This window comes from Amblyomma americanum, chromosome 1 (assembly GCF_052857255.1).
Source record: "Amblyomma americanum isolate KBUSLIRL-KWMA chromosome 1, ASM5285725v1, whole genome shotgun sequence".
NCBI classification, from domain to species: domain Eukaryota; kingdom Metazoa; phylum Arthropoda; class Arachnida; order Ixodida; family Ixodidae; genus Amblyomma; species Amblyomma americanum.
The window spans coordinates 332,928,022-332,999,706 of NC_135497.1; the positions used below are offsets into that span (position 1 = coordinate 332,928,022).

At 47.1% G+C, this 71,685-nt stretch overlaps 3 protein-coding genes across 3 annotated transcripts; 1 reads left to right on the plus strand and 2 right to left on the minus strand.

The window, feature by feature from the left end:
* Window positions 1-3,717: 3,717 nt before the first annotated feature.
* On the minus strand, window positions 3,718-54,984 carry LOC144115510 (solute carrier family 25 member 35-like). Its single transcript, XM_077649919.1, has 4 exons — window positions 54,742-54,984; window positions 16,490-16,659; window positions 14,992-15,284; window positions 3,718-9,856 (listed from the first exon to the last, which is right to left on the minus strand). Exons 2-4 carry the CDS (start codon window positions 16,605-16,607, stop codon window positions 9,305-9,307), a joined length of 963 nt encoding a protein of 320 aa, XP_077506045.1. The 5' UTR covers window positions 16,608-16,659; window positions 54,742-54,984; the 3' UTR covers window positions 3,718-9,304.
* LOC144115508 (uncharacterized) lies at window positions 34,634-39,008 on the plus strand. Its single transcript, XM_077649917.1, has 3 exons — window positions 34,634-35,704; window positions 36,595-36,745; window positions 37,459-39,008. Exons 1-3 carry the CDS (start codon window positions 35,490-35,492, stop codon window positions 37,822-37,824), a joined length of 732 nt encoding a protein of 243 aa, XP_077506043.1. The 5' UTR covers window positions 34,634-35,489; the 3' UTR covers window positions 37,825-39,008.
* Window positions 39,570-41,054, minus strand: LOC144115509 (uncharacterized). The gene has a single exon (XM_077649918.1). The coding sequence runs from the start codon at window positions 40,422-40,424 to the stop codon at window positions 39,771-39,773; it is 654 nt and encodes a 217-aa protein (XP_077506044.1). The 5' UTR covers window positions 40,425-41,054; the 3' UTR covers window positions 39,570-39,770.
* Window positions 54,985-71,685: the final 16,701 nt, after the last annotated feature.

Consider the following 71,685-nt stretch of genomic DNA (forward strand, 5'->3'; position numbering starts at 1 on the left):
CTGCATGCTTAAACTGCCCAGCAATTAAGCGCTTTCGTGGCTTCCGAGTTACGGGAACTTTTGTGGGCACATTTACATCCGCGGCCACGTCCACAGCCACGTCTCGTTCAGGACGCAGTCTTGGAATGCCCCTTCCGCGCCTGTGTCATTGGGAACACGTTTCACGAGAATTGGGGAGCAAAGCCATGCATAGCAAAATCACAGTGAGGCAGTTTAGCAAGAGGATATATAACTGAAATAGAGACCTCGTCGTTGCATGTTCACGAGACTTCGTTGGAGGCAAAGTTTGTTTTTTTTTAGGCTCAACATTGAGGCCAGCAAATTGTACTGCGATGCTGGTGCACATTCTGCGTATTCCATCCATGAGGGGCTTTGCTTTCAAAAGTTGGCTAACGAAATGCCACCTTTTGGATGACTAACCCAAGCCATCAACTCTTATAAACTCTCACTGCTAATGAAACCTCGTTGCGAAACGATTCTTGGTTAATGAGTTATTCAGTAGAAGTCTGAAGTTCCAAAGGTTCCAATTACTCCATCTAACTTGGACAATGAGGGTTAAAACATGGTGAGTAACAACGATGTTGACATAGTGGAGCACGCAAAACGCGTGGACGGTGTATTTTCGTGAAAATATCCACCATCGCATCCAGGCCTGTTCGGCACTACGAGCAGTGCTTCCTCTTTTGTGTCCGCTAGATTGCACAGAACAGATGACACAAGAGAACAAGCATCGCTAGCCCTACACATCATTCATGTAATGCAATTGAAGACGATATTGCAAAGTCATGTGACAATATCATCCCCCCCCCCTCTTCCTCCTACATGCACTAAGCCTTGAAAAGAGGCCGTAGTCCCTACACCGCTAGAAGTGGAACTCGTAGTCATCATGGAGACCAACAGGCTCCTTTCACACCCGACTTCTGACTTACTAACCGGAATAGATCGAATAAACCCGAGATCACCCGAAGAGACACAGACGCGACATCATTATCCCTTGTCACCCACGCAGAGCACTCAACGAAACTTCCAAACCCACCCCCAGCCTAGAGTCACGATCCAGTAGACCCCAGCTCAGTCGGCTGTCTCGAGAAATTATGTTTTTCAATGACAGGCCTTGACCCACGATATCACATGTCAACAAATATGAACTCTAAACACATCAGAACGTCCTTACAGGAACCGACAATTGAACAAAACGTGTTGTGGGATTAAATAGGAAACCAACAGACCTTGCCTTATATTTCAAACTTAGGCATGATATCGACGGTTACGCGAGGAATGCTAAGTTTAATTCTGCACAGGAAATTGGCGCACAACATGATGGAGTGACTTTTTGCAATGGAGGTTCATTACTGTGAGTACTGAACTATTTGTGTATTGCGTGACATGACCATAACTTTGCTGTGTGTGCGTAACTTAGATGCCGTTGAATGCATCCTCTTTTTTGCTAAAAAAATGTTTGATATATTCTGTTAGCCTTTACACAGACTTTCGAGTGCATCTTCTGGTGCCAAGAACATTCGCGCTGCCTTCGCGTCGGCGAGTCGATCAAGGGAATAGCGGCCGCCCCTTCGCACGTTGTCGCAAATCGATGCTCTCTTGCATATGCATGCGTAAAAAAGCGTGCAATCGTGTGTGTATTACCGTAGGGGTAATGAAACAGCCCTTAAGACATGTGCAAAAATTACAGCCGAATTCTTCAACCAGAGACAGCGTTTGTTTTTGGTTTCGCACTTCTGCCAGCATGGAATCATTGTCGCGCTCACTGATCATTCTTTTTGGCACGAGGAGACGAAGAAACCAGTGCGTCTCCTGACCGACCTGAATGATAATCAAAATAATAATAATAATAATAATAATAATAATAATAATAATAATAATAATAATAATAATAATAATAATTGGTTTTGGGGGAAAGAAAACGGCGCAGTATCTGTCTCAAATATCCTTGGACACCTGAACCACGCCGTAAGGGAAGGAATAACGGAGGGAGTGAAAGAACAAAGGAAGAAAGAGGTGCCCGTAGTGGAGGGCTCCGGAATAATTTCGACCACCTGGGGATCTTTAACGTGCACTGACATCGTCCAGCACACGGGCGCCTTAGCGTTTTGCCTCCATAAAAACGCAGCTGCCGCGGTCGGGTTCGAACCCGGGAACTCCGGATCAGTAGCCGAGCGCCTAAACCTAAAAGCATATTTTACATTCCTAACGCAACCATTGCGGAATCGGGCACTTTGGAAACCACGCTTTTCATTAGGCAAAATTCTTAAAGAAAATGCGATAGCATCTTGGTTGTCTGTTATGGTCTCTATAATGAGCGTCTAATGTTCTTTTTTGCGATTTTTCCGCCATAACTCCGGTTGGAACCAGTTCCATTGTCCATTGGTCTGCATGAGTCATCAATGTTCGTGTACCTTCCATTAGATTATACTAATGTTACCCACTAGTCTACCTTAATCGAACCGCTAATCGCCACTAATCCATCTTAATCCATTTCCTGGGGTGGGGCTACTTCGAAAATTTTGGAAGTCTTTTGAAATTTTGGGGTGTGGACCAACTTCCAAATTTTGCGGTACTCAAATTTTTCTAATTAGGCGCTACCCTATAATTGGTCCACTGATGATCACGTGGTGCTGATGACGTCATGACCCTCTCAATCGCATTCATAGATCCAGGGGAGACCTCATATCACTACTGGTGCTGTTAAGCGATTTCACACTGCTCCGGCAGGTGGCTATTTCAAACACAGCCACGGATGGGGCTAGCGAGACCCAGGTTGCTCTTCCCGAGCTCCCGTAAGGCTCATGCGCAGCGCCACGTGGTGGGCAGGTGGCAGTTTCTCTGATCTGCCACGGTAGGCAGGTTGCTCACAATACGGTGGCCAGGTTGACAGATGCCACGACGGGAAGGTTGTATTGACGTCACAAAGTCATGTGGCCTCTCTCGACCAACCAGGGTATTTCGCGACAGAGAAGCCAAAATTATTTATGACACAGCGACCTAAATGCTGTCTGATTACAAAAAAAAAAGAAACTAGGGTGCTTAAAAATCAGCTGTCAGTGTCCTTAAGGGCCACAGAAAGGCCACCATCATTTCCTTCTTACGTCAAGACAGTAAATACTGGCGGTATACTCTCAAATTCCCTTTCGTCAGCAGCCTATATACACAGACCTCCCCCCCCCCCCCCGCCCACCACCACCACCGCCACCACCAATGCAAATACTGAGTGGGGCCACCCGGATGACCGTCATGGATTCTGGGACTGCCCACACGTCCTAACTACCCCAAACAAACCTTTGTCCCACATCCCAGCCCGAAGCCGCCCAAATCGTAGACTAACTGACACACTCCAACACCCCGCTTCTCCGCACATAAAACATGCCGAAGCAATCTTGAGCTTACAGCGGCGAACTTGGCATTGAATTAAAGACGTTGTCGGAGCTAATGCGGGGAAGATCCAGCTCCGACAGCGTTGAGGTTCGAACTGCCTATTTGCGCTGCTCGCGCTGCGGCGGCCTATCCCGACTTCCTCTTTCTTGTCCGGCGCCGCGCGCCATGGCCTGCGAGCCGAGCGCGGTGCGAGGGACGCTACAGGGCTGCTACCCCCCCCCCCCCCCTGTACTGCGAAGCCACAGGACACGCACTACGCCCAGCGGATGTGCTTGGAGGAAGCTGCGCACAATGGTGGCGCAGTCGAAGCGAAAGCGAGTGTAGGGCCGTCGAGTGGTTTGAGGCGGTCACCAGCAACGAAGTCTTCACGGCAGTTGACGTCTAACGTGAAGGTCTTCTGCGCACGGTGTAGGGCGCTGACTTGCGGTCGATGATAGCCGCCTTCAACGTCTCGAAGGGTCGAGCCGTGTCCGGCGAGCTGATGACGTCCACTAACTCCTCAGCGACGTCAGGAGGTAGGGTGGACACCAGGTGGAGGAACTTGGTCCCTTGGCTGGTGATGCGTTGCAGCTGGAAATTCGCCTCAACCTGCAGGAGCCAGGCGCGGGGGCTATTGGGCCAAAATGGCGGCAGGCTGACTGGCTGGAACGCGGCTACCGAAGCACCGACAGGCTGAGCGTTCTGGGGCGTGTCGCCGCCGGTAGGCAGTGCGGAAGAGCCAGCGGAATCCATGTAGGAGGTTGGGGTTGCGTGTTCGAAGCCGGGTCGCCAAATCTGTCGGAGCTAAGGAGAGGAAGAACCAGCTCCGACAGCGTTGAGGTTCGAACTGGTAATTATCGCTGCTCGCGCTCTGGCGGCCTTGCCGAACTTCCTCTTTCTTGTCCAGCGCCGCATGCCATGGCCAGCGAGTCGAGCGCGGCGCGAGGGGTGCTACAACGTGTCGCTCTCTCTCTCTCTCTCTCTCTTGACTCATGCTCTGAGCAGTGGAGAAGACAGTAGCACGTATTCAGCGCAGGCGCAGTGAAAGGGGTGCCAATAAAGCTGAAATGGTGGCACTATTATCGATTAAAAACAGCCTCTGTAATTTTGGTCACGCGTGAGGGATAGGGCTTCGCAACGAAGGCCTCAGAAAACTTACAGCGAAAAAGTGCCTGCCCTACATTTAAGGCGACAGCCTTTAATGGCTCATACTTGCGGCCATGACCTTGTCCGATCTCAGGTCATGTCCGGTCTCAAGTCATGTCACACTGACGACTAATTAACTCGATAAGAAAAAAATCCTTGTCCACGGCGGGATTAAAACCACCATCCTTCCGTTGCGCAGCCGAACGTGCTAACGACTACGCTACTTCCTGCGAACGCATATGTAGTTCTCCTTCCGTTATACTTAGTGGCACTGGCAGGGACACATTATTTTTCGTTCTTTTTATCGTCCCACAATAATTTTTGTCTAGCATATAAGGACGCTGGAGAGAGTCTCCGGAAAGGCGTCGAATCAGACGGATGCCTCCCAAACGCCCTCCAGTGTCTCCAGCATTTAAGATTTACAAACAATTGCGTACTTAATCAACAGCTTAACCACACATCAATGACACAAGCAGGAACACCGCGCTAAAGGCTTTCGCCTCGCCGCACTTTAGGTCAACAAAGTGCCCCCCTGAATTTTTTTGCCCCGCGTGAACTTTTTTGGTGCCACCAGTAATAAGAGAAGTTGCGGTGAAAGTTATTGATCACTAACTCGAAAGGTATTAGCTAGAAGCCGCACACAGAGCTGAGAGAAAAGATGATAAATATGAGGAATCGAGCGAAGTAGTGGTGGCAGAAGCATCTGAAAAAAAAAAAAAAACTTTAGCTTCCCAAAAGCACATTCAGTGGTAGCACTTAATTATTTTGACGCGTCGAAAACATGTCCACCCAGCGGCACAAAGAACTTTCAGGAGCGCATCACAACGGCGGGTGCGAAATCTCTCGGCTTGTTCGCCCATAGTTGCGGCCTGAAGGGGCATGCGAGCACTCTCGCGCTATCGAGCACCACGCAGATACTATCTCAGCAGAACGAGCATAATTGGCACGAATGCGATTAATACTTCAACGGCATTTCGACTAAACGACGTCCTTCTTTCGAAACATTCGGGCGAACATACAGCCGCGCATTCACATGGCGCTTACCCCTAACAGTTCTATAGGTCACCGTTTGCCAACAAGGCGGTTCTTAATTTCACTCTGGTCCTGTCACAGTTCCTAGCGGCTTATATAGACTCAGGGCAAATACATGGTAAAGCTTAGCTTCCCGGATGGCGCTGCGATCGCTCAAATGGGCTGTTATTAAAACTGCCGACCGTAGTGGCCTCTTGAGTCGCGACGAAAACGAGACGTCACTCTGACGACCGGAGACGTGTCCTAGATTCAGAGAGCGCCTTATCTTGCCGCTGCTACTTCCTGGTCACATGGCTATGTTAAAAAGCGGACGCCAACGCCTCGTAATATGCGATAGCGTGTTTGCGTCTTCAAACTCCACGGTGAACTACTAGAAGCTGTTCCCTCCATTTACTAGACAGTGTGTTGCGGCGCTGCTGTCAGTATGGAAAGCTCTAACGCAGCGTAGCAACAGAGAATCGGGCCATAAAAGCATGCCCATAGCTTCACAACCTCAATCTGGCCGGCGTGCTACACCAAGAACGCTTTAAATGCGGAGCATAGCCACTGCTAGCAAAGAGCCTCTTGCGATGGAGATTGCTGCTTCATCGAAGAGTGACAGTGCATGATTTTGGCATCAGGCTATATGGTCAAACGTTGAAACGCGCACTCCTGTCATGCTGCACGACGCCCAAACACGACTATTCACAAGCTCTGAGGAAAGGATTTTCCTCTCGGTGTCACGAAACAGAGTGCAAATTTATCTCAATAGACTGATATCATCCACGAGGAAGCGGCCATAAATGTTACTTAAATGTTCCACGTGACAAATCTCAGTGCACTCAAACAGTCCTTTTACGTTCCACCCTTATTTGCAACCATGAAACCCGAGTCTGGTTCAAGAGGTGACACACTTGTCAGTAAAACTTAGGCGCCCTTTTGCCGTCTTGAATAGCATCTAAACCCCATCTGGTAAAGGTGTCATTAGTTCGACTTGCTCACGAAGTAATACAGGAACTGAGTAAAGGACTAGACTAAAAGGAACGCCGACACCTCGTCAGCTGCACTGCTGTTGGATTTCGGTGAATCCTTTAGCATTTCTAATCAGTGGCCCTTTTGCCTTTGCCGTCATTGCAACCCGGGACCCCTCGTACACAGACGTGCCTTAAACCATCTTAGTTGCGCAGTCTCAAAATGTGAATGACATTAGCACCGCGCTCTCTACTCAACAAAGCGCGACTGAGCGAACCCACCATGTTTTGGTAAACAACCATCGCTGACTATAGTAGTAATAGCCTGATCAAGAACTTTCTGTTGATCGGCCATTACCAAGTGCTGGCCACTAATATCGTTGTTACTATCATCATCAATTCGGCACTGCAATCAAAATCACCTCCCGACGCTGCAAACAGTCTCTCTCAGAGACACCACCCATTTGCTAAGGTTAACAAACACTTTCTCCGTCCTTTGTCCACTGGCACAGGTTGCCACGTGATAAACAATGTCGATAGCAAGTCAACAATGTCAACACTTTAATATCTTCCAAGTGCCGTGATAAATTGGCGAACGCCACGCGATTTGGCAGGAAAATCTTACAAACAACATGTAAAGCCGAAACCTACACACTGCTGCACAATCACTATTGGTCAGAAACAGCGGCACCAGCATTCATCGCAACAAACGATGGCGTCGCTAATCAACTTCACTGCTCCTAAAAAAACGATTCTAGAAAACGAGGGTAAGGGGTAATTGCAAACATTCCCAGCTTATGACATGAAGTCCAAGATAAAGGTACAGTATGTTGTACTCCTGAATACAGTAAAACATTAAATCCACGTTGCTACTCTATGACGACAGATTCTTCACAGAAAAGCGTCTACATTTACGTACACAACTCTAACGACGCTAGTGGCCTACAAATGTTTAATGCACGTAAAAAATCTAGCTTCAAAGGAGCGCAGAGATAGAAGTCGGCGAAGCCAGTTGGTGTAGGTCGTACAAATTAAGCAACATTGTTGTTCTCTGGACGAGACATTACCCTATAGGTAGAGATCATGATAAAAGTGCGGCAAAACAGTTTAACAAATGTTTGCTTTTTTAAATACCGAAAATACAAAACTATCGAGCAGTCGCTTGCCCATTGCTGTTTATTTGGCAGTGCAGTGCCAAGATGGCACGTACCATTGTGCATGTACCATCATAACAGCCACCAACGATAATTAAACCCTTCCGTTTGTCTTACCTATCCGGCGATGTAAAACCTGTGTGGCTATAGGCACTTTAAGAACGGTCTAGCAATGCGCCTTTGTATGAGAAGTCACGTCCAGATTGTATAGTTTCGTTGACCATGAATTGCTCTTAAGTGCTGCAGCGCAGAATAATGTATCTCTAATGCAGGAAAAGAGTGTCACACTAGCTTCCATGAAAGCATGTACGAATAATTTTCGTGGTAGTTATATTCAGCAGCACTTACACAAGGGCCTTATAAATGCATCAACAAATTCGCTTTGCGCAGTGCCAAAGAGGACGCCCATGTCGCATTCGCCAAAACTACTGATCGCTGACTTTATAGAAACTATACCGTATATTCGCAGCGCTAACAACGCTTGAATTGCTGAGCCACGTTCGTATCCAGTCGCATTTACACCTCTGTTGCCACTCAGATGCGATTCGTCGCTTGTTATGCATACATTTGAGCCTGCGTACGACAAAACGTTTTGAAACTAAAGAAAAAGGGGGCGCTGCCGATTTCCTATGTCCGAAGAATACCGCTAATAGACTCGATTCAAGCTGCAACGAAACAAAATGACCTGAAGGAAAACTCTACAGAATTGCTTTCTTTTAGTTCACTCAGTTACGATTCGGTCTATTCTATCCAATAAAACACGCTGCTGTCATGGCTTCTTTCCTCAGCTTTTGGCCACGGTAGATTTCCGACAACGCAACGATATCGCCGGCGACTCTCTGGAGTCAAAGCCTACTAAGGCATGGATGAAGCTTTTGCAATTCATTTCGTACGGTCTCATGACACTGAAATTTGTCGTGCCAGCTGAGGAACCGCTCTTAACGAAAGAACCAAGACCACCTTTTCACCGAAGTGAACGCATTATGGTCACTTAGCTTGAAACGCACGCTCTCAGAAGTCAGAGGCAAGTCTACACCCGGCTTCCACCCTTTTTTTCGAAGCCTAACCGTCAGGAATAGACTCGCCAAGTAAAAGATGCTGCGTCAGCCACCGTCGAGACAGAAACAGGCAAGAATGTACAAGACTATTTCCCTAACCCTTCTGCTTTACCACTGGTTGAGGTATCTTTACAGAAGTTCTTCGACCTCGCCGATGCAACGTTTTTACTGCCGCTCATACCAGCTCGCAAATGGCAACTTAATTGAAAACTGGTATTGAATCCGGCTTGCGCATTTCGTAGCACGCATAGCCTCCTATATACTATAGCTGTAAACTCTGCGGAAACACCAGTACTGACCGATGCATATTCCGCGTTCCGTAACCGTTTACGAAGGGCTCGAACAAACCTGAGCAGAAAAAAAGCATGCGCCTTTTCAAAACGAAGCATGCAGTCATGGTCGCTTTAGAAATCAGGCTGCGGGCCTGTCTGCGTTGACGTAGATAACCCGAGCGGGCGCGCCAGCTTTCCACTTACTCTTTCGAAACACACTCCAAAGACCCCAAGTACTAGTCTTGCACCATGCTCTCAAACGGAATAAGTGTCCTCAGTCCGCGTCCGTCTGCTCCCCTTGTCGACAGTAGCGCGGGGCGTCGTCACTGGTAGCCGAAGTCGATGTAGTAGTCCCTCGAGTGCCTGCGCTCTCTGCGGGCGTTCTTGAGTTCGTCCCATGAGATGAGCGTGATGGACGAGGTGGTGAGCGTGTAGAGGAACGCGCCGCCCAAGCCCTTGGACAGGCCGCGCAGGCCTTCGGTGCGCTTGATCTTGCGCACGCAGTCCCAGACGCTGCGGTAGTAGAGGCCCTCGCCCCGCGCGTTCGACGGCTGCGCGTACATGCGCGCCCGAAGCACGTCCACGACCGCGATGAAAGGCGCCGACACGAGGCCCGATATGAACGCCGCCAGCACCGTGTTGATGAAGAAGTAGCGCTCGCGGCCCTCGGTAGCCGTGTTGAGCAGCGTCTTGAAGCCGATGAAGGTGGACAGCTGCAGGGCCGAGCCGGTCGAGATACGCAGGATGTTGGAAGACGTGGCGCGCCACAGCCCATTCCACAGGCCCTGCGTCCGGTAGATGTGCAAGAACGCGGCCCGGGCGGTCCTGTAGCCGTGCTGGTAGCCGACGGCGATGGACGCCGTCGCGCAGTGCACCTGCGAACACGCGGGCGGAGATCGTCAGCCGGCTTGCTGGGCCGCACCACGTGGCCGGCCACTGTTCCTTATGATCTCACGTCTGGTTGAATGCTGATACTTTATTCTCATGGCAGCCGCGGTGGCTCAGTGGTTACGGCACTGGGCTGCTGACTCAAAAGACGCGGGTTCGATCCCGGCCGCGGCGGTCGAATGTCGATGGAGGCGAAATTCTAGAGGCCTGTGTACTGCGGGATGTTCAGTGCACGTTAAAGAACCCCAGGTGATCTAAATTTCCGGCGCCCTCCACTACGGCGTCCCTCATAGCCAGAGTCGCTTTGGGACGTTAAACCCCTCATAAACCAAACTTTATTCTCATGTTTTTGACTCGTGAAAGCAACGTGCTGCGGGCGCGGGATCGCACGAAGCTCGCGATGGTTCATCTGTCATGGAGGTCACGGCGACGCTCGAGCGCATGCCGAGAGGCAAAAATCCGGGTTGAACGGAACTGGGGGTACCCTTTTACACGACTTCTTCTTGGGTTTGCAAGGATCGAAAGTAAAAATCCTCGGTAAAACTCCCAAGTACCACTCATTCCTACAGCGCTGCCTGTTCTTGGACACAACAGCTCGGAAGCATGGAGAGGGCGAGGACTATATAAATGATTCAAATGTAATTAGCAGGCATCTAGAGTGGCCGCAAAAGCGTGCCGTAGAGTGGTGGGCTCTGGATTATTTCCGCCATCTTGGGTTTCTGCAACGTGCACTTACCTTGGAACCTTAGTACACGAGTGCCTTTGTGTTTTGCCTCCATAAAATGCGGCCTGCCGCGGCCGAGTTTGAACCCGTGACATCGTTCCCGACGGCCGTTGTGCCCTTGTGGACAGATCATTAATTCTACTGCGCATGAGACGAGCTCGACACACGGTGGAAAGCCGCTGCGGTCGTGAACGCCTTGGAGGCCCAAAATAAACACAAAACCGCACGCATGCGCTGCAAAGCTAGGCCTGCTCGTAAGCAAACTTTCTTCCCACCTTTATTAACTCACAAAATGGCCGACGAAATGGCGCTTTGTGGCTCTTGCTCGTGTCTTCTTTCTACGCACTGCGCCGAGCAGCCCAAAGGGACAGAACGCAAACGCACAAGCAGACGCTTCAGCTTACTTTCCCACTTGTTCTGCTCGAGGCAACGCGGCTGCATTCGGGACAACTGGTTTGTACTTTAGTCACTCGAGGCTCTTGGCCAAAATGAAGAAAGAGAGAAAAAAAAATTAGCCGTATCGGAGGTCTACTAGCCCGCTCTTCCGCCTTCGTTATTTCCTGCCTACTCAAGTTTTAAGACAAACGCACTTGAGTTTAATTCAATCACACCTGACTTACTGTAGTTCGGGGTGCCTGCACCAACACCGGTCTAGATATGGTGTGTATTCCCCTCGAAAACGAGCGTTAAAGATGTAATCGATGAAATATACACATAATCAACCCTTTGAAACATTTAAGGCTAAACTGTTCCAGGAATGCTACAGGGAAAATTAGCGATTTTAATTTATCACAAACACAACCGAGATTTAGCCGCATTTTTTTTTGTGAACGTGTCTTGATAGGCAAATAACTTATAGTTTGCGTACGGGTCCCGTAGTTGCCCTTAGAGTACGCACAATGTATGGTGCACGGTATGTGCGCAACCAGTCAGTGCTTTCACGCAATAAATATTCGTTCCTGATTACGTGCGCTCAGGAAAGTCGCCCCGTATCTCAATATAAAAAAAAAAACCGTTGATTCCTTTCAAACGCGCATTAATTTTTACAGCGGTTTACCATTACCTTTTCCATTGATATCGACGCAGTTTTTTTTTATATTTCACACACTAATAGTATAAGTGTTTAATTGTTTCGCATTAGTTTCAAGCTGCAATGAGCTCCCACAGTATGTGATCTCCGTATTTTGTTGTGTTTTCTGAGCTACAAATTGTGCTCGTTTTGGCTAATTAAACTACTTCCTGCTTCTTTCTCGTGATTTCTTATTGCAATAGAATTATTTATGTCGAGCTGTTGTCTTCCCCTTATGTGTGAACGAGGTGCAGGCGATCAGGAGGCATTAAAGTCTCCTTTTCCCACACCTCGTGGGCATACTTTACCGACGTCCAAATAAACTTCAAGCTTCATGCAACAGCATGTGGTCTTGATTCCCGCTATTAATACCGAACAGCATGTGGTCTTGATTCCCGCTATTAATACCGAAGTGCTGCTGTCTGGTTGGTTGCTTCAGTGCGTACGTTTATACAACTATATTAAGGTAGACTGGCAAAGCAGGCGGAGATTTATCGTTTTGACACATTTAAGCCTGTGCTGACAGTACATTCGTCTTAAGAATACGAAGTGTACGGCGTTCTAAATCCCTACATGCTTCCTTTTTTTTTTCTCCTCAGCGTATGGTGTAGATCTTGTTCTGCTGCCTAATGCACCGTTTTGCGAACCGCTGTTTAATCCCATACAAAAATGTCCTATGGCCGGCTATAGGATTTTGCCCGAAATAGCTATGAACCTTTCCTATTCCTGTCTATAGCTGTATATACAGGCTGATATATTTTTCTATAGAGAGCTTAAGACAGTTGTATGGTTCCAAAGCTATAGCTTTAGTGGCATAGATTTTTCAATAGCTGGCAATAAGCACCTCTGTGGGTGCTTATAGACTTTCATAAAAGGCCTTAGACGGGCATAGCTTTTTCCACAGACGCCCATAGGACGTTTTTGTATGGGATGAGATACAAGATATAATCATGATTTAATAAGGAAAGTACTGACGTGATTTGTCTTTAGTTCTGTCAGCGCTAAGTGACGCTTACGTTCTCACACGTGCGCCTGCTATGTAAAGAGATCGAGCGCGCTCCCACATGGCTGGCTATCGGGAGTTGCTGACTGAGGCATACGCATCCCGACTCATTTTCCCGAAGGCTGCCAGGATGGCAACGCGGTGTAAAGGCCACGGCTATTTCTCGTGCGGGCTGGGCACTTTTATTTTTCATTCTTTTCCTTGCCCATTCCAACATATGTCCTTTGAAGACAGGGGCTTGGCAGCCAGAGCGGCGATCTGCCCATTTCCAGGTTGGTGTGCACTCTGGCACGCGGGGAAGAACAGGTGACCGCAGAACCGGCAACGCACGCAATTTCACCGCTCGTATACAGAAGAGCGTTATTCATGCCTTGTGAGAGTCCAAAATTAAACAAATAAAATAAAAGCAAAGAGAAAAGCGCGTAATTTCGAAGTCCTGTCCTTTCATTTACCTCAGGGTACATCAAGCAAGAGAGCTCGCCAACTCCACCACCACGCGGCGGTGTGGCCGTACAGCAGGCAGTCATTAAGTACATACATACTGAGAGCAAAACGCTTGTCCAGCCAGAACACGCTCTGGGCGTGTTTCGGGCTGAACACGCGATATCTAGTGATAACATTTGGTTTAAAATGGTCCGGACGAAAGCATGTGCAGTTAAATTCATAAGACTTTATCGTCATTTTTTTGTCTTCCTGGCCGCAGCGCTTTTGGGAGCTGCGGGTCACACAGTTCGGTCACTTGAGACATATGTTACGCCCTTCGTGCGACACGATGTGCACTTCATTATCCCCTCTCCACAGCGGGGAGTGAAAAGCAGTTCTGCGGACCACGGCTGTGGCTTTTCTCGAATACAGGATGTAGCCTCACGTGAGTAGTAAGTAATGAGAATAGATTCGCGTTCCCTTCAGCCAGTCACGTGCCCCCGTCTTCTCATGGCTTGTCACGGGGCGCGTGGTAGCGAATACAGATGAGCGCGCATACACCTGTCCGGGGAGACGAATGAGCGTCCGTAAACTTGGACAGGGACTGCACAAAAAGGAAAAGGCGTTTTGCGGCACCGGCTGGTCAGTTAGCACGTGCGGTCATTTCATACGTGACTCGCCGGCAGTGCCTGAAGATTAACGCATGGCACCGCTACAGCTTTTGGGCTCTGAGCGGCAAGCGGTCCCATGTCTGTGTCAACGCAGTGCTCAAAACCGAACAGCACGGCGGGGACTTCGGTAATATGATTACGCGGCGCCCTTGCTCGCTTTGCATATATCGACGCTATCTATCTATACAGTCGTTTCACGGGATTCAATGCAGATTCTTCGTAAAAATGCTGTATCAGCTGAAGAGTCCCTGAGGTTGGGCTATTTGGCCAGGCGGATATCTGGTTCAGGAATATTCGTAAATATTAACTGAATAAACACCTACCATGTTTGAATTCTTTCTAAAGGTAATTGTAGAGAACAAAATGAAAGACCCAGTGCACAGTACGCTTTGTGCATGGTGTTTATACAATACCTGCATACTGTTTATTGGTAAAATTACGCTGCATTTGGTCATATCATGAGAAGAACCGATTTGGCAATATATGCTCGCAGTTAATTTATTTCGACGTGATAGACATTTAAGAATTATTATTATTTATTTATTTTTTTGCGTACCAAAGCTACAGCCACGACGGAGGGCTTCGAACATACTTCGACCGCTTTCGGCCGCACCGAGGATACGCTGCACATGAATTGACGGATTTTCACGCGAAAAACAACGCTGAGAGTTATGAGAGAGGCCGCACGTAGTGGTGGGGCTCTGGAATAGCTTAAAGCGCGTGGAGTTCCTTAACATGCACCGAAATCTCGGAGCACAACGCTTTTTTTTTGCGTTTTGTATTTTGCCCCCATCGAATGCGGCCCACTTCGAATCCGCGAAATTGTTCTCAATAGCCGAACGCCACAGTCACTGAGCCATCGTGGCGAGCGGGGAATCCGCCTTTATCACGCGGCCGCTCTGCGCATGCGCTTATCTCCTCCGCTGCCCTTTCCCCCGCTCCACTGATTGAAAAGGAATCGCGTGCGTGTACCCTGCAAACGAAGTCGATGTTGGAGACAGGGGCGAGCGGAATCTGCGAGCGCATACCTGCCACTTCGCATGCGCATCTGGCGCCTCCTCGTGGAACTAGATCGCGACAGCGGCGTTGATGCGCCTGTGTTTTCAACCAATATTCTGTGTAGCAGACGAATATTCGCGCGCTCCCGAGAGGGCGCCACGTTTCGCGAAAAGGGCGAATTCGGTGCCCCTGCGACTCCGCATTTCGCTCCATCTAAGCGTGGCGTGTCGAACCTGCATGTGCGTCTTGAGGAGGAACAGCGGCGAGCCGGCGAACGCCCCGACGGCGCCGGCCACCCCACCGGAGATGGCGCTCAGCCGAATGCTGGGCTCGAGGTTCTCGTCCAGGGTGAAGCCGAAGTTCTCGATCGTCTGGAACATGCCCAGCCGGAGCCCGTTGGCCAGCAGCTGGTAGCCCAGGCCCGGCAGCAGGCCGCGGTAGATGGCGAAGATGCCGTCGTAGCGGGCCACCGTGTACAGCGCCTGGGGCACGTTGCGGTAGACGGGCCGTTTCCGCGCCAGCTTGTCTGCGTGAACGGCGCAGTCACGGGAAGCGTCTGTGTGGCCCCGCACATACAGGCGACACCCCGCTGCTTCCGACAGCAGTAGACTGCGCGCTTTACTAAGACTGAGGTGATCTGTAATCGTTAGAAGAGCAAGGGCAGAAAAAGGGAAAACAGAGGGCGGCACAGTCTTCCTTACCGTACGTTAATGGTAGGCAGTTATGAGGTAACGATCTCGTCCTCTGAGGTCTCTCAACGTGTTAATTTTAATGTTCGTTCATGGGCTATGGAACATGTCGCTGGGCTGCGTTGGCGGACATTTTTTAAAATTTATTGTTCACAATATTAATAATGCACGAAAACCAGGTCCCATGAATTCCTTGCTCGTGAAATGGGGCCAAGCCAGCAAACCTTCCCCTGAGAGCACATCGCCGTTCCTCCCCGACAAAAATTCCTAGCCAAGCCACTCGAGATTTCCATATATGCTCGAGAGGACACCTGCTATTTGGTCATCCCATCGTGCGTACAACCTAGTAAAACTACAACAAAAGAACTAAAGAATCATTTTAAGGAAACATTTTTACAGATATCTGTGGTTAGCAGGCTAAAATTTCCGCTTTTTGCGACACGAGGCAGTAAAGTATGGACGCAAGAGTGGACGGGTTATGGGTTACAATGCTACCTTGCGTAGTTCTGTACATCTATTTGCGTTCATACTGCTGTTTAAATCGTGAATTATGAACTTATATACGACATCGCGCATTGGCGGCACTAAATAGTGAACCTCTCAAGCCATTTCCAAATTGTTCCAAGTTTCAGCGATGTTTTCAAATAAAATTTTTTACTACCTCTCCGGAAATAATCATGCATGAAGGTCGGTGAACTATATGCAAAATAACTACCTCCTCCAAATTAAGTTGTAACTTTTTTTGCCCATGTTGGGTTTGTGCACTTACTCCTGCAGCGTCTCAAACCTGGGAAAGCAGTATCTGTACATTTGCAAGCAAATGGACCTGATAACTTCTTGCACGATTCCACTACGCCCTGTACTACATCGCACTCGATAAAACCGACAGTCGTTGGCAGGAGTGAACCCCCTACCTCATTTAAAGAGAGAACAACAAAGTGGAGGTGCTGGAAAGTCAACTTCCCCGAGAGACAGAGGGAGTGAGGTATGCATGTTCTCGCACAAGGACGGGGTAGTGGCTGGGCAAACAAGAGCGGCTCACCTTTGACCGGCGACTGCAGCTCCCCTTGAAGCTGGATGCGGATCTTGGCCACCTCGATGGGGTGCGTGATGAGGCTGGCCGAGCACGAGGCGACGGCGGCGATGAGCACCTCCGCCATGGGCGCAGCCTCGCTCTCTCCGGCTCACGTATGAGGAGGACCGCGCAGGTGTCTGCGAGAGCAGCGGCGGGAAATCGGACACTGGCACCACGACCACGCTGTGCGCGGGTGTTCATGACGCAACCTTCAGGTGCCATCACGCGAACGCTACAATGCAAGGGTTACAGAGAAATGGCTGAGTAGTCGCGCCCACTTCTCGGTTCACTGTAGTTTATTTTTGTAAACTGGGTAGCGGCAGGACTGCTTCCGCAGTAGAAGTGACAGTGCTGGCGCGTTGGCGAGGGACTTGTAGTGGATGGCCGACGCGACGAGATATGCGGCCTGGTGGGGTGACGTAGGGTGTTTGGCCAAGGCGTAAAACTAAAAAGAGAGGAAATGCGACGACAGTAGGGAGAAGCTGTCAGACATGATTACATTTTAAGCGCCGGATGCCACGAGTAGGCAGAATGAATGAACCTAGTGGCACGATTTTGAACTAACTCGGGCGTGTGGATGCGATATGCTTGGTGAGGACTCCAGATATCAGATGCGTATTCTAGTTTCGCACTGACAAGTGATCTGTAGGCGAAAGGTTTTAGCACTTTGAGGTGCCTGACGCATATTATGTACAGAAAAACCGAACTATAGGTTAACGGATGCTACAATATTTGTTACGCACGTGCGCCGGGAGAGATCCTGGCATAAGGTGACGTATAGGTACTTGTACTAATGTACAAACTGATATGGCTATTACAAACTATCAGCCGCAAATCTCTCATTACAAATAGGCGCCTAACTCTAGAAGTTGAAAAACTAACTATTAAAAATTAGCTAACCAGCTTACTACTTAAGACGATTCACCGGTTTTCAGGTGTCCGCCAACACTGGTAAACTATGCCGAAAAAAAACACCTTTTACCTCAACACGCCTATTTTTGAACATTACTTATCCTTCCCTGAAACACCTGGTAAATAAATTATTAACAAGAGAGCTAGTACAAAACCCTGGGAGACACGTGATGCTACGGCGAAAGGGCTGAAGCTGTGACCACATTAACAAGGAGAAATTGGGAGCCATAAGTAATTTTTGACCCACAATAAAACATTAGGATATAATTTCAGTTGGGCTAGTTTTAGCAGTAAACGCTCCAGGGACCCTTTGTCAAATGCTTTCTCAAAGTCTATAAATATAGCGCCAGTCTGTGAATTTAGGTTACGGTTACTATACACATCATTAAGGAAGCTGGTCTTTGGTTTTTCGCATGACAAACTTTTGTGGAACCCCTGCTGTGAAGGGTGATTGGCTGTTACTGCCGTGAAAGTTCATGATTTTAAAATAGACGACATGTTCCCCGATTTTTCAAGGTACGCCGGTTAATGTCATCGGACGGTATAGTGGGGTATCTTTGTTACCTGATTTATAGAGAGGAACGAACCACTCCCGCTTTCCAGTCATCCAGTATTTGCCCCGAAGAAAGCGACTGCGAAAACAATAAAGATAACTACGCTGCGGAAATGAATTGAGCAATATTTTGGAGTTACTTTCATCTACGACGGCTTATAAATAACTTTAATTCTTTTCTGTGAGGGAAGAAACGCCAGCTTCAATAAATGTGGCAGATGGAATACTAGACTATATATTAGCGACGAATTCCGTTGTCGGCGCGTGAATTTAATAGGTGAATACGGATCAAAAAGTGATGTTAAAAATTTCACCACATTCGATGTTGTTGGACTCTTGTCCAAGTTCTTTAGTAAGAGTGATGCTATGCGCCGGGTGCGCATTTATTATCTGCCAGAATTTGCTAGGATTATCAGTCAAAATTTTTGGAAGGTCAGCATGAAGAAAAGAGCATTTGACATTGCAGATAGCAGTTAGGTATGCATGCTTCGCTGTGTAATCTCTTTCTCATGTGCAAGGTTCGTTTTCTTTAGTTTCTTAGCATGGAATAAAACGTTTTCTCTGCACTAGCACTAGATGCACTCCTTGCCCATGAGACATCATCATCATCGCTAGATACCTCGCTAGCCAAAAAGCCGTCCTGTCTGCGGATGAAGCCTCCACCTACAGGCTGCCACCTGCCACTGCACCTACGTATCCCACCTTCCACCTAGGTTGCTCCTCTGGGGTTTTTTCGTGGATTTTTCGCTCATGGCCAACGAAGTCGACGCCGGCCCTTAACGCTGTCGCGTTAAAAGAGCGTGTAGATCTTGTGAGAAAAGGCAGCTAAGAGGCGATCGATATTGTCCAGGAATACGCGGGATGGGTAGGGTTAAAATGCTCGCCAAGCAAATCCGAACTTCGGGTGGTCCGGGGGGCGAACAAACGCGATACCAATGCAGGCCACATTCTCGTGGAGGTAAATGAGACACCGGTAGCCAGAGTGCACAAAATCAGTGTCCTGGGACTGATAATACAGGGAAATAGAAAAAAACACAGAGACAATAAACAGACTTAAGTCGACAATTAACATGACAACCAGGCTGATAAGGCGAATAGAAAATGCGGGGAGTCAAAGAGAAAGGTCTGTGCCGAATGGTTCAGGCTTTTGTGATAAGCAGAGTAATATACGCCATCCCCTACCTCAAGCTAGGGCTGGCGGAAAAGAACAAAACAGACGGGATCATACGGCAGGCATATAAAACAGCCCTGGGGCTGCCCCACTGCACCCCTACGGAAAGACTTCTTAAACTGGGGATCAACAACACAACCACGAACTATGCGAGGCACATATATTTGCGCAATTAAGGAGGCTCGCAACCTCACCCGCGGGGAGGAAGATCCTGAGCAATCTAGGACTCCATGATAGATTCACGGAAAAAAAAACGCGCAGGCAAAACTACCGATCGAAGTGAAGAACATGCTCACTGCTGAACCGATCCCGAAAAACATGCACCCTGCTTATCACGAAGGCTCCTATAGGAGGAGAGCAAGAGCCAAGGCTCTTGAAGCCAAGCCAGAAGGCTTGGAATACACTGCCTACGTAGAGGCGGCGGAATACAAGGAAGGCGACTCCTTTGTGGTCGTGGGCGTGAACGACTCAGGTGAAACATTAATGGCCGGTTCGGTTAAAACAAAGAACTCGGGGACAGCGGAGGAGGTGGCTATCGCCATGGCAATGGTCAACACCAAAGCAGTCACCATAATTAGCTACTCCAAAGTCTCTGTAAACAGTTTTGTTAAACAAAGTCGCTATAAACAAGGTGACAGAACGAATCCCAAGGAATCAAGACTGGAACCAAAGAGAGGTGTAATATGGGTGCCGGCACACTCAGGGAACAGGGTAAACGAGTTGGCTCACAGTATAGCTCGAGGTTATGTCAGCCGAGCAGTGAGCCAGGTTGAGTCCCTAAATTTCACGAGTGATGCATTCATATCCCTTCACGACTACACTAATCAGTTTAAACTGGAATGGAGGATATATCCGCCACCAGACAAGAAGCTCGACAAAAGGCAGGAGGTAACGTGGCGTCGGCTCCAGACGCCAGCCTTCTTTAGCCCGTCGAAACTAGCACTCATGTACCCAACGCAATACAATCCGACTTGCAAAGAATGCCGCGAGATAGCGGGATACGATCACATTCTACGGGGCTGCAAAAAGGCGCCGCCACCGGCGGACCTACTACCAGTCCCTTCTCTGGAGCGGTGGGAGGCTACACTGGCCAGCCCAGACCCGTTGACACAAGTCCGGGCCACTGAGTGGGCTCACAAGCTCGTCGCGAAAGCCACGGGCTCGAAGCCATCTAATATAGTGCCCACATAGCGTTCAATGCTGGCAATAAACGTTTTCTAATCTAATACAATCAACGCCCACGGCTGACACTTGCTAGAAAGCATCTCCTTAGGCCCATGAAACAAATCATATTGTCTGTTTGCGTTCAAAATGTCGTGTCGTAACCCTTGAAGGCTAACTCTAGCAATCGCATCACTGTTTGATAATCACCTGACATTTTTTTTTCTTCCTAGTCCACCTTCGGCGTTCTGGTCACCCACTGCCGCAGCTCCTTGCTCTAGCGCAAAGTTTGCTCGAAAATAACAAACATTGCCGAGTTTTGAGCACAGTTTCTCCTCCACGCCAGCTATACAAGGTGTTTCAACACCTAAGACTTTATACAATATTTAAAAATAGGCTTTTTGAGTTAGAAGAGCGCGTTTTTCGGCATAGCATTGCCAGCGATGTAGTACACCAGAATACAGCTAAGACGTGCTAACTAGCAGACTTTTTAACTAATACTGAATGGTCAACTTTTAACTATTGCTGTTAGGCTCATTAATAATTGAGAGGCGTGTAGCGCACCAAAAGTAATATCCATATCAGTTTTAGAATTTTGAAGAAGCGGCAACTCTCCGTGCTGCGGCCCAGCACATTTTGGCTGCATCACGCCGAAATACACGCGCTTTCGAGAAGCTTGCAGGCAAATCAACCTCTCCAGTGCACGTAACTCGTCGAAATAGCCGAAATTTATTGAGCCGCAGCGCCGAGGGTAACCGCGTTTTCGAAATTCTAAAAACTGATATGGATATTAATTCAGGTGGGCTACACGCCTTTCAATAAGTAAGACGCCAAACAGTGAAAGTTAAAAAGTGAACTATTCAAAATTAGTTAACAAGCCTGCTAGTTAACAGATCTTAGCTGTATTCTGATGTAAACTACACCGCTGACAATGCGATGCCTAAAAAAGCGCTCTTCTAACTCAAGAAGCCTATTTTTGAAAATTGTGTAAAGTCTTAGGTGAAACACCCTGTATATGCCGACCACATCAAAGAGTCAGTTGTCATGCTAAATGTCCTGGCGCGGCAGTCAGTGGCGAGCGGGACAAATCCATCGTTATCTTGCGAGTGCAGAGCTATGCTTTAGTAGGACGTACTTGCGGGCTAGTTGGTTCCTCGTTGCCTATGTTCTCGTCTTTTGCGCAGTTTCAACATTTCTGAAGTGCAGAGAATGTGCTTCTCGCCTAAAAATTACAAACCACTCGACATGAGGAGCAGTTACAGGAGCGCTGTCGCCACGTGTACAAAAATACTCGGCTGTTCAATACACTAACGTTCTTCAGTCTTTCTCGATTGATAGACCACGCACGACTTGTGGTCAGTCTTTACATTTCACGAGTTTTATCGGCGGTTTATGCTCAGCAGCAGCCGTCCAAGATGAATTCGTTTGACAGCCGTACTTCGTTACTCGCCAAATCCTCTTTAGCAGCTTCTCGGCAGCCGTGTGCCACCAAAGACTATCGGGAGAAGGCAACGGAATGGGGAAAGGTACCCAAAATACTGCCCTAATTGTCATGGCTCCTCTGTTTCGGGCGCATTTATTTCTTCCATGCCGCACCGTGCACCTCAAGGATGGCTACACTTTTTAGTGAATGTTTTCACAGGAACAAGGCAAGAACCGAAATTTAATGCGCACTGCGCACCCAGCTCTCCTCTTCCAGCAACAACAGGAAGGACAGCCCAGGAAAAGATGTCCGGCTGTTACGCCAATTGCGACAATGCCGCACTGAACCACGCTGAAGTCATGGTATACTCTGCGTATATTTCGACCAGTTTCGACCGGCTTTTGAGGCCGAGACCACGAGCGGAAGCGGCCAAAAATTCGTAATCATCACTGCGCGTCATTACTTCCCATTTAATTTTCGGCTCACGATAACAGCACCACAAGAAATGCCGCTACGCGCAGTTGTTCCAACTTTCCGCCGCGATTACGGCGCGAAATATCCCGCCCATTTGTCTCATCGGCCCCTGGATTGCGTTGGAAAACTCGCATACGCGTTCAGAAAATTGAGCGACCAGTCAGAGCAGGCTGGAAGTAAATGAGGTAACTGCCCGACCACTCCGCCGCACAGTTCGCATCCGACTCTCAAGACGTGCCGCTCATATTCGTGTTCTTTTCATTTTCTTCTTCAATGTTGCGCTGCTGTGAAAAACATGGCGCCTCGGCGAGCGGCCATTGTCTGCGCGCTTTTGTGCAACGGCACTAAGCGGAAGGGACTGCTGCACTTGGGAAAGCACGCATTGTCTTCCTTAATGAGGGACCTGCAATTACTGGGCGCCACCTGAAAAAGGAAAGACGAGCCGCGAGGCTGTGCTTTCATCTGAGCGCTCCCCTCTATTTCGATCCAATTAATTGCTCGTGCACGTCTCTGTATACCTTTCCTGCTGCCCGTGGCCTTAGCCCCGTCCAATATGATTCAGTCACCTGCTGCGCCGACTGCGACGCCATGTATGTGTACCGTGCCATGTTAACCGCTCTATTCATGTTTGTTTGTTTTTTGTCACTGACGTCAACGATGTTTTCCTTTATTTTGCGAAACAGGAGAAAGGCAAAGAAGGGGCACCTGCAGACACCATTTCCCGAAGCGGCAGTCTTAATTGTGGTAGAGCACACGCCTTGCATTCGGGAGGTGCTGGGTTGGATCCCCAGTATACCGCCGGGTATCCGCAGGTTTTCTAATGGGCACAAGATTTTCCCCCGCGGTCTGGTGCTCGGCTCTACTGGAGTAAAATGCTCGGGGAAATGATCTCGGACCAAACCGTGCAGTTAATGCAGGCAATGCGCCAACGAAAGAAACTTGCCAATTTACTCTACTTCCTGAGGCACTAAATGCGTGCCTATTACTCGAGACCGTTTGTTCGTGTCAGATATTCAAAAACTGAAAACGGCCAAATATTCAAACCCGCCGCGGTGGCTCAGTGGTTAGGGCGCTCGACTACTGATCCGGAGTTCCCGGGTTCGAACCCGACCGCGGCGGCTGCGTTTTTATGGAGGAAAAACGCTAAGTCGCCCGTGTGCTGTGCGATGTCAGTGCACGGTAAAGATCCCCAGGTGGTCGAAATTATTCCGGAGCCCTCCACTACGGCACCTCCTTCTTCCTTTCTTCTTTCACTCCCTTCCCTAACGGCGTGGTTCAGGTGTCCAACGATATATGAGACAGATACTGCGCCATTTCATTTCCCCAAAAAACGAATTATTATCAAATATTCAAGAATCGAAGCGCTAGGCCAATCGTCTTTGTGGCTGCTTTCCCGATTGGCGCCCCGGTTACAGGTGGCAAACGCCAAAGTGACTGCACGAATTTCACTGCGAATTTTCCCTTTCGGTCGTTTCCTTGAGGCTAAAAGAAAAGAAAAGCTGCTGCCCTCCTTCTGAGACAGAAGAGCAAAGGCAGACAACCCAGTTATGCGGGAAGCAGCGCCAGTCGCGAGGTTTCCTATATAGGACGGAAGAGCTCATCTGCGCGCGGTTTCGCGGCGCCTCGTGACACATGACGGACAGCATCGGCGATGACAGCGCCGCCGTAAAGGAAAAAAAAAAGAACGCGCGAATGACGGGCACGTCACCGGGTTGCGGCGGGAAGCCGAACACGTTAAGAAAAACCAGTCAGCGGCGCGTAAGATCGATGGCGCTGGCGTTGAGAACAGGCGCGCGGAATTCTATATGACCGCCGATCGCTGAATAATGACCTCATGAGGCGGGGGAGCCGAGAGCTTTCAGTCCCTCACGGCCTAACCGCCTTTTTTTTTTTTGTCTTCAACAGGCGCTCGCAAAACAAATATAGACTAGAGAAAGAAATTTCGTATAATGCCCCGTGATCAACTATTCGAAATAAAGCCTTATAAAAACACCGTACTCGATCCAGATACGAGATCGCGGGAGGTCGCACTATGTGGGCTCCTCCCGGTGGAAATGGTCGCATAGTTGTTTTCGACACGTAGATTTTCGTTCTGTCAACGCCACAGAACCCCGAATTCCGGCTGCGCCTCGCAGCTCGCCTCACATCTATATGGCTATTTTGGTTCAGAAGCATCTCAGCTTGTTACCTACAAAGTAACACAAACTCAGGGAAGATCGTAAATAATTTGCTCCTGCCGCGCTGACTAAGCACCTTTGGTGCTCGCCTATCTATCCAAAGGTCGCGGGATCGAATCCAACCCGCGGAGGCCGCATTTCAATGGAGGCGAAATGAAAAAGAGGCCCGTCTGCTGCGCGATGCCAAAGCATGTAAAAGAAACCCAAGGTGGTCTAAATTAATCCAGAGTCCTCCACTATGGCGTATCTCATAAAACACGTATGTATCACCTGTGGACGTTGAGCCCGACATAACATAACATAACATAACATACCGTACCGTACCGTACCATACCATACCATACCATACCATACCATACCATACCATACCAAACAATTTTGATCATATGAAGCAAAAGGGAAAAGTTAAGCAGAGCACGTAAATAAGAAATGCCGACTTCCAGGTCAAAAACGCAGGCCTCATCCATTACGCCACAGCCCCACTTTTTTAACGCGATCATGTACATTGACTTAGCCTATGCACAGAGGCTATTTACGAAGTGGTCCACTAACATGACGTAATACAGTGCACACACGTGACGTGCTTAAAGAGAAACTAAAGGAGAATACTAAGAGAGGCTGCTAAGTCGGATATGAACTGAGATGTGCTAAAAAATACCTGAGAACTAGCACATGCATGCACCATCACCTCACATTTGGCTCATTGAAGCAAAAATCTTCCCAGCGCAGGTAGGTCATCATGCATACAGTACGTAAGGCGCCGGCGCAAGGCGGGAATTTTTCAAGAAGCCAAGGACTTGAAAAATTAAAGACTGATCAGCTCACTGTCCGTTGCCTACAGGGTATTTACTAAGGTAACCGCTAATAGAGTCAGGGCAACCTTACACTTCAATCAACCACATGGTCAGGCAGGTTTTCGTAAAGGATATTCCACAATAGATCATATTCACACTATCAATCAGGTGATAGAGAAATGCGCAGAATGTAACCAACCTCTACATATAGCCATCGTTGATTATGAGAAAGCATTCGACTCAGTGCAAACCCCAGCAGTCATACAGGCATTGCGTAATCAGACTGTAGAAGAGCCTTATGTCAAAATACTGGAAGATATATATAGCAAGTGCACAGCTACCATAGTCCTCCATAAATGCAGCAATAAAATTCCAATAAGGAAGGGCGTCAGGCAGGGAGACACAATCTCGCCAATGCTATTCACCGCCTGTTTACAGGATGTAATCCGAAGCCTGAATTGAGAACAGTTAGGGATAAGAGTTAATGGAGAATACCTAAATAATCTGCGATTTGCTGATGGCATTGCCTTGCTGAGTCACTCAGAAGATGAACTGCAAATCATGATCAATGGGTTAGACAGGCTGAGCAGAACGGTGGGTCTAAAAGTTAACATGAAGAAAACCAACGTAATGTCCAACAGTCTAGCAAGGGAATAGCAGTTCACAATTTGTAGCGAGGTGCCGGAAGTGGTAAAGGAATACGTCTGCTTAGGGCAGGTAGTGACCGCTGATCCGGATCATAAGAGGGAAATAACTAGAAGAATAAAAATGAGGTGGAGCGCATATGGCAGGTTCTCTCAGATCATGAATGGCAGTTTACCAATATCCCTCAAGAGAAAAGTGTACAACAGCTGTATCTTACCGGTACTCACCTACAAGGCCGAAACGTGAAGGCTAATGAAAAGAGTTCAGCTTAATTAAGTTAAGGACAACGCAGCGAGCCATGGAAAGAAAAATGATAGTTGTAACGTTAAGAGACCGGAAGCGGACAGAGTTGGTGAGGGAACAAACGCATGTTAATGACATCCTAGTCGAAATCAAGAGGAAGAAATGGGCTTGGGCAGGGCATGTACTGCGAAGGCAAGATAACCGCTGGTCTTTAAGGGCAACGGAGTGGATTCCAAGAGAAGGCAAGCGCAGCAGGGGGCGGCAAAAAGTTAGGTGGGCGGATGAGATTAAGAAGTTTGGAGGCATAGGGTGGGCGCAGTTGGCAAAGAACCGGGTTAATTGGAGAGACATGGGAGAGGCCTTTGCCCTGCAGTGGGCGTAGTCAGGCTGGTGATTATGATGATGTTTCGAATGCTGGCTCTCTACGGAGAAGCTGTAGCTTACATATGCGAAAAGCAACTAAACTGAAATTGTTGTTGTTGTTGTTAGCCTATCAAAAAATGGCACATACCCACACTGGGGGATCGGCCAAGAATCGGGTGGCTATTCAACTGAACTCAGTTAACAAAAAGGAAAAGCACGTGGGAGCATAACACCGGTGAATTTTTCGTCAAGAACAGCAAAGGGATGAGTGTTTTGATTTTAAAATTTTAAGAATAATAATAGAGTGATTAAATAATAATGATTTAGTCAAAATGTAATAATTGATAGAAAAGAAAAGGTTGAAACACTTTTAACGATGAACGCGCTTCTGCGAGAAAACGTTCAACCAGCTGGTGTGTTCGTTCAGATTATTATGCGTGCATTCCCTGCCGACAGCTACAGCCGGCAGGCGACAGACTATAGCTTGGCGGAACGCACCCAGATCATTATCCGTTTATTACCCGCAGGGAGCAATTCACGCACGTAGAAATCTTTACGACCACGGTAGAATCAATCACAAGGGTCGTCTGCGATCCTTTACAACGTAGTTAGTCAACAAACAAGCGATAATGGACAGCACGAATCATGCTCGAATCGCTCGATTGCTGCTGCGCATGCACCTTGCCGCTGTGACGGCTGATTCGGCCGGCGGGCGAGTTCCGGTTTCCGGCCTTTGGAAGTGGCGCTTTTGTTTGGTCGGAGAGCTCCACCGCAAATAAGTCGCAGAGATGATGTACCTGCGCTCATTTTTCGCGGGCGGTTTGAATGTGAAAGGATTTCTGGACTTTCACCTGCGATTTGCCCATCAACGCAGCCGCCTTTCCACGCAGAAAAAAAAACGTCGGTCGTGTTCGCGAGGAATAAACTATCGTTAATGTTGGTTCATGGTTTATGGAGGTTTAACGTCCCAAAGCGACTCAGGCTGTGAGGGACGCCGTAGTGAAGGGCTCCGGAAATTTCGACCACCTGGGGTTCTTCTACGTGCACTGACATCGCACAGCACACGGGCCTCTAGAACTTCGCCTCCATCGAAATTCGACTGCAGCGGCCGGGATCGAACCCGCATCTTTCGGGCCGGCAGCCGAGCGCCATAACCACTCAGCCACCGCGGCGGCTATCGTTAATGTTTCCCTCTGAGTGCCCGTTTCAAGGCTCAAAGCGCCTACTCACAATCTGAGCATCTAAAAGGGAAGAAACGGTATACAGCACACCAACAATGGTAACCAGTCAAGTGGGAAATTCACTTTTCAAAGCACCATGTGGTTAATATGCATTTTCGAGGAAACAAAGGTTTCAGCACTGCGGTACAAAATGTGACTTTTCCGCATGCTGTGCAATCCAATGAGGAAGATCATGTCAAATGTCCCTTGATTATGGCGAGTTGCCATGAGATATTGCTCTTTGTGGGATATTAAAACGAAGCCTTAAACGAATGACATCCCAAAACAAAATTTCATCGCATCATTAGATGGTTGGTGGTATGTCAAACCGACTACAGTTAACAGAAGAAACAAATATTCCTTTCTGTACATCAAGGTTTGAACAGGGAAAGGTTCGGTGCGCAGTTCTTAAAAAAAAAAAGCCCCACCCCACCCCAGTCCATTTAATCATTTATAGGCACTGCCACAAAACGTCCCGTTGTACGCGGATATCAGCGTTACATGCTACATACGACTAACAGCAGAATGCCGCCATTACCGCTGCATTGCTGCTTCCTCGGGAGCGGAGGTAAAAGAGGATTTCAGGCCTCGTTCTCTCGGAAGCTTCTCCTCCGAGGCTCGATTTCTATGGACCAATGATTTCTATTCCTAGTAAAAAAAGAGCGCCAAGATCCAAGTATCTGCGGTGACACCGGAGCAAGCCGTTAGCGCCCAGTTTCAGGCGCCTTCAATTATGCAGCATTTTAAGATATATAATAAAACGAAGCAGCCATGCACTTCGCACGCGAGAGATCTAGAGAGATCTCCCGCCGCTCTTTCTCTCGCGTCTCCAGCGATGCACTTCCAGTTGCGACGATTTGAATAACATGCGCCGGATGCCGCATATCCGCCGCCTCGTTCATTATGAATGACCGAGCTTTCATTCCACTCGACCCCACTGCATCTCCCGATTTCCCGTTGGCTCCGAAGGTGGCGCTGCCTGCATCTTCGTTCGGCTTGCCCCACTCCTCTCAGGAGTCGGGGATTCCGTTCCAGCCTCGGGCATCACCAATAAATAACGTGAGGAGAGGTGCACTATCCACTGACTTCGCTGGCATGGGCTATTTGGATATGCGCAAACATGCCTGCGTATCTCTCCCTAAGCAATACAAATGCCGCCATTACGGCCACATTTCTCTTGGCACTCTATGTATAAAGACAACACTGGCGCACTGGAGCCAGCAAACAGCAGGGGGCACGCCGGGAAAGGAACACGGGGGAAGTCATGCGGGGAATTGCGCGCGTACTACAGCGCGAGGCCGAACGGTCGTTAATGTTGCCTGGGCGGAGAGGCCGGCATTCCTCAGATGCACAGTATACGCGCGACCTTGTAGACATTTTACGTCCGGACTTTGACCACTGGAGACGTATTCCAGACCGTTAATCGGGCCTCTTGCGCTGTACGCGGAACTTAATAATAACAATTGGTTTTTGGGGAAAGGAAATGACGCAGTATCTGTCGCATATATCGTTGAGCACCTGAACCACGCCGTAAGGGAAGGGATTAAGGAGGGAGTGAAAGAAGAAAGGAAGAAAGAGGTGCCGTAGTGGAGGGCTCCGGGATAATTTCGACCACCTGGGGATCTTTAACGTGCACTGACATCACACACCACACGGGCGCCTTAGCGTTTTACCTCCATAAAAACGCAGCCACCGCGGTCGGGTTCGGAACTTGGCCGCACTCTGTGCATTCGGCACACCCTCCGTGCAAAGCGACGGCTACGCCGTTGGTGGAAGGCATGCTAACTGCGCTGGGGAGGGCAACTGGCCGCACAGGCCGTTGTTCGCCGCTTGTTTCCACGTCGTTGCATGACGCACAGTGAATATGCTCTTTTTTTTAGGCATTCGTGCGGTTGTATAAGCAACATTCCTGGCGCATGCACTTTCACACAAACATATCAGCACGTCCAACGACAATTTCTGCATGGCTGGATATTCCAGTACTTACAAAACCTCAACGTACACACGATTTTACTCCCGAGAACGCACAGTCGATCGCATTTCGTTTAATGTTTTTTTTTTCGTCCCTTCCTCTTACGTTCCCAGAAAGTATTCGGACTAATCGTCTTGTTACTGCATAACGGTCAGACATTCGTCGCCACTCATGTGTGTACGTCAGCAAGCGAATTAGGTCAATTTTCCGCACCGCAGGTCTCACTCCTGACTGCCATGCGCAGCGGTAAGGTCCGCTTGCCACAACGTGCGATCGGTCTATAGAATGCAGGCAGCGACGTATGACTGCACACTATTACGAGCCTTCACGACAGCAGCAAAAGCTACGCAAGTTGGTGGTGCGCAGCGGTCCGAAAACTCCAATGACGTCACCAGCACAGCTGCCATAGCAACCATAAGGGAGTAAACAGAGGACTCAATGTATACATAGACATCCAATGGCATTTAAGTAAAAGATCTATAGGGTGAACGACTTTAGGTCAAACGCCTTTAGGTTGAAGGTCTGAAATATAGAAAACAATAAATTCGGCTTTCGAGCACTGATGCCGTTGATATTTTGCACGCAGTAAAAATGAAACAAGAAATTCCGCCAATTTATGCGCGCCTTCCGTGTAGACACAATTTAGACGTTCACATGACTCGAAAGCTTGGACACCGCTATACGGAAAAAAAGAAAAACGAAATAAATTCAGAAATATCCTAGTGTGAGATGCCCATCCTACTGACCGAAAAATAAGCGCATACAAGACAGACTGGGTCGTTGGAAATCAATCAGGCTTAACTTCTTCGTGGCGAAAGTGCGCCATATACGAGGCGTGCTTTTTCTTTGACTTTTTATTTTGCTTTCGATGTCCCCAAGCAGGCAGAAGATGCACCCCAGTGGATTAACCTCCCTCTCGTTGGCTGCAGAAGGCGAGCCCGCCGCCAAAAAGCTGCGTCGCATTTGGGACAGCCTTCGTTCGATCCTCTGATTTCCTGCTACACGAGTGACGTTTCATCTCCTTCTCTTCAGGCCTCTCCGGGGATTCGCGGCAACTGATAGCATTAGGACGCAACATGTATGCAACGAATCGCGAATCTACATTAAAGAGGAGGAGCTCTACATGCCGCACTTGAGCGGAATCTGGATTAGAGGAAAAAGAGTAAAAACAGCTCAAAGACAACATGAAAATAACTGTTTAGCAGAGAGCACTGCTACCGCTGTTGCTGCTTACGCAGCAAAGATGAGTACTATTATAATGAAACATAAAACAAACCCAATGAGAGGGTTAAAAATTGGAGGACGCTTAAGCTTCGCCTTTAATAGCAGAACGCGATAGCGTTATCGGGTCCTGTTCGCATCGTCTACTCAATTACCTAATTCCTCATTAGCGCGCTCATAATTACTCATGTAAGGATCATGCACTGCAAACGAGCCTTCGCAGCCTCTGGGTAACGCGCCCGTCTCGCAATCCGAAGGTCTTGGGCTCGATTCCTTCTCAAACCCAAATTGACCGAATTTTCTTTTCAGCTCAGTTTTATTGACTGCTTGCTTCCATCGGGATTTTTCGCTCACGGCCTACGGCCGACGGCGACGCCATCGGCTTTTCTTCGGCATGGCACCCTTAACGCTGTCGCATTTGAACGGCGTTCTATGTGGCCTTCGTCGGCCATAACTAAGAAGCAAGGCTATTTACGTCAGTTATGAGAAGAAATTTAATCTCACCACGTGCGCCGTTACGGCTGACCGCCGCACTAGTGAAACATGTAATGCTTAGGCCACACGGAACATAAACACCTTCGAACGCAGATTGGGGGGCAGCCGCCGCTGGAAGTCCGTTGGGAAGACCATCGCAAAAGACATGCGCAAGTCGTGGGTTTGGCTCCCAAAGACGACACGCTGTTTCGTTTGCTTCCACTTTCTGCAATATTATACGTCTGAAAACTTATCTGCACGGCTGTCGCTTCGCGTGTTATACATGCATGGCCGTGTGTTAGGAAAGCGGAACGTGCAGTTTTCATCAGCCAAAAGTAGCTAGTGAAACTGGCCAACTCACGATGCAAACAGTTAATTTGACAGCGTTTGTACCATTATTGCCCGCTCTTCCTTGCAATGCCTTGTTTTCTGCAAAGCCCTGTGTGTACATCAAACCTCACTTTTCTTTTTTTTGCAATAATTCGCCGTAGTGTTTAATTTGTATCCTAATCTGCGATTCGGCACAAAGAAGCAACATCAGATCGATTTTTTTTTTTTTGCTCAAGTGAACTAGTTTAATCATGTCGTTATGTTTTCGGAAACATAGTATTGTAGAACGAAGCATTTAACGTGCCAGCATTTCAGTGTTACTGCTTGAATCGCCACGGTAGACGGGGTGGTGGCGTGTCATTGTTGGTTCTAAAAGATACGGATTGCGACCTGCTTGATGAATTCTAGTGTGTTAACGCCTACTACGAGAGATTTACGCGCAAGTTCCGTCTACACGCATTTTCTGCGTGCTATCGCCCTAACCTCCTTTGATACGGACATTTGCATTGCTTTTCCGGATTACCTTCCTGAATTAGTGAATAAGCATAAACATAAGGTTGTCCGTGGTGGTGACCTAAATATGAATATGCTATCAAACAGTAATGCGTTGCGTGGATTAGATGCATTATTCAATTTTTACTGCTGTTTCAAAGCTACAAATATGCCAACGCGAGTAACAGAGGAAACAGAGACGTTATCAGACGTTTTTATTACAAATATTGATACAGGTCGTCTAGCATCTATAGTTATCAGTATCGCGATTAGCGATCACTTGCCCTTTTTTCTACTTCAACCATGCACTAAATCTTGAGAGCAGTTCGGAACGATACACTTATGAGGGCATATTAATTAATCTAAGGTGCTTAACTTTCGTGAGCACACAGCCAGTACTAACTGAGGCGAAGTTTTAAGTGAAACAAGTCCCAAAACATCGTGCAATAAAGTAATGATAAATTTCAACACATTTATTTTAAATACTTTGCCTACAGAGCCCTTAATCGACCACGTGAAGTTCATAAACCATGGATCAGCCCTGTTACTTCAAGGTATAAGAAAAAGCGATAAATTATACAACCTCTTGCACGTTGAAAACATTTAGGTTGTACGAGAACAAAGTGATAAAGATTCGTGCTGCGAAAAAAAAAGATCAAAATCTGTTTCTTTCGTCCAGCAGCAGTTGCGAGGTTCACGTTCGCAAAGCTTGTCGTTTAGGCACCTGTACGATTGACCTAGTGCGCGAACTGCATTCACCGCGTATAGCATCTCACTTTCTTGGTGGACAACACCATGCAGATGAATCGACCAGGTGCCTAAACGATAGGCTTCATGAACAGAGAAATAACATGAAAACATTTAGTGGAAGTAATCTAGCTATGCACTGCAAGAAGTGAGAGTGCAAGCCGTTTTTTTTTTATTTTTTGATAAATGCTCGCTCGTGCGCAGGAGCAAAGATCAACTAACCCGTGACTGCCACATTGAAGGAAAACTGTCAGCAGCCCGTCTATCTCCCTGTCACAGAAAGATCCGGCCTCCCTTGGTGCTGCGAATGGATAGCCCCAAGCATTGGCTGATAGTCCATCTTGTATCCTGGTTCTGCCGCTTTAGCACCCGTTCCTGGGTTTAGCGTAGTAGTAGTAGTAGTAGTAGTAGTAGTAGTAGTAGTAGTAGTAGTAGTAGTAGTAGTAGTAGTAGTAGTAACCGGTAGATGGTTGCCATGGGAACCACCGAGACAGTGGTTACCGTGGAAGGAGGAGGGCATGATGAGGGCATGATGAGTGTGGAGGAATGCGCAACCACAGCGTGGTTACGACCGAAGCGTTCCAGAGTATGACGACAGCGGAGGGCGTAACCGGAAGATGGTTACTACGGGAACCATCCGGAGTGTGCTAACCGTTGAAGGAGGAGGGAGAGTAATCCCTCGGCAGCTGTCTCGCAATACGCAGTGGTAACCGTCCTGCGAGTTTTCTTGTCTTGCCCCCCCTTCGGCCCCTCCTTAGGGCATGCGCTCGGTGCTCCACGTGTATCAAGTTCGCCCCGGTGTTCTTCGGAAATAAATTACTCGCAAGTTGGCGCCACAGGTGTGTGCTTCTGTTGAGCACTGGCTCCTGCATTGTGCTCATCCGCCCCGACGATCGTCCACGCATGCTCCTGCTCCCGGCACAACATATCTACCACGCCGGCGCTTTGTCTCGCGCTCGCGTGATTTGTTGTCAAGCATATGACGTGCCGATGATTGCGCCGTAACGTCTCCCATGCTGCTTCGCCTCTGCTACGATCGTTCAGGCGATGTCCGCCTGAATTTTCCGAGAATAGGAGCTGAAAGCCTTTCATATGCTTAACACGAGGCATGCGTGTCAAGAAAGTAAAGACAAAAAGAACAACACAGCTTTTGAAAAATTTTATTTCACAAAAATTTAACTCGTAACTTACTATACTACATTTCTTCTTTTTTTTCTACACATTTGCCGTAATTATCCAAGAACTTCTTCAGCCTGGGAAAGCAGCTTTTGGATGCCGCGGTAATAGAAGTCTTTCGCCTGCCAAATAAGCTACGTCATGACTTCTTATGGAAACTCATTGTCTCCAGCGAATCGTTTCCCATGGAGACAGTAGCTTCTTCAAATGAAGAAACCAGTGAAAATCACTGGATGCCAGGTCTGGGCTAAACGGCAGTACTCTCCTAAACCACCCACTTGAGCCTTGCCAGAAGCGCGGTGTGGACCCAAGTGTCGTCGTGAAGCAGGAGTACGCAGCTCGTCAACATTCCCCTCCATTTGTTTTGAAAGGACCACCGTAGCCGTTACAAGATTTCACAGTACACAGCACCGTTAATTGTTGCGACTGGAGACATATGAAGTCAACGAGCAGAATGCCTCGTCTGCCCGAGAAAACTGTGGCCATCAGTTTTCTGCTTGAATTGGAAGTCTCGAATTTGGGTTTTTTTCGGAGAATGCGTGTGGCGCCATTGCTGAGATTGTGGTGCGGATTCAGGCATGTGATGGAAAACCTGTGTGTCGTTCCCGGTCGCTACTGAGTACAGAAACTGTCCAGTCGTGCTGTATTTCTGTGTGTCGTATCTTTACGCGCAACTCTTCATGGCGTTGCAAATAAATCGACCTCCCTCGTGTGTGTAGCGCGTGTCAAAGCCCAGCGCGTAACCCATTTTTTCGTTCCGTGCTCGTCGGTGAGCATACCGGGCATTCACCTTGCGCACAACTTCTTGCGCCCTTCAATTGCGCCTTCATGAATCACCGTCTCCGTCGTTTCGGGAACGAGTTCATGCAATCGGCTAAGCCTTCACGCGCCTATTCGAACCAACTTCATCGTCGAAATCGCGAATAGCATCACCTCGATGGCGCACTGCCTCCCCGTTCCTTTTTTAGACATAAACATGTTATGCCTACCGAGAAATCACGGCGCCACTTCGCCACGCTCTGCCAATTCATAATGTCTACATAAACAACACAAACCTCTCTGTAATACCCCTGTCACACGGGCACTTTCGATCCTCATTGAGTCAATGCTCATCGAACTCAATGCAGATCGACGGTTGTCACACGGCCACTTTCAAGCGCAATCGAGCTCGACCCTGCTTGACTCAATGCCGATTCCTCGAGTGTGCTTGAGGTTCCAAGCACAATCGAGAACACTCTCGCTCTCATGAAGCTATAGAAAAAAAACACTAGTTAACAAAACAAAACCACAATTGTTGTTGTTTTAATTGATTAAAATGCAAGACAGAACATTTTCAGGTACTATGCGTGCTTATATGCAAACATGTTTGAAAATAATCTCCACACCACGCTCCAAGCTTCGCCGTCAGTGTAAACAAAGATGGAGTCCTCCTGCTCGCCGGCGCGCAAACTGTGGAGCGAGCGCGAGACAGCCGCTCTCATCGACTGCTGGCAGGACCGCCTGAATGATATGCGGCGCCAGAAGAGGAACGTCGCAGTGTATGCGGAAATCGCGGAGGCGTTGCGGATCCTAGGGTTCCATCGCACATCAGCAGGGGTGCGCCACAAGATAAGAAACTTGACGCAGATGTACCGGTAAGTAAGCATTTTTAGACGGCCTCCAACTTCGCAGGCACTGGCTTTCTCACCTGCACCTGTTCTGCTTCGTTGCTTTGAATTCACGCTTCACGAGATGTCATTGCGCTATAGCTGCATTCGATTCAGTGCTGGTTCACGGCACCAATCCTGAAAAAGTGTTGCCAGCGCGGTGCTGAACCAGTTCTGTGGCGCAGGTTCGACGCGTCAGCAGCGACAATTTTTAATCGAGCGCGTGCAGGCAGGTTTTGTCATCTGCTCACCGTGGAGGTGTTGAGTTCTCGCGTGTATTTTTTGTTTGCGCTGGATTTCGTGCCTAACGAGATTTGAGTCGGCCATGGTAGACGGTGACGACATCGCATAGTTTTTTGTTATGGAGTAGTTGTACTCTTCGCACAGTGAATACGAGGAAACCGACTCCCTGCTGTCTTTTGCCGCAACTCACTCTTGGACCGACGGCAGTCGAATTCCGAAGTGTTATAAAAGCATGGTTGTAAGCTGTTTCAATTGCGAGTTCGCGATGGTCTTCAGACAATGAGAGAGACGTTCGAAGAACTTTCGGCGCGTTTCAAGGCACCTGCATATTTTCCGACGCCTAGGGGAGGGTGCCCGCAAATTACAGCCGAGAACCCGCCTTGCTCATTTAGCTATTTGTAAGCAGTGATAAAAAAGTCCTTTGGTAGCACCAGACGGCTCCCCGCTTCTTAGCGCTAGCGTGCAATTTTGATTCATTACGTCTCCATTCATTTCAAGCCTGGCGTCTGAATGTAAAATCTGGTAGGCTTGTTTTTTTCTGTTTAATATGCACCTAATGACGGGCTTTTCTTTTCTCTTTTAAATGCACACTGCTCTGCCTTTATGTAAACTTGCGCAACTTTCCATCCTTTTAGGGACTTCAACAAAAATGGAACCACCACAGGATCGGGCGCCATCCAATGGCCCCATTACGCTCGGATCCATTCTTTCTTGGGGTCGTTACCAATGAACGACCCCTCACTCGTTCAAGAAACCCGCTGCTCTGGGGGAGCCACTGTAGAGGAGGTATGTAGATCAAATTTGAGATTGGCAGTGCACTTGCCAAAAATGTTGTGCCCGATCATTTCCTCACCTTTTCATTTACATCACCGAGAACTTTGAAAAATGGCTTTTATTGGAGTATCTATGATGTTGTGGTCATGAAATATGTGGCACACTGCAATACTAAATAAACGTGTCAAGGTGACATCACATACAAAATGCAAACAGCTTGACATTTTTAGTCTGTCTTTCAGCACTGCTGCACGTTGCCTAGCACACAGCATGTGCTAGGTTGCATTTGAACCATAGTGATGTTTATTTCTAGTTCCATCATCTCAACGACATATTTGTTAGTGCTGTCATCCTGTCGTTTAGTGCTACAAACCATCACATAATTCAAAGCATCAACCACCTTATGTTTCAAGTGCGGTCATGATGTCTACAGAATCAGCCATAGGTGGCACCTAAAGGCATTTGCTCAGGCAGTAAGCAAAGAAAACATGACCTTTGAAGAAACATTGCCAATGTATTTTGAAAGCCTGATTAAAGGTCAACTTCTGTCCACTAGATGGCAAAAGAATATAAGTGGGCCAGAAACAAAATCCGTCTAATATCACTGCTTCAGTTCACAGCTAGTCACTGGAGACATCCTTGTTTCACACACGCTTGATCCCACACTTCTCGCTTGTCTATGGAGCAAAGACATTGAGAGGCAAACATCATAAATTGTCACGCAGATCATTCTTGGCATGGTGGTGGACGCCGACACCGGGACCGCTGAGGATGGCAGCCCCGCACTGGAAAATTGGCAGGAGCCCGCATTGAACGCGGACGACAGCAGGGCCGGAGGTTTTGCAGCCGAGTCAGCGACCATTGAAGATGGAGGAGCTGAGGGGCAGGCAGGCATCCGCGAGCAGCAAAATAATAGAAAAAGGCTGCGGACTGCTTCGTCTGACTTTAGGCAAGCTTTGCTCACGGAGCAGAGGATGCTGCGTGAGAGCCTTGAAGCGTGTCACAGCAGAGAGATGGAGATGAGGCAGCGGCACTTGACGCTGCAAGAGAAAATGGTGAATGCCATAACAAAGTTTTTTGAATCAAGTTAAGAATTTTTCTAATTTTTTCAGAGTTGTATGTTTCTATTTTTTTCGGTTTTTACTTTGCCTATCGGTTTTTTTTTTGCATTAGTTTTCAGACTCGTCGGATTTCTTAATGTTTTGCCCCTGCTTTCATATCAGCAAGTGCCTGCGCGATGTTGAGCAGCAATTTGTGATATTGATGGCAGTGTTAACCACATGCAATATGGAATCATCTGATGTGACTCCAGATTTTGTTTCTTTTCTTTTTTGTGCGCATTTTTCCCATTTGTTTCAGCACCTGCGCAATGTTGTGCGGTGATTTGTGGTACTGAAGGCTGTGTTAACTATGTGCAATATGACGTTATGTAATGCGACTCCTTTCAGATTTTATCTATTTCTTTTTGTTTTCCTTTCTTGCTGCTGTGCATTTGTTGCACTTGTTTCAGTGCGTGCGTGATATTGCGCAGCAATTTGTGATATTGAAGGCAGTGTTAACCACATGCAATATGACATCATCCGATGTGAGCCCAGATTTTGTCTCTTTGTTTTCGTGCACATTTTTTGCTTTTTTTTCCAGTTCCTGCGCAATGTGGCACAGTGATTTGTGGTTTGTGGCTGTGTTAACTATGTGCAATATGACATTTTCTAATGCGACTCCTTATGATTTTAACTATTGTTTAGCATTTTTCGCACTTTCTGCAGTACCTGAGTGATTTGCAATAATCATGGCTATGTTAACCACATGCAGTGCGATATCTGAGGTTACTCCTTTCAATTTTGTCTTTTATTGTTTTTCTTCCTTGCTGTATTATGCTTTTTACACCTGTTCCAGTACCTGAGCATATTTCCAGTACCTGAGTATGTTTCGCAGCAGTTTGTGATATTTTTCGGGTGATATATACTGTAGCAACAAAGCATTGTGGGCGTGTTGGTAATTCATGGTCAAACTACAGGACCAGCGTACAAAGACGAATGACAAAATAAAGCCAGCCAGTGTCTTTTTTGTCTTGTCCTCGCATCTTTTTGATTTGGTTCCGTTGAATGTGATATGTACATTTTTTTGTAAACTGTTGGCTGTGAAGCCTATAAAAAGGTATAACTTTTCAAATTTTGATTGCGTCTCCTGTGTGTTCCATTATCTTTTCACACAGTTTCTTGAAGTGAATGGATTGCACCAACTAGCCAGCCAGCAAACACGGTTATTGTAAATGGATAGCACGGTTTACCTCAGTTCTGTGCTCGCTGCTTGTAGTACTCTAGTATTGCAGCTCATACTGCAGCACCAGTTGCGGTTTGGTCATCTGTGACTCTCTGTGGCTGCTGATACAGGGCCTCGGAAACTTGTGCATCAGAGGTCCAGTCTTGCATAACTTGGTCCCCAAATGCTTCACAGATGTTGTTCAGCATGCAGCAGGCGCGGATCACCAGTGGAGCTGTATCCATGCTGCACTCCATCCTCTTCATGCAGAACCTGAATCTTGCCTTCAGTCTGCCAAAGGCGTTCTCAACTACCCTTCTAGCCTTTGACAGGTGGTAGTTCAACCTTTTCATATCGGCATCCAAGTGGGCGCTGTGGCTGAAGGGTTTGATCAAGTGCGTTGTGAGGGGAAATGCTTGGTCGCAGAGTATTAATGGAGGCACAGCTGTTCCACTGAAGACTACAGCTGGAGCCTGAAATGTTGGCCCTTCAATAAACTTTGCCAGCTGGGAGCGTTGGTAGATGTAGGCATCGTGGCAGCACCCTGGTGATCCAACGTTCACGTACTGAAAGCGGTTCCGGTGGTCTACCAAGGCGAGCAGCACGATGCTGTGCCTGTTAAAAGAAAAACAGCATTAAAAGAATTCCTCACAAATCATGGACATGCACAATGACTTGTGAACTGAAGACTTTTGCATTAGCAAATTCGTACTGCTGCAATGCTGCCTTTATGGCTGCAACATGTAAGCTCTACATAAGCCAAATATGTGATCACTCACCAGCCTTTGTAGTTGTAGTAGTCTGGTGCGCTTTCCTTGGGCGGCGACACGGGGAAATGGCAACCGTCGAGTGCCCCTACCGCTTGTGGGAAATCGCAAACGGCGCCGAACTCTCTAATGTGGTCGCCCATTGCGTCTGGAGAGGGCATGTTTATCCACTTGTCCTCAAGTAGGCACACTACGGCGTCACAAAACTCGCGATATATGGTGTTCACGGTGGATCGCCCCAGGCCGAAAAGATTGGCCACAGACCTATCCTCTGCCGAGGAGCACAGCTTATACATCGCCACTGCAACGCGCTTCTCGACAGAGATGGCCAACCGCATATTCTTGTCGACGCGCTGCAGCAGGGGCCGGCAAGCTTCGACTATGTACCGAAACGTCGGAGTCACACGGCAGCTCTGTTTAAAGAACCGTTCACCGAGGTGGGGGAGAGTGTCCTCGAACCAGCGTTCGTTTCGATTGTACATCCACCTTTCCCGCTGGACTGTACCATCGCACGCAACCGTAGCTGCGATACACAACCCGTTCGCAAAAAGGAGCCGCCTTTTCACACTGTCTGTCTGACATTTAGCCGCCTCAATCTCGACTTCGAGGTCAGCAGCCTCCACCATCATAAGAGCAATCCCACGCTTCCTTTGTAGACTCATAATAATCTACACAGCTGTGACAGCAAAGCTTTTGGTTTTGGCGCCAACCGCTATCACATCTGGCTACGGATTTGGCTGCCGCTGCCTCCGGCTGCACAGTGTTGCCGGACATCAGCATGTTATGGCTGTCGGTGGAACATTTAGCGCCACCTAACACACATGAGCGAAACTTCTCAATGAGCATTGAAAATGCCCGTGTAGCACCGGATGTTTCGAGCGTGCTCGAAAATCTCGATGCAGATCGAGTTCAATGAGGATCGAAAGTGCCCGTGTGACAGGGGTATAAGTGTCCGGTGTGAGAAAGAGTTTCGGTTCGCGAGTGGGAGTCAGCGCTACTCGGCCAGGCGCTGGCGGAGGACTGCACATCGGAAGGAGAGCGAAGCATTACAGTGCTGCCATCTCTCGACTAGTTTTGTGAAAGGGCGGCCGGCATCAAGGCCGGTCTCGGGGTGCGGGGGTAGGGTGCGCTCGCTGGCACACGCTGTATTCCACTTTTCGGACACGCCTCCGACACGCCTGGACGGAATGGCATAAAACGCGATCATAAACGCGAACGTTCCACTTTGGGCAGCCCTTTTTTCACGTACCAGGTGTCACAGGGAAGGCTTTAAGTAATTGTCAAAAACAGGTTTTTCGGGGTAAAAATATGGCTTTTGCGGCATGGTATTGCCAGGTTTGGCAGACGCCAGAAAACCGGTGAATTATTTTAACTAATAAGGTGGCTAACTAATTTTCAATAATTAACTTTTTAACTATTACAGTTAGGAGCCCGGTTGCAATTACGGATAAGTAGGGTAAAAACGTAGCGCAAAAAAGACGAAGACAAACAAGACAAGGACAGTGTCCTTGTCTTTTTTGCGCAACGTTTTTTACCCTTGAAATGAACCAACAAGCCCAAGCGTCTACCCTACAGATTTGTAGCCGGCCGTTAGTAATAGCCATAACAGTTTTTTTAGAATTTCGAAAACGCGATTAGCCTCTGCGCTGTGGCCCAACAAACTGTGGCTACATCGCGCCAAAATACATGAGCATTTGAAGAGCATGCAGGCAAAGCAACCCCTCCAGTGCACGTAACTAGTCGAAATAGCCCAATTGTGTCGAGACACAGGGGCAAGGGTAATCGCGTTTTCCGAATTCTAAAAACTAATATGGCGGTTACTAGCGACCGGCTAAAGATCTATAATTGTAACCAGGCGCCTAACTCTAATATTTAAAAAGTTAATTACTAGAAATTAGTTAACCAGCTCACTAGTTAAGATGATTCACCGGTTCTTCGGTGTCCGCCAACGCTGGCAATACCATGCCGCGAAAGCCATATTTTTACCTCAAAACTTCTATTTTTGAAAATTACTTAGTCTTCCCTGTAACACCTGGTATAACTTCCCCTTTCAATCATTTTGTTTTTACTTTACCTGTGCATTTCTACCTGTATATAGTTTTGTTTTTTCTCCTCCTTAATTCTTTCGTCACTTCTACTTGTCTTCATTTTGCTTTTACTTTAAAACCGTGTACGCGCGTATGATTGTCTGTAACGAGTTCACTAATTATATTTCCTTATTCTGTTTGATTGTATTTCTAGCTTGTATTTGAGAAATTTCATATTTGTTCATATTTGGATTGCTTTATTCGTGATTGTATTTTGCTGTATGCTGTAATTTTGCTGTAAAAACAATGGACTTGTCGTTGTTTGTTTGCTTGTTTGTTTGTGTTATTTACATGTCTGTTGCCTGTTCTCGCTGTTTTCATGTTACCGCTTTTTTTTTGTTATGCTTTCTGTTCGCTGTCACGCCTTTGTCTAAAGCAGAGGCCTAGTTGATACATCTTTCTTTTTTCTATCGCCTTGACTGCTGCATTACTTCACTTGATTATTTTTCTTTGTTGGGAAATGAATGTATATTTTTTGTATGTGTGTGTATGGTGTACGAGCACCAAGACTTTAGGGTTGTTTCTGGGAACTTAAAATAAAGATCTTCTATTATTATTATTATTATTATTATTATTATTATTATTATTATTATTATTATTATTATTATTAATTTCTTTTGGGGGCTCTATGGGAGGAGTATCTGTGAGGAAAGGCCTTACGCTTATGTCACACTGAATAAACAAGGCTCAGCCGCTAGAAAGAATAGTAACCATGCTCAGTTTCACGTTTCTGATTGATGTTGCTGTAAAACTCAAGCAGCCCCCCCCCCCCCCACCCCCTGCCGGGTCTCCGCATGCTGAGCCCACAACGAATTTGTAAAAGCTTTCGCCAGTTTTCTTTTTTTAATTCCCGCTTTCCCAGGCGGCGGCAGCGGAGGGAAAGGTGACCGGAAAGGCACGGTCACCTCGTGTCTGCCGTTCGGCGCGTCCTGCAGCCAAGGTGCGGCGCTTCCTGCGTTTTCCGTCACTTAATTCTCGCTCGGAAGACGAGCGGCTGTGCGCCACAAATAAATTATTTAAAGAGCTGCCAATGCGAGACAATATAGCGTCGCGCACTTCAGTGTTCCAGAAAGAAACCGAGTGATTCTTTTTTTTTCTTTTGGAGCACTGGCTGTTACTGGCGTAATAATAATAATAATAATAATAATAATAATAATAATAATAATAATAATAATAATAATTCGTTTTGGGGGAAAGGACATGGAGCAGTATCTGTCTCATATATCGTTGGACACCTGAACCGCGCCGTAAGGAAAGGGATAAAGGAGGGAGTGAAAGAAGAAAGAGGTGCTGTATTGGAGGGCTCAGGAATAATTTCGACCATTGGGGATCTTTAGTGTGCACTGACATCGCACAGCACACGGGCGCCTTAGCGTTTTTCCTCCATAAAAACGCAGCCGCCGCGGTCGGGTTCGAACCCGGGAACTCCGGATCAGTAGCCGAGCGCCCTAACCCCTCAGCCACCGCGGCGGGTATTACTGGCGGGATCAACGGGTTTCGCGTCGTCGCTGTATGCGCGCGCACCGGCGATCACGTGACCACCATCGCAGGTGAAAAAAAGTTAACTGGTTTTCAGGAATGGCAAGGGCGCAGTAACTTCCTCACTTCTTGGTGGACACCTCAACCGAGTCGTGGGGGAACGGAGGAAGCGGGGAGTGAAAGAAAGAAGAGAGAAATAGGAGCGGCAGAGGAGGGCTCCGGAATAATTTCGGCACGTGGGGACCGTTCACGCGCACCGATATCGCACAGCACACGGGCGCCTTTTCTCCATCGAAACGCGACCGCCGCGGCCTGCATCGAACCCGCGTCCTAGGACTCAGCAGCCGAGCTCCATAACCACTGAGCCACCACGGCGCGTATCACCACAGGTGCGGAGCAGGAGAGGAGGGAAAAAGCGGGAGGAGAGCGCGACGGGGAGATATCCCAAGTGCGGCGCAGCAGAGGCGGAGCAACATGAACAACGTCACGGCGCCACCATCGGCACGTCATATGCTTCACAGCTGTATTCTCGTAAATCTAGTTCTACTTTTGTAGCATAAATGTGCATTTCCGCACTGCTAATTGCAGCGCTTCGTTATGTTACGTCTCGCCTACAACGCGCGGTATAGCCGGCGCGGATGCAACGGACGCCGCGGCTTCGTTCATCGCGGCCGCAACGCCTCCCGCCAAGCGCGTCCAGGCAGGTTTCAGTGCCACGTGTCGTCGTGCGTGCGTGCGTGTGTGTGTGCATGTTTTGCCCACGCTTGTCAAAGCGCGGCAGCCGGGGAGAGGAGCTCCCCAACTAGGAGGCGAGGAGGTCTGACCGGCGCCGGCCTGGCGGACGCGCCCGTCACGCCTGAACATGTTCATGCGTCGCCGTCTTGTGCGACTCATCCCAAGCCGCTCCTTCTTGCCCTCGACTCCGAGGGTATATAAAGAGAGCTGCCCCGGACGCCAACGAGAGACTTCGATTTCTTCATGCGAGTAACGTGGTCGCCCTGACCGGCTGCTCTTTTGGCGATGCCAGAATAAACAAGTTGTTCTGTTGCCAGTCGACTCATCCTTTGCCGGGACCTTCGGATGTTTCCAGCTTTGCCCCAGGCCGCCAGGCCAACGCTACCCTTGGGGCTTGCAACCCAAATGCAACAACTGGTTGCCAGCGGTGAGATCCCGACAACGGAGGCCAGCAGCGAAGATATGCGGTCAACTGTATGCTGAGCAGCACAACGACCATCCGGGAGCAGTGCAACGAGCCCTGTGTGATGACTGGTTGCCTGCAGCGGAACGACTGCGCTGAATTCTTGGCTGCGAGGTTTGGTGAGTGCGGGACTTTCTTCTTCTGAGTTTTGCCAGGCTTTTGTTAGTGTCAGAAACAGAGCTGGTAATTGGGTTGTCGTTGCTGCCGGGTTAGTTTGCGGCAAGACAATAGTAGGCAGTAGAGAAAGCAGCATTCGGAGCAGCCATGGATTTGAAGTCGTTGCGCAAACCGAAATTGCTGGAGCTTGCAAGAGAGTTGGGTCTGGATGTCTCAGACAAACTCAGAAAACCAGAACTGCTAAGGGCTATTCTTGAGTTGGAGGCTGAGGATGACGAGCTGTCGGAATGCCTTGAGACCATTGAGGAGAGGGAACAAAAAGAAAAAGAGAAAAACGAGCGCGAACGTAAAGAGCAAAAAGAGAAAGACGAGCGCGAACGGAAAGAACAAAAAGAGAAAGAGGAGCGCGAACGTAAAGAGCAAAAAGAGAAAGAAGAGCGCGACCACGCTTTAGAAATGAAGCGTCTCGAGGTAGAGATGGAACGCGCTCGTAATGGAAGTCAGGCACACGGTGCAGGAGAACGGGTATCGTTCAAAATGACTGACCTGATGCGGCCGTTTAAGCTTGGAGAGGACATTGGTTTGTTCCTGGTTAACTTTGAGCGAACGTGCGAGAAGCAGGGGTTCTCTCGGGAAACGTGGCCACAGCGCTTGCTCACTTTGTTACCCGGCGAGGCGGCCGACGTAGTCGCTCGCTTGAAGAGAGAGGAGGCAGAGGATTTCGACCAAGTGAAATCAAGTCTGCTAAAAAAGTACAGGCTGTCAGCGGAGGCGTTCCGTCGGAAGTTTCGGGAAAATGAAAAAGGCAGAAATGAGTCATATACAGAGTTTGCCTACAGGCTTATGTCAAACATGCAGGAGTGGCTCAAAGAAGAGAAAGCGTTTGGTGACCACGAGAAAATTCTGCAGTGTTTCGGGCTGGAACAGTTTTATAGTCGGTTACCTGAGAACGTGCGGTACTGGGTCTTGGATAGGCCAGACGTTAGTACAGTGGCTAAAGCCGCCGAGCTAGCCGAGGAGTTTGTGACGCGTCGGGCTCGCGGAGCTAAGGACGGTCAAAAGGGTGAATTTGGCTCCAAGTCTGAGAGGCCGAAGTTCACACCCATGAGAGCAAGGGGGGACACGCGTAGTGCGGATGCGAGTGAAAGCAGTCCGACCGAACGTAAGGAGACGGCGGCAGCCGAAGCCGAACGCAGAAAGCGGTTCGAGAGGAGGCAAGCGCGCGTGTGTTATACGTGCCAGAAGCCGGGTCACTTTTCGGCGCAGTGTCCAGAAACAAAAAGAGAAGTCGTGTGTTTGTCATTATGTAGCACTGACGAGAACATGAAGCTTCTCGAGCCTTACATGCGAGACTTCCTCGTGAACGGGAAAGAGTGCCGAGTGCTTCGTGATTCCGCAGCTACAATGGATGTAGTTCACACCTCTTACGTAGAACCCGATATGTTCACGGGCGAGTGCGCATGGATCAAGCAAGCAGTGGAAGCTCACAGCGTGTGTCTGCCCGTAGCAAAAGTGGTTATTGAAGGACCTTTCGGAGCAATTGAGACGGAGGCCGTAGTGTCATCTAGGCTGCCCCCCCAGTACCCGTACCTATTTTCGAACAGGTCCGATCACCTCCTGCGCGAGAAGGGGCTTTGGTTTGGTGAGGCTAGCGTTCAGGCCTTAACCGGATCGAGAGTTCGGGAGCTCGCTGCAAAGGCGGTAGTTGCGGGGCCGACATTGTCGAACAATGAGAAAGGGTCGGAGGCGCAGCAAGCTGATATTCAGAGCACGTCAGAACTGAATAAAATTGAGCCTGTAGCGTTGAAGGCACCAGGTACTGGAGAGGAAATGCCCGACACGGGCAAGTTAGAAGAGCTTCCGGTCGAGCTTCCGGGACTAAGCTCAGTGACGAACAGGGAAGACACTGATCAGGTCATTAGTGACTTAATCATTAAAGCACCGCTGTCGCCTGAGCAGAAAACCGAACTACACCAACTCTTACAAGAGTTTCAAGGTCAGTTCTCTGAGAGGCCTGGTAGGACTTCTGTCCTTACTCATGATATAGAACTTACCTCGCCAGAGCCAGTACGATCCAAGGCGTACCGGGTGTCACCCCGCCAGCGCGATATTATGGAGGCTGAGGTAAAGAAAATGCTACAGCTCGGTGTTATTGAGGCGGGTGAGAGTGATTATACCTCCCCTTTGATTTTAGTTGAGGTACCGGGCAAGGAACCTCGTCCTTGCGTCGACTACCGCAGGCTTAATTCCATTACTAAGGATCAAATTTATCCGATCCCTAACATCGAGGAGCGCCTTGAGAAAGTTAGTAGCGCTCAGTTTATTTCCACCCTAGATCTTGTCAGGGGTTATTGGCAGGTTCCACTTACAGAGGAGGCTAGTAGGTATGCGGCGTTCATTTCACCAATGGGAACATTCCGTCCTAAAGTTTTGAGTTTTGGTTTGAAGAACGCGCCATACTGCTTTTCAAGCCTCATGGACAAAGTGTTGCGGGGACAGGAAGAATTTGCTTTACCGTATTTAGACGACGTAGCGATATTCTCCGCATCCTGGTCTGAGCATATGGCACACTTGCGGGCAGTGCTAACCCGCCTGCGCGAAGCGGGCTTGACAGTCAAGGCTCCCAAGTGCCAATTAGCACAGGCCGAGGTTGTCTACCTCGGTCACGTGATTGGACAGGGTCGTCGCCGCCCCTCTGAAATAAAGGTGGCCGCTGTGCGAGACTTCCCGCAACCGCGCACGAAGACCGATATTCGGTCGTTCTTGGGTGTCGCCGGCTACTATCAGAGGTACATCCCCAGGTACTCCGATATCGCGGCTCCCCTGACGGATGCTCTAAGAAAAACAGAGCCCCAAACAGTCGTCTGGAGCGAGACAAAGGAGAGAGCTTTTAGCGCCCTAAAGAGCGCCCTAACAAGCCAGCCTGTGCTACGATCGCCAGACTATACCAAAGGGTTCGTTGTTCAGTGCGATGCTAGTGAGCGAGGCATGGGCGTTGTACTGTGCCAAAGGGACAATGGAGAAGTGGAACACCCCGTCCTGTATGCTAGTCGTAAGCTGACCTGTCGTGAGCAGGCGTACAGCGCCACCGAGAAAGAGTGTGCGTGTCTCGTGTGGGCCGTTCAGAAATTGTCATGCTACCTAGCCGGCTCGAGGTTTATCATTGAGACGGATCACTGCCCTCTCCAATGGCTGCAGACCATATCTCCCAAAAATGGCCGCCTCCTGCGCTGGAGCCTCGCTTTGCAACAATATTCCTTTGAGGTGCGTTACAAAAAGGGGAGTCTCAACGGTAACGCCGATGGCTTAAGTCGAAGCCCCTAACGTAGGAATCCGCCTCAAAGTTGTTGGTTACTGATGTTTTCTTCCTGAGGCAGGATTTTTAACATATTGCTTTTGTTTAGTGTATCAAAGTGATTATGTGCTTTCTTGTGCAATTTTCCAATTTGTGGACGCGTTCTGAGTGCTGCTTGACTACTGTATGGAACTAGGCAGTAGTATAAAAGGGGAAAGAGCCTGGCAGAGCTTAGTGAGGGTTGTCTCGTGCTTGCTGACTGAGCGGTTGCGTTTCGGCGTAGTTCTAACGCTTGCTGGGAACGAGCACAAAAATGGCAACTCTCCCGAAGTGACTTTGCAGTGTCCTATGTGATCCTGAACCCGAGAACGAGGCCTTCTCTGTGCGCTGCGCTCAAGCAACGTCGAGGGACGATCGGTTTCGATTACGAGCATCATCGAGCGACATCCCTCTGGACAGCGGATGCAGTCCCCTGACCATCGGGATCTCCTTCTCCCGGCGGGGCGGTCTGTTACGTCTCGCCTACAACGCGCGGTATAGCCGGCGCGGATGCAACGGACGCCGCGGCTTCGTTCATCGCGGCCGCAACGCCTCCCGCCAAGCGCGTCCAGGCAGGTTTCAGTGCCACGTGTCGTCGTGCGTGCGTGTGTGTGTGTGTGCATGTTTTGCCCACGCTTGTCAAAGCGCGGCAGCCGGGGAGAGGAGCTCCCCAACTAGGAGGCGAGGAGGTCTGACCGGCGCCGGCCTGGCGGACGCGCCCGTCACGCCTGAACATGTTCATGCGTCGCCGTCTTGTGCGACTCATCCCAAGCCGCTCCTTCTTGCCCTCGACTCCGAGGGTATATAAAGAGAGCTGCCCCGGACGCCAACGAGAGACTTCGATTTCTTCATGCGAGTAACGTGGTCGCCCTGACCGGCTGCTCTTTTGGCGATGCCAGAATAAACAAGTTGTTCTGTTGCCAGTCGACTCATCCTTTGCCGGGACCTTCGGATGTTTCCAGCTTTGCCCCAGGCCGCCAGGCCAACGCTACCCTTGGGGCTTGCAACCCAAATGCAACAGTTATAAGACATTTGTCAGAAAAAAAAGGGGGCAAATGTGTGAATAAATAAATTAAAAATGTTTCCTTTTTTGCAACTTTTAGAGGTTTTTAAACATCTGTTTCCGCGCATATTTGTGCCAAGTTACATTTTTATTACTTTGATTATACAACTGGTAATGAATATTTTATTACTACGAACAAGTGTCATCCGGGGACGCGAAAGAACAGCACACGTCAAAACAGGATGCGTCAGAACAGCGCACAAAAAAAGAGTACAGCGGCAAAACAGCACAGGGAAAAAACGGCACAGCGACAAAAAAGCACAAGTAACAAACAGCATGGCGAAAAAACAGCACGACGACAGAAGAGCGCAGGGAAATAACAACACGACGACAAAACATCACATCGAAGTACGGTGCAGCGCTGCTAGAGGGGTGAACTATCATGGCCATAACCACAAACGGTAAATCATAACACGTGGGGCAGCGACCTTTGGAGTTAGCGAGTGCTCGTTTCGTTGGCTCATTAAAAAAACAAGGCAGACTTATTGATTGAGGAACAGCGTTGCTTGAACGGATCCCGCCTTAATCCAGGCGCACGAGCTGAGAAAGCCGCGGCGGATCAAACAAAGGGGGCGCACATTCGACACCATGGATCACTGCAAAAGCGTGCGCAACCATGCAGAACGCGACGTGGCTCACAAACGCGCGGGTTCACACAACGCCAAGGCGCACTCCCTCGATGCCGTGCGACGCTTGCGCATTCGGTTAAACATTCCACACAACCAGTTATAGCGCTGACATTCATTTTGTTAGCGTTAGGAAATCTTTTCTCGGAACACGCTCTTGAGCGCAGTCTGCTTTCCTCTTGCACATTGCAGCCGGCGAATAGGGGCATTTCATTTGTGACGAACCGAAAGCCGTCGCGACGAAATAGGCCTCATAAATGGCGTGAGGTGGTCCCACGAAGCGCAGAGTCGACATGCGCGCTTCAGGGCTACTTAAACATACATTACAAAAAAATTGTAAACCTGCATTTGTCGAATTTGCTCACAACTACAGACACAAAGACCGTCCTGAAAGGTTGGCACATTTCCTCATAAAACGCCTAACGTGTTCGTTTCGTACCGTTGTTTCATTTGGGGATCGGATCTTTAACGTGCACTAACATCGCACAGCACACGGGCGCGTTTAGCGTTTCGCCTTCAATGGAGACGAAACGCAAAGGCTCCCGTGTGCTGTGCGATGTCAGTGCACGTTAAAGATCCCCCAGGTGGTCTAAATTATTCCGGAGCCCTCCACTATGGCACCTCTTTCTTGCTTTCTTCTTTAACTCCCACCTTCCTCCCTTGCCTTACGGCGCGACTGAGGTACCCGACGCGAAGTGAGAGAGTTACTGCGCCTTTCATTTGCTCAAAAATTACAGCAGATTTAGCTGAATTGACCAAATGCGAAGCATATGTGCGCTAGCACGTCGCGTTTCATTTCACTTTCGGTTCGAAGCTAGAGTCTCAAAGCCAGGCTTCGGGCAAAGATAGAAGAAATCGGTGATGGGGACCTAATTAGTGGTAGCGCATTATAAAATTTTGAGACCGGCGCGGAGAAAATGTCAGCCGACAACGTAAGAGTGGATACGCACCTTCAGTAGGCGCTACGTACCGTCTGAAATATTCCAAACGCAACGCTGAAGTAGTTGTTTACATGTTCACAACTGCACAACACGCCATGCACGTTGCAACAGGCCGCCGTCTCCCAACTGCCTGCGTTGCCAGGTTCAAACTCACGTTTCATCACCGGGTTTAGCAAGCGGCTTGGCAGCTGGCAACCGCCAGCAGTTAGTTGGATCACAGCCGAGTTCATTCATTGTCCGTTTGAATGCGCGGGCTGAAGACACAGCTCTCCCTCGAGTCAGTATATTAACTATGAATGATTGTCGCAGAGTTGGATTATTGTGACAGGTACGGTTGGCTTCACAAACTGCGCTAGCGGTGCGTCCTGGATCCATTGCGCACGGGTGGAAGGTGATGAAGACGGCATGCAATGCACAGCGCGAGAGAGTTACAGTTAAACACGAGGGGTGATCGGAAATAAAGAAAAAACAAAAAGCGCGGCGATAGCATATATTGTTCTCGCGCAGTATAGCCAGCGAAACTAATCTGTTCGCGCCGCCGCGGGTTCGAAACCCAAGCGGTGCGCAATTGCGGCCATATTTATTTTATTTCTGCAGGTCTCGCTGGCTTCAGACCTCAGACAATTTTTTTTTTCATTTCAAGATTGGAAGCCTCAGTACAAGCGCACTAAAAACAAATTTTCATTTTCAATTAGAGTTAACGTTGCAAACATGAGCTGTTGGTGAAGCCAACCGTGCCTGTGATAATAATTAACTCTACGACAATCATTTATAGTTAATATACTGACTCGAGGGAGAGCTGTGCCTCCAGCCCACGCATTCGAATGGACAATGAATGAACCCCGCCATGATCCAACTAACTATTGGCGGTTGCCAGCTGCCAAGCTGCGCGCTAGTTAAACCTGGCGATGAAACGGGAGTTTGTACCTGGCAACGCAGGCAGTAGGGAGACGGCGGCGTGTTGCAACGTGTATGACGTGTTGTGCAGTTGTGAACATGCAAACAACTTCTTCATCGTTCTGTTTGGAATATTTCAGACGGTACGTAGCGCCTACTGAAGGTGCATAACGTTGCCGACTGAAATTTTCTGTGCGCCTTGTAATGATTCCAGTAATTTCCGTGCCTAATGGTCTAAACACAGCTATTATTTAATTGTTTTTTTGCCAATTATCAGTCGAGCGCACAAGCCCTAACAACGCCAAAGCGTTTCAGAATATCGATGTTTGGTGTACTGGACAAGGACGTTATCCGAAGAAGACCGCTGCGGCCAAATGAGTGATATAGATCCGGCTTTCTGAATACATATAGCGTATACACTACTTGTACGGATTGTAACGTCCCGATGGTGGCGATATCCGAAATATACTGAGACAAGCCTCGTGTGTATTTTATTTTGCACCCGCAAAGATTTTTTTTTTTTTTTTACCAGCGTAGGGTGAGCTCGCAGAGGGATCGTATATACAGAGCGGCGCTTTTGGCTTTTTGCTGACCGGGTGCGTTTATACATGTACACAGCATACTAAAACACATTAAAAGAAAACGCGCGCAGCAGTACTGCGTGGACAACGCTTAGAAATGTCGGCGCAAGAATAGGCGTTTTCTACGGTGTAAACGTTCTCGGCACGGCATTAGATTTGAATGCTGCCGTCTCAGAACTGAATAGGGAACGAATTAGTGCCTCGATTCAATCTGATACAGCGACAGTCGCATTGCGCTCAGCCACTACTCCGATAGTTCGTTGTCGAAAGCCTGCAAATAAAAACTTTGGCCATTACATATGCGGCATCATTTCTGTCTCGCCGGTCAGTGCGGTCCCGTTAAGTGGAAGCTGCACCGATATTGCGCATGTTTCTCAGAACTGTACCTCGGTTAGCTTAGTTACTAAAGGGAAACAGTCGCATGTTGCTATAATAAGTATAAAAATGCAGCATTTTGCACATTCGCGCTCGAGCGACTGGTCACGTAATTCATGAAAAACGCTGCACTCCAAAAAAAAAAAAAATCCGAAACCGAAGCTGCAAGGGGTCTGCTTAAACGTCGGCGATTATATACTCTATACAGTTATAAAGACAATTCTAATTTTCTTTAGGCATACAACTATGCTTCAAAATCGTATCGAACCCGCGTACCAATTAATAAATGTTTTTTTTTCGGAAAGGAAATGGCGCAGTATCTGGCTCGTATATCGTTGGACACCTGAACCGCGCTGTAAGGGAAGGGATAAAGGAGGGAGTGAAGGAAGAAAGGAGTGCCGTAGTGGAGGGCTCCGGAATAATTTCGACCACCTGGGGCGTGCACTGACATCGCACAGCACACGGGCGCCTTAGCGTTTCGCCTCCATAAAAACGCAGCCGCCGCGGTCGGGTTCGAACCCGGGTTACAGATGCTCATTTTCTGCGGGATGTTTGGAGAACTCAGTGAAAATTCCGATCATTTTCAACCAAGTTTGCTGGCCGCAGTAATAGGTAGAAGGTGTCAGCGCGCCGATGTGGACCACTTATCGGGGCCAGCTTTCCTAGCCTGCAATAATATCTAGTCAACATCCGCAAAGGGGGATTTCATAACGAAGTCGGCAGAGAGAACAAACTTGCTTAAGGCCCACGGCTTACCGTTACCTTTTGATAGCGAATTCCAGGTACGGTTAAAACAGGCTGAGAACAATCGCGAGTGGTAGTGCCGTGCATGATGTAAAAAATGAAAAGTTCATTCGCACTTCGGACGCACTTCTTGACAAACGGTTCCCAGCAGCGATTTGATTTTGATTGATTTAGGGTGTTTAACGCCCCAAAACGACTCAGGCTATGAGAGACGCCGTATTGGAGGGCTGCGGAAATTTCGACCACCTGGAATTCTTTAACGTGCGCTGACGTCGCACAGTACACGGGCCTCTAGAATTTCGCCTCCATCGAAATTGGAACGCTGCGGCCGAAATCGAACCCGCGCCTTTCGGGTCAGCAGCCGAGTGCCATAACCATTGAGCCACCGCGGCGGGCCATCCGCGTCATGAGGGGAAAATTAGAAAATTAGTTTTTGAAGAAAGGAAAGGTGCACAATATCAGTCTCACTTCTCTGTGGACACCTCAACCGTGCAATGCGGGAAGTGGGGAAGGTGGAAATGAAGGGAGAGAGAGAAATCATCTTTAACGTGCACGGACATCAGCACACGGGCAACATGGGCGCCTTTCGCGTTTGGGCGCCGCGGCCGGGTTCGAACCCGGGTACTCCGGCGAAGGAGGGCGTGAAAGAAGGAGAGAAACGCCGGAGTGTAGGAGCGCAGAGCTCCCGATTACTTTCAGCCACCCGGGGTACCAGGGTTTTTTTTTTCACTGATATCGCATAGAACATAATAGTGTCTTTTGCGTGCGGCTTCCATCCAAAACGCGGGTTAATGAGGAAACAGCGAATTTTCCGCCAGTGACCTTTTTGTATCGTTTCGCGAAGAGAAAGCTGCACTTTTAGTCCAGGTAAGTGAAAACAAAAGATCATTAAAGTTGACCGTTACACCTTTGCCCGCTATGAATTTGCCGGGAAGCACTTATTTGTGGTGCCATGTACGATAACTTGCATGCAGTTGCAGGCAGCACGCCAGCGACGTGCGCGCATCCCAGCTTTTTTTTTTTTTAGCACAGCGAGAGGACGGAAAGTCTTGCGAGAAATCGGGAGTTAACTGTGTGTTTTAAACAGACTTTCATCGGAAGAAAACACGTGCATAAGTTTAAACCACAGTACGAGGAACTTGCATGCATTTCATGAGCTTAACAACCACAGTTAACAACCACAGCTTAACAACGGCGACAGCTGTGGCACATTTTCGTTTATTGCATTTTTGCGCAGTGAACAGAAAAGCAAGACACCCTGCGGTGCAACAACCAGTAACGGGGAAGCAAGGGAATTTTGATCTCAGGCATACTTCTGCTGCATACTACATGAAAGCAGGGACATGGTGCGACAGGTACGGCCATTCACACGACTTCGAGCCCTGCCACATGCCAGCTGCAGAACATGTGCAAAGCAGATCACGCAAGAAGCCCCGCGTGTCATTCCACAGAAATGTGTAACTGTGATGGGTACTGTTGCAGGAAAGGCAAAAAGCAAGCGAAGCGAGGGCGTCAAAACTACGCAGCAATGTAGTACCTTACGATGTGCTGCGTATCCTAACGCTGATTCGCTGTGGGCTTGTTGAATGCAAGTAGCATGCCTGGATGGCCATGTTCAGTCAGTCAAAAACTGCAGCATGAATTCAACTGATGCATTGAATGCCACGCTATTTTTAGTTGAGAAACACAGCTGACCGACCACAACGCGAAACGGGGTCAAAGCAACCGAAACGAAGAGCGCAGAAGAGTGTCGCCATCAGTCGGCTAGAGAAGAGACTACAAATACTTTCGGTTTCTGTTGTGCTTGGCAATGATGCCGCATAATATTTTTATGGTATGTTTTCTTTGCAGAGGCGAATGGGTAGTAATTTAATACGATGGTTATACTTTCGAAATAGAGAAATGTCGAAAGTACGAGGCGGCTTTGTTTCAGTACTTGAGCTAATGTCGGGAATAATTCGCACTGCCGCAGTGCGGCGCTTTGCTTGGGCGCGAACGTTGAATGGTTGAACACGCTCATTTTAGTTCACAGTAAACTAGCAGTGCTAGCCGCTACAATCGTTATGAAAGAGCTTTGGTCGACCAAAACCTACATTTTACTGAGAGATAACGCTCAACCGTCAAGAATGCCCATCTTATGTACTCTATCGTGCCGATCGAGGTAGGTTCGACGAAGGGGCCATATGGAAGAGCTAGCTTCCTCGTCCGCAGGTTGACTCGGCGAACTTCTTCCAGGAGTTATTTAACGCATAACGAATATAGCGGCCGCGGCGGTCGTATTTCGATGGAGGCGAAATGCTAGAGGTTCGTGTACTGTGCGATGTCAGCACGTTAAAAGCCTACGTGGTAGAAAATATCCGAGCCCTCCTATACGGCGTCCCTCACAGCCCGAGTCGCTTTGGGACGTTAAACCCCATAATATCTAAAACCAAAACATAGCGAACGTGTAACAGCCCTCCGAGCATCAGTGGTCGGTGTGCGATGTTGCCGGCACTTGCGCTAAGAATCTAAGATTGGCTGTGGCATGGTCCTAAATGTATGGCAGCAGCATAGTGATATGCGATCAGTTGCTCACATATCGAGTCGCACTTCCAGCAGTTTAAAACATTGAAATTCAATCGAAAAGAGCATTTGTAAACACGCTGTTTCTTTGCATGTGGTCAGCAGCTCAATCGAACTTCAGCTTTTTGTTAGTACCTAAGTTGCAGAGATAAAATCGATGAACTAAGATCAAATTTATTTTACTTCTATAAAGCACACAAATGGTCCAATGGAGCCTTTTGGGATCACCGAACGAACAAAGGCAGCAGCGTATTAATAAATAAACAAAGCCTGCCGTTTTAATGCAGATGCATGGAAGAAGGATATGAAAAAAGAAGCAGGACATAAGCACTATAATAGCCTAATGAGGCCATTGGGACATCAAGTATGAAAAATGTTGAGACAGAATATGCTCGGAGTTGTTTTGTGTACGTGTATTTAGTTGCCAGTTAATGGTTGCAATAAATTGATGTGTGTGTTGACAACACATGATCATACAGGCAGGAACTTTTTCTTGCTGTTGGTCTCAGATGGCCTTTTATTTTTTTTTCCATTTTCCACTGTGTCCATAGTCAAACAAATGGCTCAGGATTTCAATTTTCTGTGGCAGCGCAGCGCTATTATGCTACCTCTGCTTTCTTTTGTGAAGGTTGTGCCAGAGTCAAGAGTTTGTTTACAAACTGTGTGCTCAGTATTCCATATTTCAACAGCATGAAAACTGAGACAAGAAAACGAGGCGAGAGAAACACAGTGCTGCCTAATAACTGAATACAAATAGACAACATTTATAGGCTGCAGAAAACGAGAACAATGACTTAAAACACTACGGGAAGTTAAAAAATGACAATAGAAAGTTTCAACTGATACCAGCATGACAAGTTTACGCCTGCACCTGCCCCTAAAAACAAGAAACACAAACACAAGACGAATATGGCACAATGCACCATCATATTCAATCAGGCCTAGAAATCGCAGACTGTACGATCGCAATCTCACTTTTGTGTACGGCCACTGAAGCTTTTGACACAAACTTTTCGCTGTCTTCAAGGGTAGAAAAAGCTACAACTGGCCGCAAGCCGTAACCACATATCACCATGGGTGCACGCTGAGATTTGTAGCCACTGGTCCATGAAGCAGAATGATGGGCACATGGAAGTGGGCACACGCTTGTTTTTCATTAATGTTGCCTGTCCAGGGGACATGCAGCCTGTCCAGGGGACATGCAGGAAGTTATTGTTGAATGAGTGAAGCGTTGTTACAGAATTACACTCTGCTGCACAACTTGCTTGCACTGGAGTGGAAGCTACAAGCTCAAGACAACAGCTTCCAAAAACATATTTGCTCGCATTTGCGAGCCTGCTGCAAAGCTCCAGAAGCCAGCACCTTTTTGTACCTGTCACTTCCACTCCACTGCGAAAAAGTTCTGAGACTGAGTATAGTTGCATGGTGTGAATCTTAAAGCAATGGTACGTGGCTTCATTGCTGTGATTAAACAGAAAAAGTGCGAAATGAGCAGTTTCAGGAAGATATGTGTTTTGCAGTGGTTTATGACTTTTCTTATTTCTCTACTTCCTTTGCAGATTGTATGTGGCCAACTTGTGGAGTGTATTCACATCTAAATTATGCCATGTCATAAAAACAACAGATAAGTGGGAATTATAATATAATATTGTCTACTCTCACAGCTTACAGACTAGTTTCTTTAGGCTTGCAGAGTGGACGTCTCCAATCTCCTGCTGCACAGTACTTTGCACTGTGCAGTAGAAGTAAACACGAAAGTTGAAGTGTTAAGCTTCACTTGCACATTCTTCACTTATTTCTCTTTGCCACGCACATGCAGTACATTAGCACAACTTTGTGAGATGTGTCCATGCCCACAGGGTTCAATGCTGAGCCAGGAAGCGGGCCCATATGGCACCTCCAGAGCTACATATCCCTGGATTGTTAGCAGACAACTTCTGTACTCCCATGGAGTTGTGGATCTTAAAATATATTGTCAGTGCACTGCTTTGCGATTCGGCAGTGAACCTTGCAGGCAGGGTAGTTTGACAAAGGCTATGTTTTTCTGCATCATGACACCTAACGGTAAGTTGCGAGTGTGATGGATAAGTTGGTTTCTCACATTTTGTTTCCTTGTCCACGCAGTGTGAATGTGACTAATAAACATGCTAGCAACTATATTGTACTTGCACTGTACAGCGATGGAGGCAAAATGCAAAGGCGCCCCTGTGCTATGCGATGTCAGTACACGTTAAACATTCCCATGTGGTCAAAATTATTCCGGAGCCCTACACTATGGCACCTTTCTTCCTTTCTTCTTTCACTCCCTCCTTTATCCCTTTCCTTACAGCCCAGTTCAGGTATCCGCTAAGATGTGAGACAGATACTCGCCATTTCCTTTCCCCAAAAGCCAATTTTCATTTTCACTGTACAGCAGCAGCCTGCAGGTAAGTTTGAACTGTGTTGCTAGTTTCCTCCCCTCACACATTCAACACTTCTTTTTATGCACTGTGCAGTGGAGAGATGCCATGGGCTTTTATATGAGCCCATGGGACCTGCTGGATATACATAATTGGCTGCGGTAAGTCATCATGGCTTGCTTCACGAAAGTATGAAGGGCATGACTTGCCACTGCCCTCAATAGATCCGTTGGACATCGGCAGATCTCCCACAGATATTCGTATATCTGGTGCAGGACGTACACCAAACATCGGATGGATATCCAGTGGTTGATTGGAAGTATATCCATAATCATTATTGCTTTTCAGCCATGCCAAAAAAGGCTTGCCCCAGAGTTCTTTCCAGCAAAAGTATTCTTTCCTTGATGTTTACAGGCAAATATAGTAGAAAACATGCACTTCAAAATTTTTGTCAATGATTAATTATGTTAGCAATCATTTAGCTACTCCCAAAATCATTTATTTACCAGGGGGCATACATGATCCAAAAAATGAACGGTGACATCCTATGACAAGGATCACATGGTGATTAGTTTTTAAACAGCTTTTCTAGCATTGCATGGTTTTTGTAGCCATTAGTACTTTGCTCCATCTATTCTAAAAGCATTTAAAGAAACCCCTCCATGACTGCTTACGAGGAAATGCAAGAGGCGACAAACAATTCACTGCACTGCAATTTTTTATGTTTAAATTCGATGATGTAAAGTGGTATTATTGTTGCCTTGAATATCATATCACAAACCAAAGAAGTGCTGGTTTTCTCGGTGTTCCTTCCTCACAAAAGATTTCATCTGAGGGTGTTGTTGATTTTCCGCATTGCTGCCTTGTTGGTGTTTGTTATGGTGATGGCTATTCCTCATCCCTCCCAAACACTTCACCAAGCACGAAGAAAACACACTCCGTAGACTACAAACACACACACTGATCACGCCACACCTCTATAATAAGTGGTATCCCACTGGCTTCACAACAGAATGCCTTCATTATGAGGATAACCTAGCCACATCTTACCACATGGTATGGGCTTGCCAAAACAACCCCAATATCCCCCTCATCCCCAACCCATTCATGGACCAGTGGGAGGCTGCCCGGTCCGAATCTGACCCTCACGACCTCAAGTGGCTGGTTGACTGGGCCACGAGGGCAGTCCCAGCCAACAATTTCCTGAAATTGGGATCCCCCTGCTGAATATGTCTGATACAACAATGTGTAAATAAAGAAGTTTTTCCTTCTTTTCATCTCAGGGTGCCTGTTGGTGACTAGTGCCTGTATCTTCCAACCCGAGGCTCCAAAGTTTTCAAGAAACACCCTGAGGCCTTGCCTCTATGCGAGCACTAGAGTGGATCATTTGAATTACAGCAAATATATACATACTTCAAGCAGCTCCAGCTAAAAGTACAAGCACTTTTTCAGCTGGGATCAATATCTACATTTTCATGTGGGATATTAGCTTTCAAGCATAGTATCAAAAGCGTGCCATATAACAGGTTTATGGAAGCTGTGAAAATGAATATAAACAAAGCTACAAGCAGTCATGTTCACACCTACACCTAGCCTGATTTAGTTGTGAAAAGAATGTCATTTGTGCAACTCCCTGCAGAATCTATACCAGTCTGCACTCTGCCACTTTTCTTTCAACAGGCCAAAGCTGGGGCACACATGTATAACATTTACATTTTTCAGGGTTTTTTTCGCACAGTATGACTGGAACAATGTGTTGCAACTCCTTGCAGTCAGATTTGAACTTGAAAACTGTACAGATTTGAACTTGCTTAGGTGCTGTGCCTTACTTGTTTATTACTGTTTGTCTATCTTCTAATGACCCTCTGCTTGAAGCCAAGACTTTGCAATTAAGTAAACCAATTAATATAATTAATTAATTTAATTAATATATTTACCTATAAATCTACCTGATCCACACTGAGCAACATGGAGCCCTTCACCCCCGCCAGTGATGTCATCTTTGTCAAAGTTTTGAAAGTACAGATGGATCTGTTTTGGTGCCTCATTTTACAGTTCTTGAACTTCACTGTCATATGTTATGATGAAATTCAGTGTTACGTATTTTCTCTGTCCTTACTGCATGCAAGTATTGGAGAGTACTGTAAATAATTATAGAGTGATACATACTATTTTGTTGCTCTTTGTAGACTGCTGATTTAATACCACCGCCAACCCCTCTCCTTATGTAGTATACTTTTGACAGAACCGAAATTTGGGCGAGTTGGTGTACGTTCATGATGAAAAATAATGCGAGGGGAACACAAAGGACAAACAGAAGGACGCAGACAAGCACTTGTCTGCGTCGTCCTGCCCATCCTTCGTGTTCCTTTTGCGCTATTTTTTCATCACGAGCGTACCTTTGACAGATGGTCTTCAGAGATACAGAAAGAGTGACATCATGCATGCCTCGCTGGACAATCTCAAAGCACGGAACTTGGCTTCTGTTGTTCTCCAGAAAGGTGCACAAATCTCATACAGTCCCAAAAGTGTTAGGAGAAGCTGCATTCATCTCAGCCCTGAGGGATTAAGCCACAAAGCCAAGCCTGTTCTAGATTAAAAGATGTTATGTAGTGAAGCACTCATTACTAAAGAATATTTTTCCAAAGGTGTCTATGTGTGCCTTGATGCCAGCCTGAATCAGGAATTGGTCCTGTATTAAAAACTCAAATCTGCCCAAGACAGCCACTCCAAAGGATGTCCACAAAATGTTGCAGCAGTCACGACAAGTGCACAATGAATTTTTTACAAACTGCTTTCTTTTTAGAAACACCCTTCTGGTTAACATCCCTACCGTCCCTCTTCCTCTTTACCCCTCTTTATTTCTCACCTCGCAGTGCCCAATAGCACTTCGATTGTCTGAAAGTTGAGAACATAATAAATATATTGTTAAATTCTTGCATTTTGTGCAGCACTAAAGAAGGGAGAGGGATAATAAATGCCGCTCTTCATTTAAGTGTTTTCTGACATTGGGAAGCTCACTTTCTTCAGCTTAGCCGCCGTGATGGCTAAGTGGTTATGGTGCTTGGCTGCTGACCCAGTACATGTGCCTCTAGAATTTCGGCTCGATCGTAGTTCGACCGCTGGCCGCTGCGGTCAAATTTTGATGGAGGCGAAATTCTAGAGGCCCGTATACTGTGCGATGTCAGTGCATGTTAAAGAACCCCAGGTGGTTGAAATTTCCAGAACCCTTGACTACAGCATCCCTCATAGCCTGAGTGTCGCTTCGGGACATTAGACCACCATAAACAAAATCAAACCAAAAGACGCAGGTTCGATCTCGGCCGCGGTGGTTGCATTTCGATGGAGGAGAAATGCTAGAGGCCCATGTACTGTGCAATGCCAATGTACATTAAAGAACCCCAAGTGGTCGAAACTTTCCAGAGACCTTCACTACGGTGTCCCTCAAAGCCTGAGCCACCTTGGAAGCTTAAACCCCACAAAACCAAACTAAAATAAAACTTTCTTCAGCTTACAAATATCCGTCCCACTCATCATAGTACATGCCACTTTCACCCATCCCGCCTTTCATAATACACGCAACATCCAAAGTCTACAATATGGAAAGCACCACTTCAGTCTAAAAACGTGGCTTGAGGTACCATGGTACTCTGGGTAGTAACTTCAAACATGCAAATACCTAACGCAATGATTATTTTGTGCTGGTAGGCGAGACATTTAGGCTGGCTGTTTGCGTTCCCCTCACCGTGACACTGGAAAACTTGGCAAGTGTGTCCAGTGCTGGTGACAGTGATAACAGAGAAGAGCCTTTAAACCTCCTTAACAAGCCAGATGCTCAGTAGAGTTACATACTTGAGTCCCCAGCTATTCACCTGGGAAACATTTCAAGTGCATGGTGTCAGCATAAAGACAGATACTACATGTGAAGACTAACTCCAGGCAGTTTAAATTAATCTGGAGCCCTCCAATACAGCATCCCTTATAGCCTGGGTGTTGCTTTGGGACGTTAAGCTCCACATACCGGCCATACCATACAAAGGTGAAAGGCTCATTTGATGATAAACGGTGTTGCCTAAAATGTCACAGTCTTATCTATGCCTGTTAAAACAGCCTAGTGTTGCACTATGATAGGGTCATTTCAAAAACCCTTTCTGCATTTAACACACCAAACAGCACACCTCAACTGCACTGAGACCAGTAATCTCCCTACATAGTCACAGCAGTTGAGTAAACCTAGCAATCATTAGTGCTTCGTTCATGCTTTTTCCATCTATAAGGGCAACTAGCAGCATGCTGTTCAGGCTGGTATGCGAGAGGTTGGAAGGTTCCTGAATAAGTGCAGTAAAATTGATCAAACGGTGGAACAAAACCAGGTAGTTCACTACATGGCATTTTCACAACATGCCATTTTGCACAAGATTTAAAACCAATGAATGCATGCAAAAGAATGTAATTATAATACAAGGACTTTTGTTTTGGAGCAACAGTTATTGAAAACATAAGCATTAACATGCAGACATTACTTTGTTATCCCTTCAGTCTTCTGTATGCTAATCTATTTGGCTTCGCCACTTGCCTAATTCATTCAGCAGAAACATAAAGCTACTTTGACCCATAAACTTGGCCTTTAAGAGCAATTTGTAGTCAAATGAATGGACTGGCATCGCTGTCTAGTGAGAGAAATGCCAGGAAAGACAAACTCATATAGCTTAATACCTGGGGTATTTACCGCTTTCCTTGCCTGCAAATCAGGACGCCTATCCGCTCGGCTGTCTGTGAAGAACTGGTCTCTCTGGGGGTAAATCTCAAAGCAGTTTTTCGCCTCTGCCACAAGAGCCTAAGGTACCCATGGCTACTGCAAAATTCAGTAACTTCCTTGATGATGAAATTAGTTAAACTGAATTTTTTTATAAGTTGAATAGGTAAGGTGCATATAAAGCTACAAAAAAATCTGGTTAGTGAGCATATCATTCAAATTGAGTACAATGGCTAGTGTGAACTCCTGGTGTGTCTCATGAGCATACTTCAAGTTTTCACATGCAAATATTTTAGGGCCTAACAAAGCAACGATGAATATTAGGCGGTCTTGCCAGTGGCAGGCAATTGGGCACGTTCTGGCCTTCAAGCACAACTGTTTTTTTTCCAAGACTGCAAGCAGGACACACCGCTGATATGTGATAAAAGAGATATTGAAGAAAAAGCTACAGCAGTTGAATGGTTTGACTGCAGGTGCCCTGTAGAATTAGTGAAACATTTTTCTTCCAGAGTGCTTTTAATCCTTTAAGTTGCTTTGCACACAGTTATGCACTTGTAAACTTGCAGCCTTATCTCAGAATGTGCTCTACTTCACTTCAGGTGAACTTAACATCCTTAATTGTGCAACCAGGATGTTTTTCCATGCCAACTAGTGAACGCAGCAAATAATATTTCACAAAACATTTTGCTACCAGTGGCGATGTCAATTTTTTTTCCCTGAGCTTCTTACATTATGCGTATACCTTCAAAAAAGAAAATGATCTTACGATCCCTAGGGTGTTAATTTAAAAAATCCTGGTGTTTTATTATTATTTGCAACTGCCTGAGTATACTATTTAGGCAAAAAGTATTTGTTTTGAATCAAAATGGTGATGATGCTGACTTCAGGGGTTCAAATGTTTCCTCGCAAGCTGCTGGTCATCAGTGTTTGTCTTATGGTTTACCAACGGTGCACGTGTGCTCTTACACATTCTTATACTACGGGCACTTCTGTTGAGTTGAACGGATTACCGAGCCCCACCATGCTTGCTGCATGTAGAATATACTGCTAACAAGCATAATGTAACTGCACAAAAAACGAGGACACAGGATGAGGTGCGGACTTCAACTTGACAGAAGGGTTGGGAGCGAACAAGCCAAAGGTAAAATGCTAGACAGCTAATTAGATGCTGCACAAATTATACACATATGCATTGTTCCTGACGCACATTCTGTATGCTCCTGCCTTTGTGCAACACCTTCTCTCACAGGTACCTGGTTTTGAGAAAAGCCATTTCTGTAAGTTGACACTTGAACAATGCGGGCAAGGCCTCCAGTCTTCAATGAATACTTCCTCATGCTGAACTAAAAATCTTGCATGAGATGGAGGTCTCAGTCTTAGCATTTAGTAAATAAATGCTCGTAACACAATACAGCATGTACACTCCAATTTGTGGGCATCCATGGCTTGCCATAATCGACCTTCTAGACAGCAGTGTCCTACTTTTTATTTATGTATTGAACCTTATTTACTGAAGACATGCACTACACCTTTCTACTCCTTCAGTTCACCTTCTTGCATATAAATCAACTGTTCCTCCTACACTATATTACGCTTCCATTATCTGGGACCCATAAAATAAAACTAACATTAACAAGGAAAAAAAAAACAAGGAAGGGGGTAAGGCTTATTTACAACAACTTCAAATAAGCCTCAGTTTCTGGCTCACTGATAAGAGCTAACTTACTGCCAATAAGCCAAAGAAATAATTTCAGCTGACTTAAGACCTTATCTGAATTATCAAAGGGCACTACAAAACCAACTTTTCTGAAATAATCTTTAACTGGATATGCCATAGACGAAGGCATGCATTAACTCCATTTCAGCTGCTCAATAACTGCTTTAAGTACCTTTTTTACAAGAATGGTAACCTTAGTGACATTGAAGGTTTGCAATCATCACTGATATCATTTGCCCTATTCCTTTGGTAATGTTGCTTGATATGGACGTCTTTCTTTTGTTACTTGTTTTGCTTCAACTGGCCACTACTGATTTGTGTTTTGATATTGTATTGTATCATTGATGTTTCATTTTTCTCTCACCCTGCTAAAATCCCAAAATGTGAGATTGTGTTATATATAAATAAAATACAGGAAATAACCTTACAGGCTCAAGGCACATTGCAAAGTGGGCAGATGAGAATGGTTTCAAATTTAGTGCTGCAAAAACTGCATGCATACTCTTCTCTCGGAAATAAGGGATAGTACCCGGGCTTTCTGTCTTCTTTGGCAGGCTAGAATTAGCGGTAATGAGTGAGCAAAAATTTTTAGGTGTTATTTTACATCAAAAGTTTACATTTCATTGTGACTGAAAAAGATGTATAAAAGCCCTGTCACACACTTCCTGGGGCACTGATGCAAAATTGCTAAAACTCCACAGTAGTTTGGTTTTTTCAAAAATAGACTATGTATGCAGAGTGTACCAAAATGCAAGAGAATCCGTCTCAAGGCTTCTTGATCCGATGTATCACATGGGCCTTCGTTTGTCTGCTGGTGCCTTCCGAGCTAGTCTAGTTCAGAGCTTAGATGTCACAGCCAATATCTGGAGTCTATCCAAACAGCGAACGTGCCTATCAATGATGTACTACTGGGCACAAAAGCTCCTGGGATGCGAGTTCTAGGACAAACGTTTATCGTAGCTCCACCTCGCCACCCAGTCACCTGATATTGTATGCAGGCATTAAAGGCCCAAATGCTCCTTCCTCTCATCACAATATCAGGCGACTGGGTAGCGAGGTGGAGTTGCAATGAATGTTTGTTCTAGAATTCGTGTCCCGGAAACTTTTGTCCCCAGCAGTACATTCTGAAGGGCAAATCCCTTAGGTGTCACCAGTGTCACAGCTTATTACAAACCCCAACATCGAGGCTGTACGCCAGCAAACGAACTAACCAGCAGCCTTTTTGCACACACATGAGAACAGTAGCAGATGAAATTAATATGCCACTTAATGACTGCCCAACAGAATACATGAACGATGCACCAGCTCCCTGGTTTACTGAACCTACTGAATGTGATAAATTGTTCCTGGCTATTTATAAGAGGAATAGCCCCTTGCAAGCCATTCAAAAGCACTTTCTGTCCCTTCAAGCAAAATGCAATTGTGAAGAGTTCCACACTGATTGATTGAAATGCACAGATTCTGTTATGCCTGCGATTGTTGGAAAGAAGTTGTCGGTAACGCAAGCCATAAATAACGAAACAACTACCTTCACTACTCAAACAGTCACAATTCTCACAGTCCCAGATAAAATTTAGGAAACAGAGTAATAAAATCTGTTACATATGTAGGCTCACCCAAGTGTTGTCTCAGCCGTTTTGGGTGCACTGAGAAATATCAACGCGTTTCATGGAGTCGTTGAATAGAGGCCACCAAATAACATTCTGCTGGGTTCCTAGCTAGCTGCTGAGAAAATACTTAAAAATGAAGAAGCTGACAAGGCTACAGCATCTGCATTAAAAAAATGGGACCTATTCATACATACTATCCACAATCCTTGCCAAGACTATATAGACATTGCATAAAACATAGAATAACTTAAACGTGGCAAACTAAATGGAATAAAAAAAAAGAGAGTAAGCTATCTGATATTAAAGGGCAAGCTCAGGGGTTTTTTTGAACATTTTCAGGTGGTAATTGCATCACAATCCTCAGAGTCCCCTCTCTCCGTAACAAAAAGCTGTTTTTCGTTATCCTGTGTAGAAGTATTTTAAAGCAGCAAATAGTAGAAAACTGAAGTCAGTACTGGCTTTCAACCAAACCATCACATCAAGGATACTGTCACAAAATCTATTGTGTGCAGTTGACCGGTTAAACTGGCGACTGCAAGTGATAGCTTGGATCAAAATTTGTCAGAAAGGAGTGAAAATTACCTTGTAATTTTTTCCTTCATTAAATGTAGGGCGAATACTGACAAGCGTGCAAACTGCGATGTCACACACATAAGGTTGCTTGTAGAAACCGCCCTGACTGAGACCACAAAAATGGGAAATTTTTTAATTATTTGTACTGCAACAAAATGCTCCCTGGCTGCAAAACTTGGCACAAAAGATCAGAAGATTGTGCAAAATGCACCCAGAGTTTCAGTAAAATTCATGGAAGTAAAAAGAGACTAAAGTTTTCCTTTAAACCTCAGCAGCAGCTTAAAAATTGGAGGGAACATTTAAGCTCAGTCTTAAGGGCACGGCGTGATAGTGTTAATGCCCATATGTGCAGAATTGTTCATTCTCTACTTTTCATCCATAGGTCCCTGGGACTCCTCACACCACTCCTGGCGCAGTGGTACAGCGATTAAGCGATGCGCCACTGCCCTGCGATGGCAGGGGCTGCCACCGGTAGGGCTTGTGCGACCCAGGTTGCTTTTCCCAAGCGATCTCTTGTGACCAATCATTAATTTGACCGCCACCTGCCATGGTAGTCAGTCTGCTCACAATCCGGTGGACAGATTGTGATGACGCCACATGGTTAATTGACCTAGGTGGCCCACCTAGGTTGCTTCTACGATTTTTCCCCCACGACACCGCTACATCCAGATTTTCTGCAGAACGGGAGTCTTAATGCTCTCGCGTTAAAACTGGCATTGTTGAAATGGCTTTGACAAGACAGAGGACAGGCCATACATTCCGGATGCACTCATATGTACTCACCTCAAACTCTTTTTCTGAATGTGATAAATGTGGACATAATGGCTCTGTTGTGAATCTCATTGAGTGTAATCAACATCAGAGCTATCGCAGAATTTGGTTTCCTAAGTGTACAAGCAATGCATCCCAATTAACCCTACACTTTTCTTTACACTTATTTCACTAATTACAAGACAGAAACACTCACCTTTTTAAAGTAAATAGTTTCTTTACAATCCACCTCTTTAAAGTGAACAGCTGACACGAGCTCGGAATTTTATGCCATCTGCACAGTGCACAATTTTGAAGCTTTTCATTTTTGCAGAAATTTATGCTATGGCTGCTTTTATTATTTAATGAAAGTCACTAATGGCTATATAAAACTCATTACCTATCATAAATGTATCACCTTGAGATTTTCCCATGTCAGTTTCTGGTGCTCACTGATCATCATCATCAATTCATTGGGCACTGTGTGAAGTGGACTAAAATAGCATCCTTAGAAGGCTCATGAATAATAATATGAATGGTTATAAGTAAAGGAAAGGTGCATTAACTTCCTCACTCTTGGCGAACACCTAAGCTGTTCAGAGAGGGAAGGGACGAAGGAGGGCGTGAAAAAAGGAAGACAGAAGAAGACACCGTAGTGGAGAGGTGAAGGATAATTTAGACTGCCTGGGGTTCTTTAACATGCACTGGCATCTCACCTCAGATGGGTGTCTAAAGCATTTTGCCTCCATTGAAATATGGCTGCTTCAACCAGGATTTGATTCAATGTCCTTAAGCTCAGTGGCCCAGTGCCCCAACCACCGAGCTAGTGCAGCTCATATGTCCATGTTCCCGCAGGTAGAAATCAAATGAGAGAAGTGTCTTAACACAAGGTTCTTTACATCCTTTGTACACTTATAAAAACAAAATACAAAGGTACCTTAAGTGCTTTGCAGAACGCAGTGCAGAATGTTTTGCTGCAGTTTTCTTTATTCAATAGCTGAAAGCTAGTTGAAAGCATTTTAATGCTAGCTTAAAGCACAAAAAAGACGTCCTAGTCCATATTACAGAAACACTACCTGCTTTTAGCGGTACCTTTCACAACACATTGCTTTCTTTTTCCGACTTGAAAATCAGCTGTAACTACAGTTGGACACAGGTAAAGAAAAAAGCAGCTTTTTCCCATCAACGGACCCTTTCCAGCCAATGGTGTCGGCCAATTCTCATGAACCTGCTGGCATGAGCAGCTGGACACTGCAAAGAATGGAGCAACAATGCAGGGAGGGAACTATCCCCTTTCATCTGCCACTCCCTGCTAGCATGCTAGCAGGTTCATGATAACTGGCCGACGCCAATGGCTGAAAGAGGGTCTTTTGATGGGGAAAAGCCGCTTTCTTCTTGACCTGTATCCAACTATACACAATAAATAATCCAACACCTCGAAATTCAGTGTTAAAATCTCACTGGTACCTAGCACTCTTCCACAGCCGCAGATTTAATTCCATCCTGCAACTTATGTGCCTTGCAAATGCATACATGTAGAGGCTGTTTCACACTTAAAGGGAAACTGAGAGTGCCTGGCCGCCGCCCTTTGCGAAGCGCTGCTGCCGACAGCCGTGAAGAATCGGCAGCAAGGTGCATGCGCAATATGCACAGCCGGTTGCTCTTTCCGTGCATGTGCCAAGTGCCCCCTATTCTCACCGGCTCTCGGCAGGAGCGCCCCTCGAAGCGTGGCGGCCATGTGCTCCCAGTTTCCCTCCAAGTGTGAAACAGCCTGTACACAGAAAAGGCATAACTCAAGCGAATTCCTCCAACCTAGCATTAAAATATTGAAAGTCTGCAATGTTAGACAGTGCATGGGTCAAAAGCTGGATTGGTATTAAATTGTTTCATTACTGACTGGGTACTTGTACAAATTTTTAAAAGAGCTGCTATGTTATATAGTACACAACACTAGTGCACCCGTGTTGTGCAAGATTAGTTACTTCGGTCTTCTTCTGCACACAACTGCTGTGGTCCGCTTCCAAATAGAGACAACAATCGAATGGAAACGCAAGACCCTCAGCATTTTCCCAAATTTTGAGTGCACAGCTGTAGTGAAAGGTTAAGAACCACTGAAATACCCGTCATCAAAACTGCCACTTTTTGTTTTTAAGGCTTTCCTTTCTTTTTGAGCATTACACTTTGTCGAGATGTACAAGGCAAGGCCCAGTACAGCATGCGCATGCTCCTAATGCTCGTGTCAACCACATATCATCATGCAATGTTTCTTCCTTTGGGGCAATACACTAAAGAATCTGTTCCCTTTTTCACTCACAAAAGAAAGCTTAAAATGGCAGAACATTCAGGGGTACAACAAAAACTAGACCAGAATGATGCAAGGCAGTAACGACGGCCAGGGGCTGAAATATACATGGGCAACAGGCAAACAGGAGTGTTCAAGCACTCTCGTGCCCTTCGAATAAGCATGTCAGCATGTCAAGGTGGATCAGAAGGCTGGTTTAGGCAAGTTGGTCAGTGGTTGTATTAACTGTTTATGGTTTATGGAGGTTTAGTGTCCCAAAGCAACTAAGGCTATGAGAGACGCCGCAGAGAAGGGCTCTGGAAATTTCGACCACCTGGGGTTCTTTAACGTGCACCAACATCGCACAGTACATGGGCCTCAGCAATTTCGCCTCCATCAAAATTCGACTGCCGCGGCCGGGATCGAACCCGCGTTTTAGGTCAGCAGCCGAGCGCCATAACCACCGAGCCACCACGGCGGTCAGTTGTATTAATTGTGCTGCATGAAACAAACTGAGACATGATGCACAAATGACATGAACAGACACCTAAATGACGGGAACCAGTTTATGTCACTTATTTTTTTGTTTGGGGTTGCAGCGGCTAAACTAGTCTATGTTGTTCATGCGTTTTTTCGCTTGTTTTGTGCCGCACAGTCAGTATGCTGCAGTGTTCAGCAGCACTTTCAATTTGGTGCAAGCTGCCTTCAGAAACAACAAGCACGAGAGTTGGCAATGACAAGTCAACAAATTTCTTCAAGTGAACCCAAGCAGGCTTGTGCCAGATGACCCATTCAAAGTCAGCAGCTCTCCAGGAAGATCTGATAGGCATCAACTATGGCTTCTTTGTGGTGACTGAATTATTTTACTTGGTTCTGCACAACAAAATGTTTCTTGGCTGCTCACGAGTGCATCGATATGTCAGAAATCGCAGCCTCCAAAAATGTTTGCAGTGTCTCAGTGAAGGCTTTTCTGGACAGCCAACAGCCCAGCATTTAAATTCCATGACTGCTAATTCTGACAACTGATTTTAAGAGCAAAAGCATGCGCCATACATAGGACCATGTGTTGCACTCATGTTGTAAGACGTATCAGCCAAAATCAATTGCACTCTGAAAAAATTTATTCATCAGCCTAGGTATTGCAAAGATATTTAAATAGATATGCAGATGATTTCCTAGTCTTCTTGTTTTGCTAGTTTTTAACGATAACAATGCTTTTATCATTAATCATATCTTGGAGTGGCCTAAGTGCTTGATACAAGGCTGTGCATTCTGCCCTTCAACAAGGACAATTCCTTGAAGATTTTAGATAATTTCTTTTCAGCTCAGACAACTATGCCTGTTGATGCTTTCTACCCTTACATTCTTCGCACTGAAAGCTTGTTAAATGCAGCATGGCATCATGCTCTACCATGCGCTTTCACTCATGAATTAGCAGTTGGAAGTCTGCACCCGTGGTCGTTTTCGATTCTGTCTCCTGTCCGGTCTTATTCGAGCAGTTCTACATTTTATTGAACTAAGTACAACACTTGCACTGTGGGCATAGTGCACAGAATACCCCTCAGTTCTGGTCATGTTTATATTTCCCATACGGTGGTAGCCTAATGACAGGGTATTAATTGTTTCCTTAATTCATGCAGTAGAGCGCACTTGTCTTCCCACTGCAAAAACTGTTGGTGCCATCCATTACCTACTAGCACTCAGGTAGCTGAACTTGCCACAAACAGGCTGGCAAGTTCTTGCCTCGATGATGCAAAGGATTGGATACAGTATGTGTGTTAGCATGGCATCCCGCCACGCAATATATTGCTGCAGTTAATTTGTTCCCACTCC

What these genes read in the sequence shown, in the direction of transcription:
- LOC144115510 (XM_077649919.1), bottom strand. Translation starts at nt 16,607, where the DNA reads ATGGCGGAGGTGCTCATCGCCGCCGTCGCCTCGTGCTCGGCCAGCCTC. An exon ending in GCTGCAGTCGCCGGTCAAAG is followed by an intron (nt 15,285 to 16,489) that starts GTGAGCCGCTCT and finishes CCGTTCACGCAG; the next exon opens with ACAAGCTGGCGCGGAAACGG. An exon ending in TCCTCAAGACGCACATGCAG is followed by an intron (nt 9,857 to 14,991) that starts GTTCGACACGCC and finishes GCGTGTTCGCAG; the next exon opens with GTGCACTGCGCGACGGCGTC.
- LOC144115508 (XM_077649917.1), top strand. Translation starts at nt 35,490, where the DNA reads ATGGAGTCCTCCTGCTCGCCGGCGCGCAAACTGTGGAGCGAGCGCGAG. An exon ending in AACTTGACGCAGATGTACCG is followed by an intron (nt 35,705 to 36,594) that starts GTAAGTAAGCAT and finishes CCATCCTTTTAG; the next exon opens with GGACTTCAACAAAAATGGAA. An exon ending in GGGGAGCCACTGTAGAGGAG is followed by an intron (nt 36,746 to 37,458) that starts GTATGTAGATCA and finishes ATTGTCACGCAG; the next exon opens with ATCATTCTTGGCATGGTGGT.
- LOC144115509 (XM_077649918.1), bottom strand. Translation starts at nt 40,424, where the DNA reads ATGAGTCTACAAAGGAAGCGTGGGATTGCTCTTATGATGGTGGAGGCT.